Here is a 72,089-nt window from a genome sequence, read left to right as displayed (position 1 = left end):
TTTCACTGCACATCTCGTATGTGTATGTGACGAATAAACTTGACTTGACTTGACTTGCCTTATGTCACCTCTGATTCCATTACAGCTCTGAAGCTCTCCACTCCTATCTTACCATCCGATTTAAGAGGCTACTCGTACCAGGTTGAACCTATGGCTGCTGTGATATTGTATCTGTGTTGCTTATGTATTAATGCTTTTTCCATAGGAAATAATTAGCCTAAATACCTTCAAATCCACTCATACTTTTGAACTCCAGCAGATCATCTCTTCTAAATTAAATTTTGTTCAACTGGAATACCCCAAATGCAGCCTAACCATTGTCTTAGAGAGCTGTATCATGACTTCCTAACTCTCAGGCTCAATGCCCCGACTGATGAAGGCAAGCTTATCTTATGCCTTCTTTACCACTCTATCTACTTGTAAGGATACTTTCAGGGGCATGTGTACTTAGACCCCAAGATCGCTTCGTACATCAGTGTTGTTAAGGGTCATGCCACTAATTAAATATTTTCCCTTTACATTCAGCCTCCCATTGTGCAACACCTCACAGTTGCTTGAAATAAATGTAATTAAACTCAATCTGCCATTTTTCCGCCCATTTCTGTAGCTAATCTATATCGGGCTGTATACTTTGTCAGCCTTCCTCACTCTTCGCAACTCCATCACATTTGGTGTAATCTGCAAATTTACTAAAAAAACTCAATCAATTCCGTAAGACATGACTTGTAACAGACAAAACTATGCTGACTATCCTTAATTTGTCCATTCTCTGCCAAATGAGAGTAAATCTATCCTGAAGAATCTCTCCAATAATTTCCCAAGCACCAATGTGAGGCTCACTGGTCTATAATTTCCTAAATTACCTCTACTTCCCTTCTTAAAAAAAAAAAAAAACCATTGGCTACTCTCCAGGACCTTGCCTGTGGTTAAGGAAGATACACAAATATTTTTCAAGGCCGCTGCATTTGCATCCCACAGGCCTGGGGAACTATTCACATTAATGGATTAAAAGCTCCAACGCCATCCTTTTGTTAATCTCAAACTTCCCTGGCATATTAGTATTCCCCACATTGATCTCACTGTCTTCCATTTCCTTCTCCCCAAAGAATATACAGGTATATGCAAAATACTCATTGAGTACCTTGCCTACATCCTCCAACTACAAGCATAAAGTCCTACCTTTATCATTGAGAAATTCTATCATTTCCTAGGTTAGCCTATTATTTTTAATGTACATATAAAAAACATAGGATTTTCTTTAATCCAACTTGTTTGTGACATTCCTACACATTTTGTCCACTCCACTGCAAAGTCTCCTCAAGGTATGACTTGTTAGTGACATTTTGTGCCCCCTTTTGACCCTTCTAATTGCCTTCTACTGTAATTTCTTGCTTGAATTTTATACCCCAAAGGTGATGTGTGATTTCATCTTTCTAAACCAAACAGAAGTTTCCTTTTCCTTTGTAGCCGAATTTACAACCTCTTTGGTCATTCAAAGTTCCCTTGCCTTGCCTTGCCTTGCCATCCTTATCCTTCCACCTCACTGGAACATGCTGCTCCTGAACTGTTTCAATCTTCTCATCTCACCAAAACACGCCCTCCAGTTTTAAACTTCCCTGAGAAAGGACCATGATCGTCCATTTTATCAAAACCCCACATGATGTTATAAACCTCAATAAATTCACACCTTGACCTCTATGCCCCAGGATAAAGGAACCATCTGATTCAACCTTTCCGTCTACATTCTAGACCCAGTAACATCCCCATAAATCTCTTCTGCACCCTTTCTAATGTCATGACATCCTTCCTATAGCAGGGCAAAGAGAATTGTGCACAGTACGCCAAATGTGGTCTCATCGACGTCTTGTACAGTTGTGACATGGCTTCCCAGCTCCTGTACTCCTGACCGATGAAGGCAAGCATTCCAAATGCCTTCTTCACCACATTGTCCACCTGAATCAGCACTTTCAGGGAATCGTGTACCAATACCCCTTGGTCATTCTGATCTGCAACACACCTCAGAGCCTTCCATCCTGTTTACTCAAACCTTCAACCCCCCCTCCCCCCCCCCTCCCTTTAATTTTATACCCTTCAGTTGTCTCTCTTCACCTTCAAAAGAGATCACCTTTCCAGTTCAATCACACTTCACTGTGGCGGAGTGACCAGAACTCTGCTCATTGCTCACATTGTGGCCTCACTTGTGTTGGGTAACGTAGAAGCACAGCTTATCTGCTCTTGTATCCTCTACCTCAGCTAATAAAGAACGTATCCCACTTACTGTTTTAACATCTTATTTAGCTGTCCTCCTTTAAGGATCCAGGGACGTAGATCCCTCACAGATCACGGAGCCCCTTGTCTTGTTGGACATACCAACCCTCAAATGCCATTTTTCCATCCAACTGACTGGACCTTCAACACTCTCCCATAGTCTAAAGCTTATCTCCACAAATAGCTAATGTTTGGATTATCTTCTATCGTCAAGCAGGTGGTACAGAAGCCTGAAGTCCCACACCACCAGGTTCAGGAGCAACTACTGTACTTTGCTGCAGCCATCAAATTCTTGAACTGATCTTCACAACCCTAATTTCACCATGGCAACAGAATGCTGCAGACCACCCCTTACGTTATCATGAACTTGTTTCCTAATTGTATATTTTTACACAAATGACAGGGTTTTTTTGCACTCATTTTCTTTTTGCCGTCTCGGATATTTTTTTGTATGCTTGATGTATAGTTTATGTGCCTGGGTGCTGTCTGTGCCTATGTGCGTGCCTGTGATGCTGCTGCAAACAAGATTTTCATTGTACCTGTACCTCACCGTAGTGCATTTGACAATAAATACTTGACTGACTGAAACTTGCTTTTCATGTTTCTACACAGTGATTGCAAAATCGCAGGATTGCAAAACCCTGCTCTGTGGAACCCAGTTGGTGGTAGTTTGTGCTAGTGTATGCGACAGTATGTGTATGTGTGTTGTGTATGTGTTACTGTGTTTGTCTGTGTGTGCTTGCTTTCAGGTGTGTGAAATGTGTGATGGTTTGTGTGTGTCACTGTGTTTGTGTAGGTACATGAGACTGTGTTTGCATGTCTATCTCTGTGTGTTTGTGTGCAGGTTCCTGAAATCCGAGAATCATAGAAATGTGCAGCATAGAAACAGGCAGTTTGGCCCATCCCATGCTGACCAGTCTGAAGAAGGCACCCGACCCAAAATAACATCTGTCTATTGCCTTCACAAATGTTGCCAGACCCATTGAATTCCATCAGCAGTTTTTTTTCACATCCCTGGACATGTATTCTTCACCCTCACATCCCTGGACCTGTATTCCTCACCCCATACCCCTTACCAGTTTATTTATTCATGTGTTTTGTAGTCAATGCCTACTATGTTCTGTTGTGCTGAAGCAAAGCAAGAATTTCATTGTCCGATCAGGGACACATGACAATAAACTCACTTGAACTTGAACTTGAACTTGTCATGTATTCCCCACCTACCCACACCTAATGCAGTATTAGCCCCATTGAGATGGGCTCCTGTGCCTCGACACTCGTTTTTTCACAAGGGTGGATCGACTCTCCAATGTAGATCAGTGGAGCTCCAAACTGGAGGAGAATGAAAAGGCACAAAGTCACTCCTGACAGCTCAGTGCTGTGGATTCTCAGCAGAGTGACGGGATCATACGGTACTGGAAATTTAAAGCTTGTTGCCGTGGGGTGAAATGAAAACATTTCAGACGTCACTTTCCTCAAGGTATTAATTAGGAGTTGCTCAGAGTTATCATTTTCATTGTGAAGCAGCCCAGCTCGCCTGTGTTCCCAGCAAACTAACTCCCAGCTCTGGATCTGTGTTCGCGAGGAGCCCTGGCAATGAGACAAACAGTTTACACTCTGTGAAAGCTATCAGGATAAATGGGCACTGAGTTTGGAGTCACATTGGGTCAGATTCCAGAGGACAGGTGTCTGCTGCGTAAATTTCATCACATCTAATTGACAATGTCACTCACTGGAGGGGGTCTGAGAAAGATGTAAGATTTGTACATAGTGTTACAAGGATATTCAGCACAGAGTCACTTGGGTGCAGCGTGACCCTATTGAAAGTGAATGGGTGAACTAGAAACATTCAGCATGGTTTTATCTGCGGCAGGTTATAACTTGATTATGTTTTGTGAGAAGGTGACTGATGAAGGTAGGACAGTGGACTCTAGTAGGGCATTAGATGAGCTCAATTATTGTAAACTGATCCAGATAATTAAGGTACACAGGATCAATGGTAACGTTTAGCTTTCGTTTTAGAGATACAGCACGGAAATAGGCCCTCCAGCCCACCGAGTCAGCGCTGACCAGCTACCCTAAATACACTAGGAACAATCTACAATTTTACCAAGCCAATTAACCAACAAACCTGTGCATCTTGGAGTGTGGGAGGAAACCAGAATCCCAAAGAAAACCCACGCAGGTACAAACTCGATACAGACAGCACCCGTAGTCAGGATCGAACCCAGGTCTCCGGCGTTGTAAAGCAAGAACTCTACCGCTGTGCCACCATGCCGCCCGTGCTTGGCCATTTGGATTCAGAACTGGCGTACCCATAGAAAACAGGGTAATGCTGCATGGTTGTCACTTTGGCTGGAGGTCTGTGACTGGTGATGTTCTGCACGAATCCATGCATGTAAATGTGTTGATTATGATATATATTAAATTCTTGGATAAAATTATAGATGGACTGGTTAGTAAGATTGTAGATGATGCAACTATTGGTGAAGCTGCAGACTGGAGAAGACAGATAGAACTGGATGTAGATCCTTTACAAATCTAGGTGGAAAAAATGGTAGATGGAGATTAATCCGGGCAAGTGTGAGGTGCTGCACCTTGGTAGGTCAAATGTAAGGGGAAAGTTAAAAGGTAGAACTGTTAACAGCATTGATTTAAAGAAGTGCAAGCCCATAACTTCTTGAAAGTAGCAAAACAGTCAGGAAATCATGTTGCATCTTTATAGAACCTTGGTTCAACGGCATTTGGAGTATTGTGTATATTTCTGGTCGGCCCAGTTCTGGAAGAATGTGGAGGCTTTAGAAAGGATGCAGAAGAAGTTTGTCGGATGCTGCCTGGATTAGAGGGTATTAGGTATAAGGAGAGTTGAACAAATGTGGATTGTTTTCTCTGGAGCATTGGTGGCTGAGGGGAAACCTAGTAGAAGTTTGCAAAAGTATGAGAGACAGATACGGTAGACAGGAAGAGATCACTGCAGAGAGAAAAGCATTGACGTTTCAGTTTGACGACCTTACATTAGAGCTGAAAAGTGTGAGAAAGCAAATGAGTTAAGTTGTGGACAGAGGGACAGGTGAAGTAAACCAGGGTGGGTGGGCTGGGATGGAGACTGAGAAAAACTGAATGGCACAAGAGAATAAGGGAATGGAGAGAGCAAGAGCGTGAAGGAGGGAGAGAGAATGAACAAGGGACGAAAGAGAGAGTAGAGAACGAGAGAGAGAGAGGAGGAGGCGTAGAATCATACAGCGTGAAAACAGGCCCTTAGGAATAGCCGTGAGTGAACTGCCAGCCCACCAGCCATGAGTCAATCAACTGCCAGCCCACCAACCGTGAGCCAATCAACTGCCAGCCCACCAGCCTTGAGTGAGTCAACTGCTAGCCCACAAGCCCTGAGTGACTGAACTGCCAGCCCACCAGACCTGAGTGACTGAGCTGCCAGCCCACCAGACCTGAGTGACTGAGCTGCCAGCCCAAGAATCCGTCTGGAAACCTGTCCCCTCGGCCCACACCCATACTAGTGCTCCAGAAAGCCCCCCCCCCCCCCTCCCTCTGGCCACTAATATTGGAATTGGTGGAGAGGTGGAATATTTTGTTGGGGGACCAGCCATCCCGTGTGAACATGGGACCCAACGGGTCCCACTTAGTCTAGTCTAAATTAAAACCAGGAATTGATTGTCTACCGTAGATCGACAAAAATGCTGGAGAAACTCAGCGGGTGAGGCAGCATCTATGGAGTGAAGGAAATAGGCAACGTTTCGTGCTGAATCCCTTCGTTCAGACTGAGCCCTCCCGTGTGGGGGGGGGGGGGGGTGGGAAGAGGAAAGGAAGAGGTTGAGCCAGTGGGCTGAGGGAGAGCTGAGGAGGGGAGGAGAAAGTAAGGACTACCTGAAATTAGAGGTCAATGTTCATACCGCTGCCAAGTGTAAACTACCCAAGCAAAATATGAGGTGCTGCTCCTCCAATTTACGGTGGTTCTCACTCTGGCCATGGAGGAGGCCGAGGACAGAAAGGTCAAATTCGGAATGGGTGTGGGAGTTGAAGTGCTGAGCCACCAGGAGATCAGGTTTATTATTGTGAATCGAGCGGAAGTGTTCGGCAAAGCGACCGTCAAGCCAACGCTTTGCCTCACCAATTTATAGCAGCTGACACCTAGAGCAGCGGATGCAATAGATGAGGTTGGAGGAGATGCAGGTGAACCTCTGCTGCACCTGGAAAGATTGCTTGGGTCCTTGAATGGAGTCAAGGGGGGAGGTAAAGCTTGTCGCTTGGGCAGTTTGCACCCCAGCGGTATGAACAATTACTTCTCTAATTTCAGGTAGTCCTTACTTTCTCCTTCCCTTCTCAGCTCTCATTTGATTTTCCAGCTTCTGCAGTTCCTTCTTAAACAGTGATTGTCCATCATTTGAATGACTTGGGCATGAAGAACAAATGTTTCTGTTACATCAAAGCCTTCTGTCATGAATGAATGAATAAATGAAAAAAAATCCATTCAGATTCTTAATTATATTTTACAAATAATGGATGCAGATGAATCATGAAAAGACAGCATGGGTGATCTCCGGAATATTAAATCATCTCTGCAATTTCAATTTGTATTTTTTTCCCAAAACAGCAGAGTTCAAGTAGTCTGAAACAAAATAAACTTCTGCTGTTACCAACACACCTCTTCAAAGAATATAGAACAGTACAGATCTGAAACAGGCCCTCCGGCTCATAATGTCTGTGCTGAGCATGATGCTACATTAAATTAATCCTCCCCTGCAAACACTCCATATCCTACCATTCCCAGCATATCCATGTGCAGATCTAATAGTGTCTAAAACGCTACTATCGTATCTGTCTCCACCACCATTACTGGCAGCACATTCCAGGCTCCCATCATCCTGTTTAAAATCTTGTTCCGCACATCCCCTTTAAACATCCCTCTCTCACCTTAAAGCTATGCCCCTTGGTCTTTGACATTTCCACCTTGGAAAAAAAAGGTTCTGATTGTCTATGCTACCTGTGCCTCTCAGAATTTTATATATTTTATCAGGTTTTCCCTCAACCTCCAATGATCTAGAGAAAACAATCCAAATTTGTTTAACCTCTCTTCAGAGTTTATAGCCTCTAATCCTGGCAGCATTCTGGTAAACATCTCCAAAGCCTTCACAGCTTTCCTGTAAAGCCTTCACAGCTTTCCTGCAACATGATTTCCTGATTTATACTAAATGCCCTGACCGATGATGACAAGCATACCACATATCTTCTTTTCCACTCTATCTACTTGTCTATCAACAGGTATGAAGGTCGGACAGGCGGACTCAGCTCTCTTCCTGATTTGACCCAGGAGCGATTGGACCACAGGTTGGCATACGGCAGCGGGGTTACAGAGTGTGAGGAGAGGGGGGTACAATGCGATGTATGTACATTACTCCAGTGGCAGTCCCTGGTCTTATCCTCCGGCCTTGGATCCTGTGTGTCAAAAGCTTGGGCCCCGTGTCAGAGCTGAAAAGCAAAACACCAGCGGCGATGGAAATCTGAGATAAAAACAGCGAATGCCCGGAGCGCTCAGTGGGTCAGGCAGCTTCAGAGGATGTAGAGAGATAGTCGACAATTCGGGTAATAACCCCTCCTGCAGAGTGACGGCCAGAAACTTCAACCATTTGTTTGCCTCCGTAGATGCAGCCCGACCCACTGAGACTTGTGTCCTCAGCCTCTACTTTGTTGCTGGAGAGAATTCAGAGGAGATTCGCCAAGTTGTTGCCTGGATTGGAGGACTTAAGTCTGGGGAGAGATTGGATAGGCTAGGCTTGTGTTCCCCGGAGTGAGAGGCTGAAAGGTGACCTGCTAGACATACAATGTATATGAGGTTAGGAGGAGCATAGATAGTCTCTTTCTCGAATTAGGCATAGATTTAACATGAGAGGGAGGAGTGTGAAAGGAGACCTGTGGCGTAAATGTTTATTCAGAGAGTGTTTGATATCTTGAACGCTAATCCTATCTGCCTGCTCATGGTCCGTGTCCCTCTCTTTCCTGCCTGCCCACCTGTCTGTCTAAATGCCTCTTAAACAATGGTATCATATCTGCTCCAGTTGTGGATGAACCAATGTTTGTGAAGTTATACCATAACTTCCCAACTATAAAACATTGCCAGATAAATGAATCCCTCGTGCCTTCTTCATCACCTTATCTCCCTGTGCTGCCACCGTCAGGAATCCTTGGACTTGTACAGCAAAGGTATTCTGTTCCTCAATATTCCCTGGAGCTTCAGCATTCATTGTGCCTGTCCAACCTTCATCAATCCTCCCAGAGCTCATCATTTACCACTTATCAGGAATAACTCCCTCTGCCATCGCCCCACCCGTCGTACCATCTGGTCATTGTGGTCCTGCAGCCTGACACTATCCACACTACCAATTCCACCAATGTCTGTGTCATCTGCGAACCTACTCATCATAACTCTACAGACATATCCAAATAGTTTCATGCACACAACACAAAGTGAGTATTCCTGCAGTACACCACTGATTGCACACAGCGTCACATTGAACATCATCTGAGGTAAGTTCAATTTTAGATCTAATTAGCCAACTAGCCTTGGATCCCATGGGCTGAAACATTTTGGTCCAGTGCTCCATGTGACGCCTTGTCAAAGGCTTCATCGAAATCCATTTACACAACATCAACTACACCATCCTCATTATTAGAATTAATTACCTCAACATCAATTTCATTCCAATTAGTCATACAGGATCTTAAATCAATACATCCAAGCTGAATAATCCTTGTCAATCCCTGCCGTTCTAAGTGCACATTAATTTGGTTCCTTAAATAGTTCTTTCAATAAATACCTCGTCTCTAACAGAAGATTTCCACGCCTGTAATTATTGACTTATCCCAGCACTTTTCCCTGAATAAAGGGACCACATTTGTTGCCCTTCAGTCATCTCATTCGTGACCAGTGAAAGTTTAGAAATCTCATCAGGCCCTGGGGATTGGTCTATTTCTTTGCCCACTAAGACATCTAATACCTCTTCCATCACACAGCCCAGACTCCCTACCATTGACTCCATTGACATTTCACAATGCCTTGGGAAACCAGCCAACATAATCAAAAACAGAGTGGCACACTGGCACAATGCTAGAGCTGCTGCCTCACCAGGGACCAGGTATCGATCCTGACCTTGGGTATAACATGTGTGGAATTTTCACATTCTCCCTGTGATTATGTGGATTTCCACTAGATTCTCCAGTTTTCTTCCACGTCTCAAAGACGTGTGGGTTTGTAGGCCAATTGGCCACTGAGGAATAAGCGAGTTCGGTATTTCAACTGCGCATGCCCAGGTCAAAGGTCATTCGCGATAAACATTCTAGCCAGCTGAGCTGCTGTGTGTATACGGTCCTGCGTTTCATCTGTATTTTCCAGTTTTGCTTTCTCGAGGTAAGAAAATACTGCTTTCAAAACTATTAACTAGGTGTATTTATGGTTCATTTGTACAAAACTACGATGATTTTGTTAGTTTTATTGCTTTATGCTACGGTGTTTTATTGCTTTATGTTTCGGAGCGTATAACTGTTAAACCAGTGTCTCAAACTAACTGCTATGTTCAGTGGATAGAATATTGCTTTAAGCAATAGTTAATAGTTTGAGACACTGGTATGACAGTTATACGCTCATTGCAGTTATTGGTGTGCCCGGTAAGAACTTCAGCAAACGAACTTTTACAGTTTCTGTGATATATTTGGATTTGTTCAGTCCTTGCGGTGTAGTAATGTAACTTTATCAATGGCAGTATGTTGGACATTGGCAGTAAGTGCGGTGATCATTCAGGTCGATTTGTATTTTATTTTTTTAACTCAGCTGAAAATAAACAAACTATTGAAACAGAATCTCGCTCTCACTCTCGCTCTCACTCTCACCCTCGCTCTCACTCTCACTCTCACTCTCGCTCTCACCCTCTCTCACCCTCTCTCACTCTCACTCTCACTCTCACTCTCACTCTCACTCTCACTCTCACCCTCTCTCACCCTCACTCTCACTCTCACTCTCACTCTCACCCTCACTCTCACTCGCTCTCACTCTCACTCTCACTCTCACTCTCGCTCTCACTCTCACTCTCACTCTCACTCTCACTCTCACTCTCACTCTCACTCACTCTCACTCTCACTCTCGCTCTCACTCTCGCTCTCACTCTCGCTCTCACTCTCACTCTCACGCTCGCCCACGCGCCCTCGCTCACCCTCACTCACTCCCTCACTCACTCTGTCACTCCCTCACTCTCCCACTCACTCTCTCTCACTCTCACTCTCTCACTCTCTCTCTCACTCTCACTCACTCTCACTCTCACTCTCACTCTCACTCACTCTCACTCTCACTCTCGCTCTCACTCTCACTCTCGCTCTCACTCTCACTCTCACTCTCGCTCTCACTCGCTCTCACTCTCACTCTCACCCTCGCTCTCACTCTCACTCTCTCTCTCACTCTCACTCTCACTCTCACTCTCACTCTCACTCTCACTCTCACTCTCACCCTCACTCTCACTCTCACTCTCACTCTCACTCTCACTCTCACTCTCACTCTCACTCTCACTCTCACTCTCACTCTCACTCTCACTCTCTCACTCTCACTCTCGCTCTCACTCTCGCTCTCACTCTCGCTCTCACTCTCACTCTCACTCTCGCTCTCACTCTCACTCTCACTCTCACTCTCACTCTCACTCTCACTCTCACTCTCACTCTCACTCTCGCTCTCACTCTCACTCTCACTCTCTCTCACTCTCGCTCTCACTCTCTCACTCTCACTCTCACTCTCACCCTCGCTCTCACTCTCGCTCTCACACTCGCTCTCACTCTCACTCTCACTCTCACTCTCACTCTCACTCTCACTCTCGCTCTCACTCTCACTCTCGCTCTCACTCTCGCTCTCACTCTCACCCTCGCTCTCACTCTCACTCTCACCCTCGCTCTCACTCTCGCTCTCACTCTCACTCTCACTCTCTCTCTCACTCTCGCTCTCACTCTCGCTCTCACTCTCGCTCTCACTCTCGCTCTCACTCTCGCTCTCACTCTCACTCTCGCTCTCACTCTCACCCTCGCTCTCACTCTCACCCTCGCTCTCACTCTCACCCTCGCTCTCACTCTCACCCTCGCTCTCACTCTCACCCTCGCTCTCACTCTCACTCTCACTCTCGCTCTCACTCTCACTCTCGCTCTCACTCTCGCTCTCACTCTCGCTACGTTGCAGTGTCAACCCTTGTGGGCCCATCATTTACATCTGTTGGAAATTAAATTTCGCCCCACACTCATCCATTCTCTCTCTCTCACACTCCTCATGAACAGCCACCCGCTACAATAGGCGGAATGGTCCTTTCTTTCCTTAATCCTGCTCACAATCTGATGGGGCCGGTTTCACAGACTTAACCGTGACCGGCCGCGTTTAACCTGGGCTCTGGGAAATCGGCATCTGAAGAGGACGAGATGGGAAGGCAGGGACAACTTAGAATCTGGCAGCAGAGTGGCTCTGTCATTCCACTGTGAGTTCAGTTCGGTAAGAACACACGCCGTTAGATCAGCAGCCACTGGTTCAGGAGATTGATCCAATTATTGACCAACAGGCGGTGGAATCCATCTGTGACAGACTCCACCGTGAGACGTGTCCACAGGAGCGGGTGTTCACTCTGATCAATAACTCAGGCCCAGAGAACTTCACAATGTAAAAGCATCCCAGTCAAAACCGGCCTGGGGAGCTGCCTTGCCCAAGCACTGGGCCAACTCTGGGCAAGGTCCCACTGAAGGCAAGAACAACATTCTAGTCACTAAGAAAATACGCCTGCGGGCCGGATGATTTTGGCCGTAGGTTGCCGACCCCTGCCTTAACGGTACATTCACACCGACTGTAGGTAAAGCATCAGCCCACATCACACTAATGCAGCCGCTGCTGAGTTAGGCAGTTAAATATATTTATACATATAAATTATGAATAAAGATAAGAAAATGTTTCAAACATAAGTAATATTTTCTTATTCCAGTAGCAAACACATTAAGGATTAAGTGAAAATAATAAATTCTTTAACTTTTTTGAATATTTCATAATTGCAGATTAATGAACTGAACTAGAACTGGGACTGTGTAAGTCGTATGTGAACAGCAGAACAAGAAAGGAAGCTATTGTGTTGACAGAATTTTAGATTAATTCCTTGGTAGAATAGTTAACAATTTATTCACAGTTTATACAGCGCTGCGTTCGGTGGTTAGTGGTGACCCGGTGGGCCAAAGGGACAGTTTCTATGCTTTAACTCTAAACCTTTCCCACCCCGATCATTCCTTTTTCTCCCCACTCCTGTTGGGTGAAAATACAGAAGTTTGAAAGAAATTCAGGAACAGCTTCTTCCTCTCTGTTATCAGGCATCTGATCAGTACTTTCATCAACTAGAGTAAAATCTGATTCTCAGCTACTTAATTGCAGACATTGGACTTTGTTTCTGAAACTACAGCACTACAATGCTGAGAAATACTGTATATCCTGTACTCTGTACCTTATGTACTAGTCTGGCTTGATTATCTTTATGTATATAGTGTTATATGACTCGATTGGATAGCATGCAAAACAAAGCTTTTCACTGTACCCCAGTGTATATGACACTAATAACCCTGAACTTAAACCTAAACATTTTTGATGATAAGTTCTGTAATTGTGACCTTCTCATTTAAGGCCAATTCATTTCAGACGATTAGGTTGGAACTGTTTGAGTGTAGAAAAGTGGAGCGTATAATAGTTGAATAGTGAGACATTGGTATCAGTCAGATGGGTGCTTGGTGAGTATTTTCACTTTTTAGTGTGGTGTTGTTAAATAGCACAAAATAGTAAGATTAAACGAGAATTTACCAGTTTGAAATTTGATCTGTATTTTATGAGGAGTTACGATGAGGGATTACATGAAGAACCCCACCAGGACGCATGTGTGTCATTCTTCAAAGCAGCGGTGTGAAATCACAGATAACTGTAATGACTAAACATAGTAAGATTAGAGAAGAGATACCAGTTAAGTATATGATCAGGGTGGGAGCGGAGGGCACGTAATCCCTCATCGTAACTCCTCATAAAATACAGATCAAACTTCAAACTGGTAAGTTCTCGTTTAATCTTACTATTTTACTTCGGAGTCACGTAAGTGACTACGTGAAGATTTTAAAGCTCTGTGATTTCATGCCGTGGAAACGAGTCCATGCATCACGTCTGCCTTGACTGTGGGAGGAATAATGTTAACATAATTTGGACATGATTCGTCATTGAAATCATAAAATTTATTAACACAAATTATAACCCCTCTTATGGGTTTAATTAATTTACAGAACTTAAAAAATGTTCTGCAAATGTTCCAGATTTCATCACTGGTTTATTGTAAAATAACTGGAAAGTTCTTTCCCCTGACCATCCTGCTGCTTCGAGGACTTGGTCCATTGGCACATCCAGTTTTACTGCTGCCGATGTAGCTGCAGCCCTGGTGGAATGAGATTTAAAAATGTTAGTATCCACCCCAGCCTGTGTCAGCACCTGTTTCAGCCATCTCGAGATGGTCTGGACCGTCACTCTTTTGTGAGGTTGCTTATAGCTGATCAGCAGTCCCTTCTCATTGCCTCTTAGGATTTTTGTTTTCTCTATGTATAATGACAGGTGTCTAACTATACAGAGACGGTCATCTGCAGGGTATGACCTGAATTGTATATTGAGGCCTGCTGATCCCTGTCTGTTCTGCTTTACCAGTTCGTAGATGTGGAACGTAATATCGTCAGGTGAGGAGGTCATGTTGTCCAGTCTGAGTTTATGCAGTGACTGAACCCTCTGTGCCATGACCAGTGCCATTAACATGACTGTTTTCAAAGTTAGTCTGTGTAGGGACAGAGTTGATGCTGGAGACCAGTTCCTGAGCGTTTTCAGGACAATGCTTACATCCCAAATTTGGGAGTACCTGGTTTTTGGGGGATTTGTATTAAATATTCCCCTCATGAGCTTTGTTACCAGAGGGTGAGTCCCTACAGTGTAACGCTCTGTCCCTTGCCATAGGTAAGTCGACAGGGCACTTCTGGCGCTGTTGATGGCACTGTAGCTGAGCCCCTCATCATAGTGGAGGCCTGCCAGATATTCCAGAACAGACGGGATGTTCATGTTTCTGTTGGTGATGTTGTTCTTATGACAGTACATTTCCCACTTCCTGATGTAGACCAGATATTGTTTTTTAGTTGTTTGTCTTTGGGCCGCCGAGATAATGTTCGCTGTTCGGTCCGTTAGTCCCAGTTGTAGAAGTGGTGTTTTTAAACTCTACAAATTAACAGGTTCAAGCTTTTATGGCATGGATGGCTATCCCCTGTCACGGGATGTAGCAACAAGTCTGGTCTATGTGGGATGGTAATACATGGTTCTAATACCATGTTTTGCACAACTGGGAACCATGGTTGTGTAGGCCAATCGGGTACTACCAAAATACCAGACGCAGAGTCTTGTTGTATTTTCCTTAATACCCGACTGATGAGGCAGAAAGGAGGGAATGCATAGATAAACAATTTCCCCCAATGCAGCGAAAATGCATCTGTTGCTGCTGCCCCAGGGTCTGGTTCCCATGAAACATAGTTAGGTATCTGGTTATTTAGTCTGGATGCGAATAGATCGATATCTGGTGTTCCATATTTTGCTGTAATATCAGAAAATATCATTTTGTTCAACATCCATTCGGTGTTTTCATTAAATTTGCGTGACCAGGTGTCTGCCACTAATTTTAGTCTCCCTGGTAGGTAAGTGGCTGATATCCAAATATCTCTTTGGATGCACCATTGCCAAATTGAATTAGCGAGATTGTCACATGATATCGATTTGTTACCACCCATGTGGTTGATGTATGCTACCACGGTGGTATTGTCTATTTGTAATCTAACATTTTGGTGATATGACCCAGTACAATATGATTTAAGGCCATGGAATGCACCCAACATTTCCAAGTAGTTTATGCCCAGTGTGAGTAAAAAAGATGCCTCCTGTGCTGTCCATCTACCTCCACAGCTGGTGATGGTATTGGTGGCTCCCCACCCAAGTGCACTGGCATCGGTTTGTAGTACCATAGAAGGGTTACTGACAATGATTGGGTTGGAACAAAGCCAGAGGTTGGCTATCCACCATTTTAGTTCCGTTTTGGCTTGGATTGGCAGTCTCATAGGTCTGTCAAAGTGATCTGCATTGATTTTGAGAGCTTGTATTTTTGCTCTCTGTAAGTTTTGGTAATGTTGAGGTCCAAATTGTGTGGCTGGGAAAGCAGCCACCATTTTACCAATTACTTTGCTACCAATCTGATGGATGGATTTCTGATGTCAATGAGGTTATTGCAAGCCTCTATTAAATCTCTAGCCTTTCCCTTAGGTAGTGTCACCGTCATGTGAACTGAGTGAATGGTGAATCCCAAATAGTCCATAGTAGTGGACGGTGTTAGTTTAGATTTAACTGGATGGATGATAAATCCCAGTTTTTCAAATAACTGTTTTGTGGCTGTTACAGTTTGTATGGCCAATTCCAAAGTTATGCCCACTATGAGTATGTCATCTAAATATGCCATAACCATGTGATTACGTTTCCGTAGAAACGCTAGGGCTGGTTTTAAGATTTTCGTGAACAGCCTGGGGGCTGATGATAGCCCATTTGGCAGTTCTTTATATTGCCATGTTGTCCCATCCAGTTGAATTTTAAGTAACATCTGTGGTCACCTCGTATGGGTACTGAATAGTAAGCATCTTTTAAATCGATGCTGGCCATGAAGTAACCTTTGGAAATTAATTGTTTAGCAGTAACAAAGGTTTCCATTTTAAAGTGAATATATTGTACAAATGTATTCAATTTTGTCAGATCTATGATGATGCGACAACCACCATCTTTTTTTGGTTTTGGTAAAAATATTGGACACGAATTCTAATGGTTCGTGTTGGGTTATCTCAATTGCCCCTTTTATGTAAAGCCGCTCCAGTTCAGCTTGTGCCTCTGATTTTTCTTTATCAGAGAGTACGAACACTCGGTTCGGTCTATGTTGAACTGGAGGTTTGTATTTGTGTATAAACTCTATTGTATATCCTTGGATACTGTTTAAGATGTAAGTATCGGTTGTTAGCATGCTCCATGCATTCAAAAACCAGTGTAGCCTCCCCCCCAACCTCCATGTTCTCCATATCTTTTAGGGAACCAGACCCACCTACCTCCATTGTTACCAGTGGCAGGTTTACTTATTTTTGTAGTTCTTCCGCTGTTGTTGCGCTGGTGCCTGGTTTTTCGGGTTGGTTGGTGTTGGCATTGGAGTTCCCTGCATCTTCCAAGAAGGCCGGCCTGGGCCATGGCCTAAAAAAGACTCATGTTTGGAAAAACGTGCCTTCGAGCTTTCACCAGTTCTGCTGGTGGGTGCGTAGGGATGCTGTCTTTGGCTGTAGTGGGTTTTTGTTGGTGTTCCTTTTATTAATCCCAAGGTTTTGGCTACCTCATCGAGCTCTTTTACCTGCTTCGATAGGTTGCCACCGAACAAGAGAATTGGTGGTTTTGTGGCCCCAGGTTTGCACAGTCCCGCAAATTTTGGGTTCAGTTTGGGTTGTATGGCACTTTTCCTGATCTTATTTATTTCATGCTGGGTGTTACAGAATAGTGCCAGCGCATCTTGTTGATCCTGGGACATATTCCTGTCGTCCACTGTACGGACAAATGCTGTTATCCCTGCGGTCAGTAATTTCAGTACTTTTTGTAATTTTACATCCATACTCCTGACCCCTGTTCCGATGTGTTTCCATATACAGTTGTTGATAATTGGAACGTTCAGGGAAATGCAATTGCCCGGTGCCAGATGTCTCCCTGTGGTGTCCAGTACAGTGTCTTGTAACTGGTTTAGTGACATGTAGTCAATACTGGCAGCAAGCTTTGGCTCCAGATTTTTCCCAGTCTGTTCCGGCTGTATAAAATTGGCCACCATGTCCAGCAAGTTCTCTTTTTCTCGCACCCCATGCACACTTATCTGTTCTTCTGCGGACCCCTCTTCCAGGTCAGCCCAGAACTGACCCGCAGTGCTCCCCTCCGGTGAGGTGGAAACACTATGCAGCCCTTGAAAAGGTACTGCTGTGGGTTTGTCATAGGGCCCACAGTGACCCGACTCCATCTCCCGGAGTCTGTCAGGTTGGAGCAAATGCTCCACACACCGCTCCATCCGGCTCCAGCGCTCTCGGTCGCTGGCCGCCCGCGGTGTTTCAAAGTCGGACTCCTCTGAGTCCACGACCTTGTTAGATTTGTATTTTGCCTTGCCGCCCGGCCGCGTGGATTTGGCCGGTGCGGCGGCGGCATCGGGCACAGCTGATCCCACTACGGGTGATCCAAGTGCCGTCGGCTGCTCTTGCTGGCTGCCCGCTACTCCGCGGTCCTCCCTCACCAGCTTTGTCGCAGCCCTTGTCTTCTTTGTTTTCTCCATTTCCCTGCCTGTGGTTGGGAAAGGAAACAAAAAAGACCGCAGAGTAAACCCTTACCTGCAATTAGCGGCTTTTAAACTGCCGCCGCGGAGGAACGTCCTTCCACCGCGTCTGACGTTTCGCAATGCGTGTAGCGATATGACACGCATGCGTCCTGGTGGGGTTCTTCACGTAGTCACTCACGTGATTCCGAAGTAAAATCATTTTAGGTTCCTGTCAATGAAAATAATGACACAAACCAGAATGTGTTTTCTGCAAGAAAAGATTTTTTCTGAACCCAACTATTGTGAAGTGATCTAATCTATCATGCCCCTTCTATCACATGAACTGATTTATGGCACCGAGGTTTCAAACCAAGGTGTGAGGTTCCAGTAAGAATTGATAGATTTGGGCTTCAGTATTTATTTATTTCTTGTGATAGTGTTCTACCACCATAGAAAAGGTTATTTGATTGAGGTCCATGTTCAGAACCAAAAGAAGACCTTCCTGCTTTAACTTCCTGTTCACACCCTGACTTCTCTAAGAAGCTCATAAAGTCCACTCTTTGGCCAACAATCACCTAATGTGGCTGTGTCTCGACTCCTGGAGGCCTTGGGGATTTACACAGGCTGAAGGTGCTGGATAACTACTCTGGTTTTATAAATCAAAGACTGATTTCCAAATGTTGCTCGTGCAAAATGTTATAATGGATGGATGGGGATCTTGCAGAGTGAACATCACTCCTCTGCTGTGGGTTCCTGGTAAGGCCATGATCTCATACCCCTCCAAGTGCCCCGTGAAGATCTGGGTGCTGTTGATAGAGAGCTCACCATCTACTGCTGGATCACTGAGCTGTGTATTAACCAGAGTGGGGAAGGACAACAGGTATCTTCCCTGAATCACCCCACCAACAATGCCAGGTTCACCTCCGTAGGCAGCCATAGCTGATACTTAAATGACTTTGTATTCTCAAATGGCAATGCTATAATCTGAAGCCGTTCCCTGGAGCAGCAATACAGGTTTTCCCAGAGTTGCAGATTCATACACACAGAATCGGGCTCTTCGGCCCACCCTGTCCATGCTGCCATTTTTGCTCCTCTACACTCATTCACCTGCATTAGGACTGTATCCTTCTATGGCGTACCTACTTATCTGCCTTAAATGTAGTGATTGTATCTGATTTCAACATCACCTCCACTGGTAGTGCATTTTAAATATAAACCACACTGTGTAAAAAGACTGTCTTAGATACTTTTTAATTCTTCCTATCACCTTAACCTACCTTTTTGTTTTTGATACCCTACCTTGGGAAACACAGTTTGACTATGTACCCTTTCCCATGTCCTTTATAATTTTATATGCCTCTATCAGGTCACCCCTTGGCCTCCTTCACTCCAGGGAAAATACATTCAGCCTATCCAATCTCTCTCCATAACTAAAGCTGTCCAATCCAAGCAATATCCCAGTGAATCTCCTCTGCACTCCACCAACACAACCATATCATTCCTATGTGGTGGCAACCAAAGCTGCACACAGTGCTCCAGGTGAATCTAACCTGTGATTTGCAAAGTTGTAACATAATGTTCCAACGCTTATGAAGACCAAAGAGGAATTGGTATTCCTATGGTATTAGTTTATTATTGTCATCTGTACCAAGACACAGTGAAAAACTTTGTTTGTATGCTATCCAGATAAATAATCTGTAAGGCCATGCACAACTACAACAGGCCAGGCAACTGTGAAACCAGAAACCCAAATGCAGAATTTAATGTTACACCTTCGGAGAATGTGCAGATTTAAAAATATACGTAAAGGCTGCAATATTGTAGATCAGGAAGTCAGAATTCATTCACAGATTTGAAAGGTCAGATAAAAGAGGGGAAGAAGCTGTCCTTAAATCTGGTAGTACATGCTTTCAAGCTTGTGTATCTTCTGCCCAGGGAGAGGGGAGAAGAATGAATGACTAGGATGTAAGAGGCCTTTCATTATGTTACATTCTTGAGGCAACATGAAGTGTACATAGGATCCGTGGGGGAAGAGGCTTGTTTGGGTCATAAACTGGACTCGTGACCACAACTCTGTAATTTATTGTGGTCTTTGACAGATCAGCTGCCAAGCCAAGCTGTGATGTATTCTGATAGGATACTTTCTATATGGTGCACCTCCAGGAATTGGTAAGAGTAATTGGAGACATGTTGCATTTCCTAAATCATCTGAGGAAGTAGAAGCGTTAGGAGGTGTACTTGCTTGTTGCATGTCAATGTGGTTGGGATGGAACAAATTATTGCTGATATTTAGACTGCAGATACTAGAATCTGGTACAACAAACAGAACACTGGAAGAATTCAGTTGGTCTGACAGCATCTGTGAGATCTTAAAGTGTATGTCGATGCTTTGGGTCAATAGTCTGCATCAGGACAGAGGAGGAAAGCAAAAATCAATCTGAATATTTTGCCATCATGGATGTAGACTGACCCACTGTTTCTGTTTGCGGTTCCATCTTTTATATTCTATGCCCTAACCGATGAAGACAAATATGGCATGTGCCTTCTTCACCACTTCATCCACCTTCTTCACCTCCTTCAGGGCGCTAATGGATTTGAGCCGCATGGTGTCTCCGTTCACCAATATTCCTTTCACCCTACCATTTACTGTATATGTACTATCCTTATTTGACTTTCTCAAATGCATCACTTCACACCTGTTGGGAATAAATTCCATCTGCCAACCTTCCGGCCAACTTTTTAACAGCTTTATATCTTGCTGTAGCTGCAAATTTATAAATCCCTGGAGCATCAGGGGCTAAAGGGAAACCTGACGGAAGTATATAACATCATGGAAGGCATAGTTAAAATATTTATCACTGGGTAGACATGTCAAAGACTAGTGGGCATAGCTTTAGGGTGTGAGGAGCAAAATTAAAAGGAGACGTGCAGCGCAAATTATTTTACACAGCGAGTGGTGGGTGGCTTGAACACATTGCCATGGGTCCTGATGTAGGCAATTTTGATAGACGCATTTAATAGGTTTTTAGATGGGCACCTTGGTATGCAGGAAATGAAGGGATATGGATCTACATGTGCAAATACAGAAGATGAGTTAACCCGGCATCATGTTGGGCACGGACATTGTGGGGAGGGCCTGTTCCTGTGCTGTACCGCTCTATGTTCTAACATTTTATGCCATGGCACTTCAAACACTCAACTAATGGACAAGCCCTGGCCTATGCCAGCGACCTTCTGTACACCCAGGACAGCATTTACCTTCGAGTCGCTGGTGGGCTGTGTCCATGGACTGCGTCAATGTGTGTGAGAGGATATTTCATTGCAATACAAGTGTACTTTGTGGGGGACATGTATGTACTTGGTAGACAATCAACGCCAATTAAATCTTTCAAAAAAGCAGAATGGATATATTAGTTATGGATACATCTATTGTTACGCAGGCCATTGTCATCCTAATATTAACGCAGACGGCGAATCAAAATATGTACTGAGCAAAAAGGTCGGTGAATTTCTCCTTTCTCGGTCGCTCCCTCCCGCAGCTCCGGTCCTCGCTCCCCTCACGGCCCCCAGACCTCCCCTCCACTCCACTGCTGAAGATGCCAGCATCTGCAGTCTCTTGTGTCTCTAAAATACCCCCCCCCCCCCCCCCTGCACCTTAATATGTTAATTACAGCGAGCGACGGCGTTTCCTACCCCCCCCGATTTCCAATGAAATATCCTCAGCGAAATGTCTTTTTCTTTGACTAGTGAGTACGGGCAGAATGCGGTCACCACAGGTAGTTAAAGTGTTGAGGATATAGCTGTATATTGCCCGCTTCCTGGTGGAGGAATGGTGCTGGTGAGTTGTGGTGGCGATGATGCTGAGATGTTTTTGCTGGAAGTCCCAGACTTCCTGGTGCGCCCACCCACACTTGGCACTCACTCACTCACTCGCTGCTGGATTCCCTGCCGGAGAGAGCGGAGAGCGCGGAGAGCCGCGGATGGGAAGACAGCGAAGAAACGCGCTGAAGCATGAATGCAAATCCACAGCCCGAACCTGACTGGAACGTGGGCTCCGGCTCCAGCCCGGGGGAGGGAGGGAGGGAGGGGGATATCCCCTCAGAACACAAAATCTTGGCTCTGGAAAAGCGTAAAATCAGCAGCTTTGTGTCAGTGAAGAATAAATAAGCCCGAGGTCCCGGGATTGATCTTGCACGTGCAGCTCTGTTTCAGCAGGAAGATTATTTCCCAGTGACTACATTGGGAACAGTCCTGTGTTAAAAAACACAATCCGTGTGAGGAGTGACTCGACTGTGGGAGGCAGCGGTGGATTAGCGACGGCGAGTGACTTGGATTGCGTCTGTAGATGCTGCTAGACTCCGGACTGAAGTGTTTCCCAGGAATGCTGACGGACTGGGATGGACGTGGCGAGAGAGACTGGAAGGGGGCAGCTGGCTTTCCGTGTCCACAGTAAACCACGCGAGGTATCACAGCCCACACTCCTTAGAAGGATGTGATCGATTTGGCCGATGAGTGTGGCAGGCTTGAAGTTCAGAGAATGAGCTCCCTAAATGAAGTGTGGAACTCCGCTAACCTGACCGCCTCCTCTCCTGCACCTTTCCTGGACAACCTCAGCGCATTGGGCACCAAAGCCCTGGCAGCACTGGCGAACAGATCCGGCTCCTGTAACCTCACCCTGGCCCCCGAGCCCCTACACAACCAAGGCTGCAGCAACAGCAGTGGCAGCAGCAGCAGCAGGAAGGACAAGAACTGGGCGGCCCTGCTGATTGTCATTGTGATTATCCTCACCATCGGTGGGAACACTCTGGTCATCGTGGCCGTGTCACTGGAGAAAAAACTACAGAACGCCACCAACTACTTCCTCATGTCCCTGGCGATAGCAGACATGCTGGTGGGGATCCTGGTCATGCCCGTGTCCCTCATCACCGTCCTGTACGGTAGGTGCAGCTTTTGAAGAAATTGCAGCTTTTAACGATTTAATTTTGACTCTTTTTGCTCCCTTGTTGCGCCGCCGACGAGCTCCTGTTGAGTAAAGCAAGAGGTGCCGACAATTATGTGGTAAACGTGATGAAAATGTGTCTGTGTTTTAACACGAACGGCCGGCTCCAGATTTGCTACGCTGCCAGTGAGATGCCTTGGGTTGGGTCTCGCTATTGACAGGGAGTGGAAGGAAGTGTGATTTGCTTTCATCTTCAGCAGGATAAGTACTTTTACTGATAATTGTGATGGAAATAGAAAGACATCTCTCAATGAATAAATCATGGCCCTTTTTGCTGAACGTTTTAATATATATACCCTCCAGCTCCCAAACACTCCTACTGCGCATATTTAAACATTGGCATGCATGCTAGGGAAATGTAGCGTTGAAAATGTCAGCAGCAGCGATCTTACAGTTAGTATGTAACATCCAGCGAGCGTGCAGTCCGGTCTCGTAAATTGTGTAAATGGCTTTGAAAATGCTTCTTTTTTTCCAGGTAATTGCAAATGTTAATATCGGAAATAAACATGTAAATAGCACTTCAAACCGACAGATGTTTCACCGTAATGTAGTGAAGTTTACCCCCCTGTGCCTTTTATGCATTCGAAAGGTTGACTTGATATTTTCAACTTCTCCCATGAGCCGAGATTTGCAGAACCCGACGGCACAGAAAGATTCAGTACATCCTCCCTCCTCGCTACCCAGCTAATCTCACGAACAAGGTTGCTCTTCCCCAAAGATTATAGTTCTCTTTTCCTTTCCCCTTGTAAAGTTACAATTAAACCAACTCCTTTCAGCCCGAAGAAGGGTCCCGACCCGAAACGTCGCCTAATCTCCAGAAATGCTGCCTGACTGGCCCGCTGAGTTCCTCCAGCACATAGCGTCTATCCTGCCATTTCAGGCCGTACGCGGCAGCTTTAAAGGTTCTTTCATCCACTTCATATATGATTCTGATTCACTGGTGAAAATGTCTGGCCTTAGACTAGAGTGGGAAAGAGGTTGTGGTCCTGGACTCGTTTCATGAGGTCTGACAGGCGTGGGCCCAAATTGCTGGGGAATTCAAATTCGTCATTTCATGGTTATGGAGTGAAGGACAGAACGCGGGAGCAGCATCCTGAGACTGTCAGCTTTGTCATATAACCTGTCTGTTGGATGGCTTGCAGTGAGTAAGCCCGCTGCCTGGCCACGGGCTTCTGACTCACTGTGAACCCGCTCCGATCTAGTTGGGCAGGTTCGAAAATCGCTGCCTCTTGAGAATAAACACAATCTCTTCACATCATTCTATCTATCCCCTGGTTATGAGGAGGGAGTGTTGCTGCCAATTTATACAATTGTGGTCTACTGATGGGGATCCAGTTGCAAAGGGATGTGCAGAGACCCAGTTCCCTGAGCTTGGGTGTTCAGTCTGTCCTCCCCGCCCCCCCCCCCCCCCCCCCCCCCCCCCCCCCCCCCCCCCCCCCCCCCCCATCCATCTGACCCCATGTCTTCTGATCTGAAGAAGGGTCCTGGCCTAAAATGTCATCTGTCCATCTTCCCTCACAGATGCTGCCTGACCCGTCAAGTTCCCCCAAAAGCTTGATTTGTACCCAAGGTTCTGGCATCTGCAGTCTTTTGTGTCAGTCTACTGATTCCCTGCTGTTGAAAGAGTTAACTCCCCAGTCAGAATCCACAGCACCTTCTGAGACTGACACTGGCGCTGCAGCTAAACACGAACCAGAGATCATTAATGTTCTGCATGATTTCTTTGCTTCTGTTCTCTGCTAATACTCACAGGGCCAAGGGTAGCAGCGACAGATTAACAGCCTCTCACCTATTCCAGCTCCCTGTCAAGAACCCACACGTGCACCCTTCATGTTCCTGCACTGCTTACCTCATCCCCCCCCCCCCCCCCCCCCCCCCCCCCCCCCCCCCCCCCCCCCCCCCCCCCCCCCCCCCCCTGCTGTTATCAGGCAACTGAACCTTCCTATCGATAACAAGAGTTAGTGGCCCTGAGCTACTATCTACATCATTGGGAACCCTCAGATCAGTTTTTTTCTGACTTTAATGGACTTTATCTTGCACTTAACATTATTCCCTTTATCATGTACTACACTGTTGATGGCTCGCTTGCAATCATGTATAGTCTTTGCACTGACAGGTTAGCACACAACAAAAGCTTTTCACTGTACCTCGTTTTGCATGACAATAAACTAAACAAAACACATTTTTCATTGGCAACATGTTCCACAGTTGATCAGTTCACTCGTCCTGTCATTGTGGTGTCACATGTCACCTATCCTGTCCTGACACCAATCTTTCCCCTGGTTCCTACCTCACCTGTAGTGTGGGGATTAAGGCCTGAATAACTCACCCTGGTGCCGAAATGGACCAAAGAGAGAATTATTTGATCTAATTGCCAACTCCTGGAGGACATCGCACGATGTGGAAAATTGTCCGGGGATGCCAATCTCCCCAGGCGGCAGAGCCAGCTCCCAACAGTGCCCAGTGATTGTTGGGGGCATCTGGAGAACTGCCACCCACAGTGACACACTGCCTGTTGGTCTCCTGATCTTTCGGGAGCTGAGCTCCAGACTTCCTCCCCATCCTGTACAGAGCTCAGAATCCCAAAGAGGAGGTGAGAGAGATGACAACATTTGACCAATGGTGGCACCCACTACATGCCCAGGGGGTGCCCAGTCCAGTGCAGATCTCAGTAGAGACCAGGGAGAGAGGGCATAGCAGGAGAGAATGCCAGATACCCTAGATGCAGAAACACCAGCACAAGAATGCCGACTGCCCCAATGCCCTATCCCGAGGTTGGTCCTGTAGGTCATGGATCCCCACCATCCTGCCTTGGAAAGTGTGTGGAGGGTTCATCATCAGCCTCCCCCCTCCTCCCATCAACAGCACAGTAGAGCACCTTCACCATGGGACGTGCATGCAGCAGCTGCCTCTGTTGGTCTAGCATTGCCGGCCCTCTCCCCTCCTTCCAGGTTCAGAGCTACAGCTCACCACCACCTTCTCAAGGGGTCTGCAATTCCCGACAATGGTCAAATCTCATAAGGGAATTTAAAATCAAAACACCACCATCTCCCTTGGCCAATTTCATATTCCATGACGCCACCACACCTTTGAACATATGGACCTGATTTTTGACATCAAATCATTTATGTGGTACTTCATCATACTTAACATTTTATCGTGTGAGCTGAATTGAAATTCTATACACATAGTGTGCACACTCTTATACATTTTTCAGGTCTGTCCTGTTCAGTGAACTTGAGTAATGAGATATTTACCTTTAATGCCTGGCTCTTTCAGGCTATTTGCATTTCTACATGAAACAGACAAGATAAAGTTCAGAGGATTTACTGAAGTGGTCCTGCTGCACCTGCTGCTGTGCTGAGACGGCACCTGGGATACCGTGTACAGGTCTTGTTTGCTACTTTTGGAAGGGCAGAGACAGCAGGGGGAGTGTAGAGAAATTCCACAGGCTCATCCTTGGGGCAAGGGACGATGGAGCAGACTGGCCGACGATGATTTTGATCAGATGGATGTGATCTCAATAAAACATTTTATATTGTTTGCGTTGTTTACCTCCTCATTACCACCCGTTGTCTGGTGAAATTCACAAACATGGAGCTGAGGGACTGCAGTTCTCAGCCCTTTTGGTCAACTAATCTGACTGGCCATCAACATTTGAGAGTGCCAATCACACTCATCCTCCAGTTGGAGATGATTAGGACATAGCACATGGATCAGTACTGGATGGGAACAGGCCCTTCAGCCCGCAATGTCTGTACTGAACATGATGCCTCCTTAAAGTCATTTAAAGGAATTTAAATATGGCTACTTTCTATTTGCATGTGATCCATACCCCTCCACTCCTTGCACATTTATGTGCCTATCTAACAGGCTCATAAACACCACTATCATATCTGCTTCATTACCACAATTGGCGGTGCATTCCTGGCACCCATCACTCTCTGTGGAAAAAGTTGCCCCTCCCCCACATCTCCATTAAACTTTCCTTCTCTCATAACGCTGTGCCCCCTCTTATTTGACGCTTACAGACTGGGTAAAAGTCCATCTTATCCTTCTTCTTGGGTCATGGTTGACCATGGGTGGCTCCAGCGTGCTATTCCCTATATGGAGGACGCCTGCGTGTGACTTTATTTAACGTCGGGAGACTTGTGCACAGACAGCACCCCATGGTCCTCGACAAATCTGGATCGGGATCCAGTGGCATGGAGTCCAAGATGACCGGAGACCCTTTTCTGCTGCAGCCTTCATCCGCCTTCCCAGCCGTTGTGACGCCCCACTAAGACCAGCCATTGTCCTCTGCCTGTTCCGCCGTTGAGGTCTTGCTTGGATTGCCTTTTGTCAGAGACCTCCCCCTCGACCTTACCACCAGGGTGGCCCTACCAGGAGCATAGCTCCAGACGGCATCACTCTCGGGATCTCAGGTCCACACAAGCTTCTCCACCACAACATGGTGACAATCCACAGATAAGTGACCATATCCACGCCTCTCGTTATATACTTCTCTCAGATCTCCCCTCAACCTCCTTCACTCCAGAGAAAAAAAAATCCAAGTTTGTCCAATCTCGCTTTATACCTAATACCGTCTAATTCGGGTCTCATCTTCTGCAATCTCACCCAAGCCTCCACATCCTTCCTGCATCTGGGAAATCTGAACTGCACACAATGTTTTCCTAGGAAGTATGAGGCGAAGAGCTAGGCAGGAGAAGAAGAGGTCGAGGAACAATGGCAAGTAGACCAGCCGGTGAACACGGGAAGATTCGAGGCCAGCGTTCTCCTCAGACAGCGACGACGACCGTGTACCACCACTACAATGCGATTCTACTGAAGCAGGGCCCTTGTTGTGGCCAGTTCAATTTAAAATATCAGCTGGCTTCCAGTAATCCCAGGGACTCGGCAATTTACGCACCGCGCTGTAACCACCCACCAACCTGAAAATGAACACAATGTTATCGGTAGCGACCCTCTTTTGTCTGACTGGTGTTTTTCCCCCCAGAAAATATGAATCGTCGTTCCTGAAGTGAAAACCCTGGCGCAAAATGTAATTTCACCATAACACGTTTCCTTCAAATAAACACAGATTAGTAATGAATAGAGTGATAAAGTTCACCGCGTGTTGCTGGTGCTTTAATGGATTTTGTGTATTTTGACACGCTTGGACAATAAGAAAGTGCAGCGTCGGGGCAATGCGCGAATTGCCATTTTGATCTGGTGTGTTCAATTGTGCTTGTCAGCTAGTGTCAAACGGAGATGAACCTGGGTGGGCAGATTGAGCTGCGGAGCGCTTACATTGACTGTAATTTTACATTTGCCGGGAGCTGTTCTGCACTGCTCTGCAGAGGCACTTGGACAGGAACTAGGATGGGACTAGTATAGACACAAAAAAGCTGGAGTAACTCAGCGGGACAGGCAGCACAGAAACATAGAAAATAGGTACAGGAGGAGGCCATACGGCTCTTCAAGCCAGCACCGCCATTCATTGTGATCATGGTTGATCGGCCCCTATCAATAACTCGTGCCTGCCTTCTCCCCATATCCCTTGACTCCACTAGCCCCTAGAGCTCTATCTAACTCTCTCTTAAATCCATAAGTGATTTGGCCTCCACTGCCCTCTGTGGCAGGGAATTCCATAAATTCACAACTCTCTGGGTGAAAAGGTTTTTTTCTCACCTCAGTCTTAAATGATCTGTCGAGAGAAGGAATGGGTAATGTTTCTGGTCGAGACCCTTCAGACTGGTTAGGGATAAGGAAAATGATAGATATAGACAGTGAGTGATGTGGAGAGATAAATAACAATGAATGAAAGATATGCAAAAAAGTAACGATGATAAAGGAAACAGGCCATTGTAAGCGAGTGAAAATGAGAAGTTGGTGCGAATTGAGTGGGGGAGGGATAGAGAGAGCTGGAATGCCGGGGCCACCTGAAGTGAGAGAAATCAATATTCATACAACTGGGCTGTAAGCTGCCCGAGAAATATGAGATGCTGTTCCTCCAATTTGCATTTAGTCTCACTCTGACAATGGAGGAGACCAAGGACAGAAAGGTCTGTGTAGGAATGGGAAGGAGAATAAAGGGCCTGTCCCACTTAGGCGACTTTTTAGGGGAGTGCAGGAGACTCTGCGCTCGCCTCATGATCACCACATGGTTGCCACATGTTCGCTGGTGGTCTCTGGTGAGTCTCCTTCATGGTTGCGAGGAGTTGTCGCATTTCACATGTTGAAAAATGTTCACATGTTGAAAAATAGGTCGCCATGGAGAAAGTCGATAATCCTGTAGTCGTAGGTGTAGGTGCAGTGGTTATGGGGTCGCATGTAGTTGTAGGTAGTCGAGGTAGTGGTAGGTAGTTTTAGTTAATCTCCTTTGCTGACCAGGCATTTTCATTGGCTCATTGGGGAACAAAAATGTAAACACGAGTTTACAGAACCAAGGAAAACCGACCGGTAATGTTAAATGCCCCTGAAACTTCACAGCTGTGTATCTCTGGCTTATTAAAAGTTGTCTGGCTTCTTAAAAGTGTCTCCACTCCTTGTCCCCCCTTCTCCCCTCATCCCTCACTCTTTTAAAGGACTTCCCGTACACTGTGCTAGCCGTCTTAACCTTCCTGTTCATCGCGGTGTATGTCTGTATCACCTTGGCTTTGCACCGTGTGAATTTCATACAGCGCTCCCCTGCTTTCCCTGGCCCCCGCCTTTGCGATGTGTTTGTTTGTGTGTGTGTGTTCCACTCTTGACACTCGTCCCATCCCTGTCCGGGGGTGGCCGGAGATGTCCAGGGTAACCCTGGACTGACGGAACACTGACCCGGAGCAGTGGCGGCCCAGGCTTAGAGCTAGAGCAGAGAAGAAGCTCTAACTCCACTGCTCTGGGCTGGTGTCCCATCAGTCCAGGGCAGTTGGTTAACCCGGCGGGACAGACAGAGTTGAGCTGGCTGGGGTTAGAGCTTCTTCTCCGCGCTGGCTGTAAGCCTGGGGGGCCCCCACTGCAACGGGCCGGTGTCTCATCAGTCCAGGGTCACCCCGGACATCTCTGGCCAACCCCGGACAGGGATGGGACACTCGGGAGGGGACGGGGACGGCCCAGTAGCAATTCAACAGCGCTTGCAGCGCCGGAGACTCGGGTTCGATCCTGACTACGGATGAAACACAGGTCTGTATACATGCAGCAGCACAGCTGCCGAGAATGTTTATCGTGAGTCACCTATGACCTGAGCATGCGGTCGGAATACCGAACTCGCTTATTAACGTCCAGCAACCGTGAGATCAGGTTGGTTCAGGCGGGCTGAGTGAAGGTTTTCCGTGAAACGATCGTCCAGTCGGCGTTTGGTCTCACCGATGTATAAGAGTCCACAACTTGAACAACGGATACAGTAGATGAGGTTGGAAGAGGTGCAAGTGAACCTCTGGCTAACCTGAAAGGACTGTCGGGGTCCCTGGACAGAGTCGAGGGAGGAGGTATAGTGACAGGTGTTGCATCCCGCTGCATTTGCACCGGGGCCATGTTTGCCAGCGGTTGTCAGTGTCACTTGCAACCTTGTCTGTGCACGGGGGCCGTGTTCAGCCCTGGTGCCGCAGCCTCGGCGCGCCTCCCGATTCACACAGGTTCACCGTCATGTACACCAGCGTGCAATGACAATCTTTAGTCATGAGAAACTCATGCACAGAATCCAGCGGTGATGATACAATGGCAATGAGGCCAATTCTCTACTCTAGGTCCGGTAGGCGGCGCGACTCACGTCAGCAGCGGCCTCTGCAGCCCGTCCGCGTTTTTATTATTATTTTTGTCTATGCTTTTATGTAGTTTTTTGTTATTTTTTGTTGGGGTGTGTGTGTGTGGGGGGGTGGGGGTGGGGTGGGAGGGAGGGGGGTAACTTTTAAATCTCTCCCTGCACGGTTGGGGCTGCAACGAGGAGCGGCCTCCAACAGGAGAAGACCGGGGACTCTGGTGCCGACTCACCTCGTCGCGGAGCTGGCCGAGTCCGGAGCGGGTGGAGCGGTGGTGGAGCGCTGCTGCTGCTGCGGCCCGACCTCCGGAGATTCGGAGGCTGCAACTGCGGGTCTAGCGGACGGCGGCACCGGGAGCCCGCGGGTCCCTAGAGGGAGACCGCTTTTCAGGGCTCCTGCAACGGCGACTTCTCCCGCCCGAGTTGCGTGGTCGAGGAGCTCCTGGAGCGGGGCCTGACATCACCGCCCCGCACGGCTTGGAATGGCCGCGGGACTCTGCGAGCGCACGCCGGGGGCTCTAACACCAAGACCCGGTGTGCGACCTCGCATCACCCGGCGTGGCTTTAATGGCCGCGGGACAATCGCCATCGCCAGCCAGGGGCTTTGACTTTGACTCTGACATCGGGGGGGGGAGAGTGCAGTGGAGAAATAAGTTTATTTGGCCTTCCATCACAGCGATGTGATGGATGTTTATGTAAATTATGTTGTGTCTTGGGTCTATGTGTTTGTATGTATGGCTGCAGAAACGGCATTTCGTTTGGACCTCAAGGGGTCCAAATGACAATAAATGTATCTTATCTTATCTTATCTTATCTTATCTAACTCGCAGTGCTGATGTTCACCCAAGTGCATGCATCCTGGTCCCTGCCCTGTCACACACCAAGTCATTGCGCCCGTCTGACAGCGCGCGTGCCAGAGTTTCAGTGGCGGGGGAGACTGGAAGATGAAACGTGCTGGAATCCGCTGATATGAGCATGGGCTGATCTCCAGTACTGCGGGATGCTTCATCTGCAGCCCTGGAGACCCTGCCACCACTAATGCTTCCAATATTTACCAGCAGAATTAATCTGAATTTGCTTATTTGCCTTGGTCCATGTTAAATGCTGGAATTAATGCAACTTGATGGCATCTAAATATTTGACAGATTGAAACCCTGCTTTCAGCAAAGAAGAGGCACAAAATTATACTAGCAGTGCCTTTAATGAAGTGTATATGGTATTGTTTTGAGATACTTCTAACACTGCCCATGGATTTATGGTTTGCGTACCTACTTTGCCACTTCCTCTGGGAAGTGATAACACCACACTTGGTGGGGAGACTCAAGCCTGTTAAAGGAAAGATGCTCTTCTTAGAGTTGGGAGATTGGGTTTCCTGAAGAGCTTGTTCAGGTGTAAAGTCTGTGCCAGTGAGAGGCTCCAGTACATCAGCTGAGGGGTTTGTGGGGAGTTGAACCCAGTTGACCAGACCCTTGGATGTGGATGGAGGAATGGCAGTTGGAGGACATTACATCTGGGTTGGGGTCTCCAAGTGGATAAATGATGGGAGAACCTGTGGGAACTGGTCTTCCAGTAGGGTTTGATTGGGGTGGGTTTAATATCTGTGAAGGATAGGATTATAATGACATGTGTTTATTCGAACCAATGTGGATATAAATATATATTGGTGGCAACATTTGACTCTGCCATTAATTGATGAAGCAATCAATGGACCAGTTGTTTAAATAACCATTTGATTGTTTAATTATCTTGAAATAATTATCAGGCCACAGAATCATTGGGGAGGGTGTGAAAACTTGAAAGGTAGAACTAAAACAATCTTCAAAGGAGAGAAGCTCAGAGGTGGTGAAGCGTTGAAATGTTTTTCTTACTTGCTGATAAATTGGAACCAGTATTTCCTTCATGTGATAGAGATCAATATACCCCCCTCCTCTGCTCAGCCTGATGATGTTGATACACCTGCTCTGTCGGGGAGCCTGGTGCATAATGTAAATGTGATGCACTGCCTTTGACCACCACTCTTGTCGTGGGGAAGGTTCCAGCGAAAATGTCCCACTGTGGGGACTCGGACTTCTCAGTGCTGGCCTGAATGGTCTTTGCATGTTTTGATTGTTCATGGGCTAACGATTCCCACATGTGGATTGAGGTCCTGCACTTTCTCAAGGAGATTTTGAACTCATCCTTGTATCTTTTGAACATGTCCATGTATCCCACTGGAACTGCAGAGTGTAACTGGAGCCTCAGTGATGGAACGTGGGCTAGGAGTCCACACTGACACTGGTTTGCTTACCCTTCGAATGGGTTTGGATGATATATCAGGTTTTGCAAAGAGAGCTGGTGGTAAATTTTCAGAGTCACTGTCTGTTGTTCCATCAGCCTAATTTGATGGTACAGATCCAAAGGAGAGCTTTCAAACTCAGCACCTCCTCCCTGTATCACTGCTGCCTGTAGAAGAGTTATCTTACATGCCATCCTCACTACCTTGACTGCGTTATGCCATCTGCATGGATCCTTGTATACCAAGGTCCTTCTGTTCCTCAGTACTCCCTGGAATCCCACCATTCACTGTGTATGTCCTGCCCTTACTACTTCTCCCACAGAGCATCAATGCATACTTATCCAGGTTGGATTCTAGCTGCGATTAACTGTCCATTTTATCACCCCATCAATATCATGCTGTGGCTAAGACTACCTTCTTCATTAACACCACCATTGAATTTTATATCATCTGCAAACTTACTAACCATGTCTCCTACATTCACATCCAAATCGTTTATGTATATCTTGAGCAGTTAGTGTCTCAGCACAGATCCCTGTGGTATACACTGGAGATAAGGAATAGGTGATGTTTCAGGTCAAGATCCTTCTTCAGACTGAGAGTCGGGGGAGAGGAAAAGGAGAGATAAAGAAAGTATCTCAGCCTGAAGAAGGACCTCGATCCCAAACGTCACCTATTCCTTTTCTCCAGAGATGATGCCTGACCCGCTGAGTTACTCCAGCTTTTTGTGTCTATCTTTGGTGTGAACAAATATCTTCAGTTCCTTCCTACACACTCCCTGTGGTGTACCATTGGTAACTGTTGCCGTCTGCCCCTGGGGATTTTAGAACAAATTTTCCAAGTTGCCTTGGGAATGAACCTTTTAGTTCAGTTTCCCATGCGAGGTCTTGTCAAAGCCTTTCTGAATTTCACATTTTACGACATCCACTGCATTGCCCTAATCAATATATTTTGTTACCTCTTTGAAAAATTCAATCAGATTGGTGAGACAGGATCTTCCCCTGACAGAGTAATACTGTCCCAGCCTTTCCAAGTGTGGATCAATCCAGTCCCTTATAACTTCCCGACCACTGAAGTTTGACTCACTGGCCTGGTGTTACCTATCATATCCTTCCTGAATGATGACATTGCATTTGCAGTCCACCAGTCGCCTGATGCCTCAGTGATCACATTGCGACCCTGCACTGTGTCTTGGCTGAAGGGTGAGCCCACGGTGGGCCACAGATCCTGTGATCGCCTTCATCATCATTCTGACCTGTACCATTAACTCACAGAAGTCCCTGAGGAGCTGAAGAGTTAGTGGCTGACAGGCACCCCTTCCCTGTGGCTCCGTGCAGGCCACCAGCATTAGCTACAGCAGGCATTATTGGCATGTTGACTGGAATAACGAGGTCATTGCCAGGTGGCACTCATAGACTCAGAGAGTTGTACAGCATGGAACAGGCCCTTCAGCCCAACTTGTCCATGCCGCCTTATGCCTATCTTTGCTTATCCTATTTTCCTGCATTTGTCCCATATCCCTTTAAATCTTCCCTATTGATGCACCTGCCCATATGTCTTTTAAATGTTGTTATTGTGTCCACATCTACCACTACATATGTCAGATCTTTCCACATACCCAGTGTGTGACAAGGTCTCTCTCAGGTAACTCTTTAAATCTTTCCCCTCCAACTTTAAATCTGTGTCCTTCAGTTTTAAACACCTCTATCCTGGCAAAATCATCCACCTTATCCATGCCCCTCATGATTTTAAAACATTTCTATAAAGTCACCCTTCAGCCTTCTTTGCTCCAAGAATAAATACCATCCTATCCAGCCTTCCATCACCCAAAGCCTCCAGTCCCAGGAACATCCTTGTGAATCTTACCTACACCCACGGATCCATAGGTCAAGACATCTCCCAGCAGCAATGGTAGGCTGCTGCCACAGGGAGAGAGGTGAGGCACAGATAATCAACAGTACCCATCCACGTGAATCCCATGTATTAGTATCGATCCGCAGCCTCTTCTGCGCCTTTTGGCGACTCTTTTGTGTACTGTATATGCAAAAACAAAGAATTTCCCTGTACCTTCACGGTACATGTGACAATAAAGTATCTATCTCTATCTCTAGCTCTAAGTACACATCTGAATGCTTCTCATAAATGATGTGAAGCTTCCATGTGCATATCTCACAGCCAGATCATTTTCCTGCAGCTAATTTCAGCCATTTTGCTCCCAGCTACCCCACTGTAATTCAGTTTACATGCAATGGGTTCGGAGCGAGCAAAGATTTGCACAAATATAATCCAGACAATTTGATTCCAGGAGGGATAATTGAGATGTCAGAGGAGATGAACGAGAAAAGGACTGATGTGGAACCTCAGAGACCTGTGTTTAATGAAGAACTGAGTTGCAAGGAGGTTAGAAACATAGACAAATAGGTGCAGGAGTAGGCCATTCGGCTGATCATCTAAAATCAGTACCCCTTTCCTGCTTTTCCCCATATCCCCCTTAAATCTAACTCCCACCATCCAGTGAATTGGCCTCCACTGCCTTCTGTGGCAGAGAATTCAACATATTCACAACTCCCTGGGTGAAAACGTTTTTCCTCATCTATATGGTCTACCCCTTATATCTTTAAACTGTGACCCCTGGTTCTGGACTCTCCCAACATCGGAAATACTTTTCCTGCATCTAGCCTGTCCAATCCTTTAAGAATTTTATATGTTTCTATGAGATCTCCTCTCATCATTCTAAATTCCAGTGAATACCAACCAAATCAACCCATTCTGTCATCATATGTCAGTCCTGCCATCCCGGGAATTAACCTGGCGAACCTACGCTGCACTCCCTCAATAGCAATAATGTCCTTCCTCAAGAGTCAAGAGTGTTTTATTGTCATATGTCCCGGGTGGAACTTTCTTACTTGCTGCAGCGCAGCAGAATATGTGAATATGTAAACATAGTACATAATGGGGAAAGAAGAAAAAAAAGAAAAAGTTCAATAAATAACAAATATAGTGCAATAATAATATAGTTTTTTGCAGTTCAGAGCTCAGAGCTCAGAGCTTATTCGTTGTTGTGTTTAACAGCTTGATGGCTGTAGGGAAGCAGTTCCTGAACCTGGACGTTACAGTTTTCAGGCTCCTGTACTTTCTTCCTAACGGCAATGGTGAAATGAGTGTGTGGCCAGGATGGTGTGGGTCTTTGATGATTTTGGCTGCCTTTTTGAGGCAGCGACTACGACAAATCCCTTCGACGGTGGGGAGGTCAAAGCCGGTGATGGACTGGGCAGTGGTCACAGCTTTTTGTAGTCTTTTTCGCTCCTGGATGTTCAAGTTGCGTGAAAATTAAAAGCTTGCTATTCCTTTAAAATATGGGCAAAATAATGCTGATTTTATATGGATTCAAGCACCTCAAAGCCTGCTCTCAGCATTTGCATGGCCTTTGGATGATATTGGTGACCACTACATCAGCACAGAATGGGGGGAAAAAGGCCTTTCTTGCACTGTGAGCTGAACCCCCACCCCTGCCCTCTCTCCATAAGTCTGCAAACTACACAGATGGACCCTGCCCCCTTTAGGTCCATTAGTGGGAGGGACTCAGACAAGGGACAGAGTTACAAGATCAGGGGTGATCATGTACCATGATGGTGCTCGGGGTTTTCTCCTGATGGATGGTGGTGAATATGCATCTCATAATTTTATATACCTCTATCATCGCTCCTGTGAAAAGCGGCGCATCCTACCTGCTTAACCTCTCCTGATAACTCAAGCCACATTGGATCAGCTGACACTGCTCCCCAGAAATGCAGAATGGACCCTAACATCTCACTGCATTCCCAGGGTCACTTTAGACTCATTAGACAAATGGCTTCACTCTCTCCCTAGTTTCTGACCCCTCCACCAAAAGGAACAGTTCCACTCTATCGATACCCTTCATGATTTAAATACCAGTTATCTGGACTACACTTTATCCCGCTCTGCCTCTTGTAAAGGCGCTGTTCCCTACTCTTGTCTGCACAACAAATGCTCCCAAGATGAGGCTTTCCTCATGAAGGATCCCTCGAGTCTCCTCTGTGTCCTGTAGTTCTGTTCATACTCCTCCTGCCAACAGACGGAACAAGGGTAGAGGTCCCCTGGTCCTCACCTTTCTCCCCACCAGCTTCCCCATCCAACACATCATCCTCCAACATTTCTGTCACCATCAACACGATCCCACCACCGTCTCATCCCCACCCCTTTCTGCCTTCCCCATTCATCACTCCATCTGCAACTCCTTTGTTCACTCATCTCTTCCCATCCATGCCATTCCCTCCTCAGGTATTTTCCGCTGCAACCACAAGAGATGCAACACCTGTTCCTATAACTTCTCCCTCACTTCAATACAGAGACCCCAGCAGTCTTTCCAGGTGAGACAGAGATTCACGTGCACCTCTTCTAACCTCACCCACTGCACCCAGTGTTCGCAATGGCTTCCTGTACATTGGTGAGACCAAGTGTAGACTCGGTGACCGTTTCACTGAACACTTGCGCTCGGTCCGCCAAAGGCTACTGGATCTCCCGGTTGATTTAACTCATCTTCCCACTCCCATACTGTCTTGGGCCTCCTCCACAGCTAGACTGAGGCTACACGTAAACTGGAAGAACAACATTTCATATCCAGCTTGCAGTAGCTCACAACCCAATGCTATGAACATTTTATATTCCAATTTTAGATAAATCCTCCTCCCTTCTTCTTCCTCCACTCCTGCCTTCCCTCACTCCCCTGTGCTCCACCTGGATTTACACACATTTCAAAGGATCTCCTCACACATTTCCCCTCTTCCCCTCCTCTTCCACCTACATTAATTCCTCTTGCTTCACAATTCCCATCTCTTCAATCCGTGTCCAGTTATTTGTCGATCAGAACCCCCACTCTTGCTTCATCTATTACCTGCCAGGCTTTGTACTGCCCCTCCTCTCTCTTCCTTCCCCCTTCCCCCCCCCCCCCCCCCCCCCCCCCCCCCCCCCCCCGAAACAATCAGCCCAACCCAAAAAGTCACCTATCCATCTTTAACAAAACCATTTCTGTAGCTATGTCATATTTGCATAACTGACTGAATCTGTCTTTGATTCTCATTTCCTGAACTCTCCCCACAGCTGAGATTGGTCTGTCTGATCTGCAGTTATTGGAGACATACTTTCATCTTTTTGGATCATAAGTGCAATGTTTGCAGTTTTCTCAACCTCAGACATCATTCCTGGATCTATAGATTATTGGGGGATTAAGCCCAGGATCTCTGCAGTTTTCTCACTAACATCACTAAGCAACCCAGGACACATGCATCTGTACCCAGTGATTTATCCTGTATAGCAAACATCCTCTTTATCATTCCTATTACATCCTCTTTATCAATCTTTGGTCCAAGCAGCGTTCCACCTGCAGCATCGTCTTCCCTGGTACTTAGATACATAGATACATAGAAATTATGTGCAGGAGTAGGCCATTCGGCCCTTCGAACCTGCACCGCCATTCAATATGATCATAGCTGATCATCAGTATCCCATACCTGCCTTCTCTCCATACTCCCTGATCCCTTTAGCCACAAGGGCCACATCTAACTTCCTATAAAAATATATCCAATGAACTGGCCTCAACTACCCTCAGTGGCAGAGAATTCCAGAGATTCACTACTCTCTGTATGAAAAAATGTTTTTCTCATCTCGGTCTTAAAGGATTTCCTCCTTATCCTTAAGCTGTGACCCCTTGTCCTGGACTTCCCCAACATCGGGAACAATCTTCCTGCATCTAGCCTGTCCAACCCCTTAAGAATTTTGTACGTTTCTATAAGGTCCCCCCTCAATCTCCTAAATTCTAGCGAGTATAAGCCGAGTCTATCCAGTCTTTCTTCACATGAAAGTCCTGACATCCCAGGAATCAGTCTGGCGAACCTTCTCTGCACTCCCTCTATGGCAATAATGTCCTTCCGCAGATTTGGAGACCAAAACTGTACGCAATACTCCAGGTGTGGTCTCACCAAGACTCTGAGAAAATGCACTAAATGCTGTGAAGACCTCCTTTCCTGCTCCAGCGTCCCCTGTCTCCATGGGTAGACTTCCTTTCTCATCACTGGTGAACTCCCCTTTTCATGTTCAATACCTGCTGGATATTCTTGGTACAGGAGATACAGAAGCCTGAAGTCCCACCCCACCAGGTTGAGGAACAGGTACTTTCATACAGTCATCAGGTTATTGAAATAACTTGTAACCCTCATCCCTCTTGAACAACCTGATCCTAGCACAGCAACGGAACACAGACAACCTCTTGCACTACTGTGGGCTCATTTTTAATTTGTGTATTTTGGCAAACATTTATTGTTTTTCAGCAGTCTTTCTCTTTCAACCGTCTTGCAGAATTTAGGAATCGGAATAGGAATACTTTATTGTCACAAGTGACTATTTATGTGTGAATTATGAGTAGTTGAATATATGTTCAATGTATAAATTCTGTTTTGGGGCATTGTCTGCATAATACTGTTGGAAGCAAGATGGCACCTGTGTGCAACTTGACTAGGTTTCCTGTTTGTTTGCCACCAGGTCTTTCTCACACTGTCTTTGCCTTTTCTTCTTGTCTTATTCCCTTTGGGTTGTCACCTCGATTCTCACTTGTGTGAAAAGCCTCTAACGTTTGCCATTCCTTTTAACTCTCCGTACCAAGTCACCACAAAGCTCTCGTACTACTTTCCCCTCTCTTTCCCCCATGGAAGTGAACCTGGACTGCAGCTCAAACGTCTCCACTTTCAAAGCCTCCCACCCGTAGTTCTATCACAGCTTTGCCTGCCAAGAATTGATTACACTTTACCCACGCCAAATCTACTCTCCTACCATTCAAACCGGCACTTATTCAACCGATCATTTAAACCTTGTAGCAGTCTATATCTTTTCCATTATCATTCTAAGCTAATCAAGACAATTCTTCTGAACGCACTTGCATTATTGCTGTGCAGGGATGTTTGAGTAGCAAGTCCCCATTCATCATCACTCTAGCATGCAAGGTTTAATACTAATTAGTGGGCCTACAGCACAACCAATCTCAGTGAAGACCGGATTAGCTGAACACTTTTCTCAATCTATCTTGCCACGTGGCTGCTCCTCATGGCAGTAAACCTCCCACAGGAGCAGAGATAATCTTTGGAATCAATGGGAAGCTGTTCAACATACGGCGACTGTACTCCAAAACCAATATCACCCACACTTCAGATTGAGCTTCCAGACAACGTACAGACAACGTGTGCTCGTACACCTTCAGAGACCGTGCTCCAAACCATCATCAATGCTTTCACTGAGGCATGTGAAAAGAGGACTTTTCCAATGCATAAATTCCTCTCCTAACTGCCCCAGCACCTTATCTCAGCAGACAAATCGAGGTGAAGAAAAGTGTCTTGGTGAAAATATTTGGGTGCAGAAAAGCATTCTGCCTCCTAGGCCTCCCAGATCTAAGGTACCTACACTCCATCCACTGCTTCTCGTTACAGCACTCCCTCCGTACCCAGCATTTTGTGTTTTACTAAACACCACCTTCAAAGTCCAGCCTGGCCTCTGGTTGAAATATTGTTTGAAGATCAGGACATCAGGCCTGGCACAGAACACACAGTGTCCAGCAACAAATCCCAGTCTCCTGCTTGGCTTTGAGGAACAGTCTACCTACAGCCAGCATCTCCAAGCACTGGAAAAATATGAGGTAAATAAAATTGCTGGAGAAACGCAGCGGGTACGGCAGCATCTGTGGAGCGAAGGAAATAGGCAACGTTTCGAGCCAAAACCCTTCTTCAGACTGATGCAGGGTGGTGGGGGGAAGGAAAGGGGCAGAAAATATTACTAATCCTGTCTTCACTACCTCTGCTGCAACAGAATGGAAGGGAAGTGTAGAGAGTCCCCTTGTATATGCCCTTGTGTATCTGCAATTTCCCTTACTATTGGCTGCCAGTCTACGAAAAGGTCCTGGAGTGTATTCACGCACTAATTCTTTCTGATATTTCCTTTCAATTTTGGAGGCCATTCAGCACATTAAGTCTATCTCAGCTCTCAAAGTAACCCCAACTCTCTCTCTTTGATGCTCACCAACTCCCTCTGACACTCCCTCCATCCACCTACACCCATGACCCACGCCTATTTCTAAACAGACTCTGTTCTGATTGTTTGACCCTAATAGGCTTTGTCATAAGGTCATACGGTCATAAGTGAAAGGAGAGGAATTATACCAGTACTTTAGAAGCTATCCTGCGAAATCATATGTATAAATTCATTTGCAAGATAAATGACTCTAAAAATGTAAAAATGTGGCCTTGTCAAACATAAGGGTTAGCACTACACGCTACGAATCCCAGCTGAATCCCGTTGTCTCATTGTAGGATATTGATCATTTTAATCTGGATTTTTAATTCATGTATTGTGTTTTTTTTTAAATATATAATTTATGATGCTTTTATAAGTGATATACTAAATTTTATATGTATTTATGATATTTTTTAATATGCAAAATGCATTTGTATGTAATGTTGCCCCTTGTCTGGACCTTGAGTCCGTAATAAAGTTTCTCCCCATAACCCCTGACACCCGTATTAATCAAGAATCAATCTATCTCTGCCTTAAAAATATCCATTGACTTGGCCTCCACAGCCTTCTGTGGCAAAGAATTCCACAGTGTACACTAGGGAGATAGGCATCGTACCCTGTACATCCTTGCTCGTCGCTCCTGTGGGACTGTGCTGGGAGGGGGGGGGGAGTGTGACCCCCAGATGGCACTGGAATCTCATCACACATTGCCCGTGTTGCCCAAGAGAATCCTCCTGGGAAACCGATGGTTGATGACCAGTCAGTGGCTGTCGCAAGCTTTGCTCTCTGTCCTCCTGTGGAGGGAGGCAGATGCAGGATGGGCCTGGCTCTGCACAGTGATGTCCGGCATTGACACCACTCCCGCAGCATGGTCTTGACAGGCGAGTGACTGGCCATTGATGTCCTTGGGTCAGTGCTGTGGTGGTGAGCACCTTGTTCAGCAGTGTCCATACATAATGAACACCACTCGTGCCAGTGGTCAGTGTAGAGCATGTCCCCAATGCACTGGTCAGTGTAGAATACATCCCCACCCTCCTTCTTGTGGTCAGTGCAGAGCATGTCAAGTGTTCCAGTGGTCAATGTCGAACACATGGTCAGTGTCCAGCATGCCTCTAAATCCCACTGGTCCGTGAGGAGCACATCCCCAGTGCCAGTGGCAATGTGGAGCACATCCGCAGTGTGAGTGGTCAGTACAGATCATGTCCCCTCTGCTCGTGGTTGGTGTTCAACACATCTTCAGTGCCAGGGTCAGGTACATGTATAGCAAATGTTTATTGGGATATGGGGCAAACATGGGCAAAAGTAGGCTCAGGTATGCACCTTGGTCAGCATGTTGGCATTGGGCTGAAAGTTTAACTTTATAACTCTATGTATAACTGTATAACTCATCATAGTTTAGCATCCAAATGTAGAACCCTGTTCCTATGTTCCCTTCACACCCCTTCATCACTCCAACCTTAATCCTACCTATTCCACCTCCTTCCTTCCGGAAATATGTTCAATGATTTGAACTTCACTAACATCCGTAGAAGAGAATTCCACAGGTTCACCACTCTCGGTGTAAAGACATATCTTTGAATCTCAGTCCCAATTAATTTATCCCTTACTCTTAGACTGCAACCCCTGACCCTGGGCTCAATGGCCATCGGGAATATTCTCCCTGCATCTATTCTGTCTAGTCCCGTGGGAATTTTGTAGCTTTTGTATGTGGTCCCCTTTCATTCTGGAAATAAAACGTGTTCTGCATTGACAACTAGCATTAATGCCCGTATTTTGTTTGCTCCAGACCTTCTTAATCCCTTCATCTTCCCATCCAACATTCTTCTCCTCCATAAACCTAACTTCCGAGAGTCATCGTGCTATACAGCACAAAAACAGGCCTTTCGGCCCAACTCGACCATGCTGACCATGATGCCCACCTGAGCCTACATTTGCCAATGCTTGACCCATATCTTTCTAAACCGTTTCTATCCATTTACCTGTCCAAATGTTGTGTAGACATTGTAATTGTAACCTTCTTCCACCAATTCCTTTGCAGGTCATTCCATATACCAACCACCCGCTATGTTAAAACTCTGCCCCTCGGATCCCCTTTAAATCTTTCCTCTCTCACCCTAAACCTATGCCCACCAATTGTGGACTCTCCTACCTTGGGTAAAAGACTGTGACCATTCCTCTCTTTTCTGCCCGTCATGATTTTATACGTAGATCTCTATAAAGTCAATAACAAATCTCTCTACCGACGCTCAAGGGAAAACGTCCCAGCCTATCTGAAGCTCTTCATCAAGCTCTCCAGCTTCATCCCTTTATATCTCTTCTGATTTCTAACCCTTTCATTCTTCCCACCTCCCGCCTCGCCGTCTGAGTCACCAAGTTGCACAATTGGTTTCCCTGTTCTACAGCTTGAACCACGGAGACCCAACAGTTTCCAGGCATCTTGCCAGCGCTGTCTCGGGAAGAGGTTTTAATTTAACCTCAGCCTTAGGCTGACAGCACCCCACATCGTTGCAGTTTTGAAAACATTTCAAGTTGAATATTAGATTTCCAAGGTTCAGCGACAAACTGGGATCTGCTCCTTGGAGTGGGCTGCAGTTCCATGTCCACAGGTTGTGGGCGAGGAACGCAACGTACGCTCCCCTGGGAAAATGCCGCGGGTTAGTTCAAAGAGTCGCACTGATGCCCAGATGTTGGGCATCACTCTTTTTGAATGCCTCAGTCTGCCTTTATCTCAGGCAAAGAGCACAAACATGCGTAACAGTGTACACAGCCCCTACACCCAGTCAGCATGAAATACAGGAAATGGCCAAACAAACATTCCATTGGTGCTCAAAGGGTTGACACTCAGAAACATGGATTGTCATTGGACACATGGTTGCTAAAGACACTCTGCCATGTAGCAAAGGGATGGTGTCAGCCTTTGAAGGCTCATTCCTCACTGAAGCCTGACCCCAGCCATGGCTGGCAGGACTGACGGAAGGTGTCAGGATAAGGCCATCTGGGCGGAAAGCCAGAGGGGGTTCCTGTGAGCTAGGGATTGGGAGGGAAGAACTGGGAAACATGGGGCAGCTTGGTGAGAGGTGGCCCCATCATCTCCTTCACACGTTAGAGTGCCTACTTGCCTCAGCAACAGCGAGGCACATTTCTAGTCCCCTGCAGACATCAGGGTGAGTCGCTCCACAGCAAGGGCAGTGGTTTCCGCACAGTCATTCCATCAGGGACACATTGGTCTTGGTTTATATTATTTCCATCTCAACCGAGATGCAGTGAAAGATGTTTGCATGTAATCCAGCTATGCATAAATTATCTATACATGAGTACAATCATAACCATGCAGAATGTAATGTTACAGCTACCGAGAAAGTGAAGACAAAAGTAAGCAAGCGAGGATCGCAGCGATGTAGATTGGGGGAATAGGAATACGCAGAAGGAGGGGGACACCTCACCTCACCTCACCTCACCAACCATCCACGTCCTGCCCCACCAGTCTGGCTTTCCCACAAGGGCCTCATCAACCACCTCAGAATCTCACCAAAAAACTGACCACTAACAATGTGTACATAAAAAAAGGCAGAAATAGATCGATAATTTCTCAATAAAAGCTCCTTTGCTACCATGCAAAGTACACGTGATAATTGGCCTTCAAACTCTTCCACAGAGGTGAAAGTCTGGCCTTTCTCCATAACCAGAAGCCAATTTGTGAACAAATAAAATTGGTGAAAATACAGCACATCTGCTAATTAGGGATATTTTGAAAGGGATAACAGCTCACAGTAATAATCAGCAGTTCTGACATTTTGGGATGATGGATCTGGCTGGAGGGAGCTGTGTGACTAATTGAGGCAGTTCTAAGGACGTGATTTTACAATTGCTCTGTGTTGCTGTGTCCGATTGGGACGTTAAACCAAGCTGAAACAATTCCTTGGAGACCAGTGCAGGGCTTTGCCCTATCTCCTGGCAATGCCCCTGCTTCAGCTAACAGCCACGAAGCAGATGATAATCCTGCCTGCACCACCAATCCATGGGATCTCGATGTTCGCGCATTGGCTGCCTTGTTACACAATCTGCAAAGCACTTCCCTGAGTTTAACACCCCTTTGTGTGCTTCCGAATTCATGAAAAGTACTTTGGGAATTTGAGTGGTTCTTTCGGCTTCACTGAGCTCAGTGTGTCGACTGTTGCAGGTTCTAAATATAAATGCAACAAGCCCTGGCGATGCACTGTGACTGCTCTAGCCTCCAGCTCTTTCATCATTTTCAAGACCACCCAGGACTACCAAATATGTCATCAGACAGAATCTTCCTTCTTGCTGCTCACCCTGATATATATTGTGGAACCGGGGGAGATTGCATTCTATATCCAGGTTTCACATTCATTCAGAGATTAATGCGTCATAAAGTCGCAATTCCGATGATTCAAACTCTATTTATATTTAAGATAAAAAGAAAGTTTATAATTAAAAATAAACTGTTGGAGGAACTCAGCGGTTCAGGCAGCATCTGTAGAGGAAAGTGGCTAGATGATGTTTTGTGTCAGGACCCTTTTGTCCTCCACCTATCACCTCCAGCCTTGGTTACTATCTCCACCCACCCCTCTCCCACCAGACTCGTTTACCATTGATCCCCTCCTCACCCGTACCCACCTATCACTTTCCAGCTCTTACCCATCCCTTCCCTGCACTTCATTCTACCTGCTTTCTTCTCTCTACTGCATCAATTTGAAGAAGGCTTCCAGCCTCAAATGTCACCTGTCTATTTCCCTCCACAGATGCCGCCTGACCTGCTGAGTACCTCCAGCAATATGTTTTTGCTCAGCGTTTCAGCATCTGCAATCTCTTGTGTTTCCAAATGTTTAAAGATGTTCAGTTTCAGTAATTCATTGACTTCTGTCTTATTTCTAGGATACCTCTGGCCGCTACCTGTCAAACTTTGCCCGATATGGATTTATTTTGATGTATTATTTTCAACTGCATCTATCATGCACTTGTGTGCAATATCTTTAGATCGCTACATTGCGATTCGGAATCCTATCCATCACAGCCGCTTCAACTCCAGAACAAAGGCATTCCTGAAAATAATTGCCGTTTGGACAATCTCAGTTGGTGAGTACACAATATCTCATTATCCAGAGACAGATTTACCAGTCTACTCATTGTTTGTCTTTTCTCCCCACCTTCTTCCCTTCCCTGAATAATGAAACATATAATGTAATATAATTACAGCCTCTAATTTTTATTTTAAACCGTGACAGTGGGTAATAAGTAGTCTGATGATAATGCGAGACTAACTACACCTCTGAGGATGGTAATCAGCCTGGTAATCAGGCACTGTGGGGACAGATATAAACAAAGGATTATTTTAAGCTGGGTCATCATCCAATAGTTCAGGCTAACTCACTCGTAGAGCTCGCAAAGGCTGCACACACCGTGAAGATAGGAGCAGCTTCATCGGCCTCAAGTTCAGACAACTGGTGGCTCCATAGGACTTTAGTGCTGATGTCCAACGGGATCGAGGGATGCAAACTTTATGGGAAATGTATGAAAGAATGAAGGGGTGTCATTGCACTGCGAGCCACTTTTCCTGATCCCTGGACACTGTTTCCCAGTCACTGATGTGGCGTGGCGTGGTGTGCTCTCTGTCATAATGTGTAATGGAGCCAGATGTGTGCGGCAGTGAAGCAAATGGCAGAGCCAGAGATTGGTGGAACCACATACACATGAGGAAGCCATTCAGCCCATTAAAAACTGTCCCAACCCAACCCGAGTTGCTTTGACCACTTTGATCAGCCATGATCACAATAATAATAATAATAATACATTTTATTTATGGGCGCCTTTCAAGAGTCTCAAGGACACCTTACAAAAATTTAGCAGGTAGAGGAAAAACATGTAAGCGGAATGAAATAAATAGTAGAGACATGACTAGTACACAAATTAAAGACAGAATTCAATTCAAAACACAATATGAGGCAATTCAAGCACAGATGAAAAGGGAGGGGGACGTGGGGCTAAGGATAGGCAGAGGTGAAGAGATGGGTCTTGAGGCGGGATTGGAAGATGGTGAGGGACACGGAATTGTGGATCAGTTGGGGGAGGGAGTTCCAGAGCCTGGGAGCTGCCCTGGAGAAGGCTCTGTCCCCAAAACTGCGGAGGTTGGATTTGTGGATGGAGAGGAGACCGGCTGATGTGGATCTGAGGGACCGTGAGGGTTGGTAGGGGGAGAGGAGGTCAGTGAGATATGGGGGGGGGGGGGGGGGGGGGGGCAGATGGTGGAGGGCTTTGTAGGTGAGGACCAGGATTTTGTAGGTGATCCGGTGGGAGATGGGAAGCCAGTGAAGTTGTTTGAGGACTGGAGTGATGTGATGCCAGGATTTGGTGTGGGTGATGAGTCGGGCGGCTGCGTTCTGGACCAGTTGGAGTCGGTTGATGTAGGTGGAGCTGATGCCAAGGAGAAGTGAGTTGCAGCAGTCCAGTCGGAAGGAGTGAATGGCGGTGCTGGCTCGAAGGGCCGGATGGCCTCCTCCTGCACCTATTTTCTATGTTTCTGTGGTATTATTCCTAGTCAGGGTTTTTTTTCCAGAAGTGAGCCTCATTGTAATAAAACATGTGCCAAAATGAGTTTAGTTTTGTGCAAAATACACAAACAGACACAAAATGCTGGAGTAACTCAGCAGGACAGGCGGCATCCCTGGAGAGAAGGAATTACAGCATTTTGTGTCTACCTTCGGTTTAAACCAGCAGTTCCTTCCTACACAAACAGGCACTGGTTGGTCCAATATATAAATGACCATTCCTTCAATAAGGAGCCCAAAACTACATGTCTGGCTCCACGGAAGCCTTTGTGCATCAGCAGAATGACTCCCTGCACTCCAGGCCCCTGCAGTAGGGAGCAGGAAAAACCACCTTCACTGTTGTGGCTACAAACTGACTTGCTGAGCACCTGGTACCAGTGCCGTGCATTTCTCAGCACACCAATAGTTGTTTCATTCTTCATTGCCCAGCGTCTCAGTTATACTGTGTAGGAAATAACTGCAGACATTGGTTTACACTGGATAGACATACAAAGCTGGAATGGCTCAGCGGGTCAGGCAGCATCTCTGGAAAAATAAAATATGTGATGTTTCGGGTCGAGACCCTTGAGAAGCTTTTTTTGTATAGTTATACTGTTCACTGCTGCCAGGAAAATCCCAAGAACGTGCGGCAGGAGTTCCATGGAGACTTTATCTGTGTGGTATAACTCTAAGACTTCCAACATTTAGACAGTTAGGTACGGAGAAAGGAAAGGTGACAAGGAATGTGGATCAAATGCGGGTAAATGGGACAAACTCAGAGAGGCAACTTGATAGGCATAGTGGTTAAGAAGGAACTGCAGACTGGAGAATCGACTTTACCAAAAAAGCTGGAGACTCAGCGGGTAGGTACGGAGCGAAGGAAATAGGCAAAGGTTTCGAAACAAAGAATGTGGATCGAAACGTTGGTATTTCCTGGGACCAAATACTCTGCAGAGGCTCCACTTTTAGGCTTGATAGGCATGGTGATATCCACCGAATATCCTGCTTCTGTGCTGAATAACTCTATGTCCATTACTGGAGACAATGGGATTGTTGTAGAACAGAGAGATTCAGAGCAGAAACCCACCAAGCCCCGAGAGATTTGTGTTGGAGATACCACGGTAAAATGGTCTGGAGTCAAGTCATTAGGTGGAGAATGAGCAGGAGATCTGAACAATTATATCAGGAATGTCCTCAGGGAGGCAACTTGATCAGCATGGCTGAACGGCCTGTTTCTGTGCTGTAAACCTCTGTGACTCCGTTTCTCACAGAAGTCACTGAGTTGTAGATGGATTGTCATATCACAGGGCTGCCAGGAGCACGATGAGCTGAATGGCTCCTTCTGCTGGGTCTGTATTGTCAGGCAACTGAACATTGATAGTGTGGTCCTGTCCTGCACTGTGTGGGATTGGTGGCCCAATGATAATCTTTTGTGATGACAGGAGCATTGATTTTGATGTCCACTTGATTATAAGCAGTGGGCAGCATGCCCATAACACACGGTGTGTACTGTGATTCAGGATCAATACATTTAGCTGTACCAATAACCATCTTCTGCTGTTCCTGCCACAGAACAGTGACAGGGGAAATTAACAGGAGCCCAAACCACAGGTGTGCATGACTGCATTGCCCACACCATATGCAGCAATCATAGAAACATGTCATAGAACATAGAACAGCACAGGAACAGGCCCTTCAGCCCACAATGTCCATGCTGAACATGCTGAACATGTTGCCAAGTTAAACTAATCTCCTCTGCCTGCATGATCCTTGTTCCTCCATTACCTGCATATCCACGTGCCTACCTAAAACCCTTTAAGTGCCACTATTGTATCTGCAAAGAACAAAGAACACTGAATATAGAACATAGAAAGTGGAATATTGAACACAGAATACAGAACATACAGTACAGAACACAAATCAAAGAACACAGAACACACACCATTGAACATAAAACACAGAACATAGAGGAAAGAACATAAAACATAGAACAGTACAACACACGAACAGGCATTTCGACCCACAATGTCTGCACCGACCTGTGTCCGGGTCATTCCAAACTCTGGTAGAAAAATGAAATGCTCTGTCATGTTGCAGCAAAGAACTGTAGCTAGCTTGCCCACTGAATGATCCCATATACAGCAACTAAACCAGTGGATGCAGTTAATGTGCGATGAAACCTGGCAGGAATCCATATGGTCCCAGGGAGAATGTGGAAACTTCACACAGTCAGCGCCCGAGATTGTGATTGAACGTGGGTTGCTGGGGCTTTGAGGCAGCGGTTCTACTAACTGCACCACTGTACCATTCATCAGCAAGGGGAGGTCCGCTCACTCTTCTGGGTCCCCGAGTGTGTCTCCCCCCTTTAGAACAGACACAGCGGAGGCTGCAGTGTTAACATCTGCAGCTTAGTAAACCAACTAACCAGGTCAAAGGAACAGTACTGTACACTGGTATGTAATGTTGCAAGTGTACAGGACATTGATGAAACCACAGCTGGAGTATGGTGTGCAGTTCACTTTCCCTGCTGTGTGGAGGTTGTGATTCAGCTGGGAAAGGCTGGATGGGCTGGGTATATTTCCCCTTGGAGAAGAGTCTTCAGATGGGGGAATTATTGGAGAAGAGTCTTCAGGACAGGATTGATTTGCCATTTGTAAAAACATAAAATTATTAAGTTTTGTGCAGAGGAGATCCTGTCTCACAAATTTGATAGAATCTTTTGAGGAAGTGACGAAGATGATTGATGAAGGTAAAGCAGTGGATGTTTTCTTCATGGACTTACGCAAAATATTTGATAAGGTCGCTCATGGTTTTTGTAGATTAAGCATCATGGGGTCCACAGTGATTTGGTAAATAAAATTGGTTAACCACAGAAAACAGAAGATAGCGGTGAAGCAGTGTTTTCTGACTGGAGGTCTGTGACCATAGAAACAGAAACATAAAAACATCAAAAAATAGGTGCAGGAGTAGGCCATTCGGTCCTTCGAGCCAGCACCACCATGGCTGATCATCTAAAATCAGTACCCTGTTCCTGCTTTTTCGCAATATCCCTTGATTCCTTTAGCCCTAAGAGCTAAATCTAACTCTCTTGAAAACATCCAATGAATTGGCCTCTGCTTTAACTCCATAATTTTGCAGACGGCACCACCATAGTAGGCCAAATCTACAACAATGACTAGACTGAGTACAAAAAAGAGATAGAGATCTCAGTAATATAGTATCACGGCAACAACCATCCCCTCAATGTCAGCAAGATGAAGGAGCTAATTATTGATTTAAGGAAATGAGATTGTGTATATGCCCCAGTCAGTGGAAATAGTCGAGAGTTTTAATTTCCTTGGCATAAATATCATCAACAATTTGGCCTGGATCAACTGGATATCGCAGCTATGGCCAAGAAAACGCATCAACGCTTTCTCTGTCCTCAGAAGACTAAGAAAGTTCAGCATGTCTCTTCAGAAAGACTCTTACCAACATCAACAGATGCACTGGGACACATTACATTCTCGGTTTGGCAAAGGGTCTATCACAGACCACAAGAAATTGCAAAAGGTTTTAGTTGTAACCCTTGTCCATCACACAAACCAGCCGCCCTGCCATCGATTCCTGCCATGCTTCATGCTGCCTTGAGAAAACAGCCAGCACAATTAAGGGCCACTTTAACCCCAGTCTCTTCATCTTCTCCCCTCTCCATCAGGCAGAAGATACAAACGTGGGAAAGCACATATCACCAGATTCAGTAACATTGTTGTTTGTGCCCTTTGAGAGGAATTTAAATAAAACAGGCAAAGAATGGAGAGATATGGACTCTGTGCAGGCAGATGCCAGTGTCATTTTCTATTATGGTTGGCACAGACATGTTGGGCTGAAGGACCTGTTCCTGTACTATATTGTTCTATGTTCTGAATTCCTCTGAACTTCACTCACAGCCTTTCTCCATTCAGATAACAATCTGCCTTTTGATCCCTTTTCACTAAAGTACATCTTACACTTGCTACGTTAAACTCCACTTACCATGTATTCACCCAATCACACAATCTATCTAAATCCCATTGCAGAATTGCAATTCCTTCATCTTTTTGATTAATGTCTTTGGCACTTTGCCAACAATAGATGTTAAAGTAACTGACCTATCTTTCTCATCTTCTGCTTCCTCCTTTAAAAAAAAGAGCCACGTTGCTTGTTTTCCAATCTACACTCATAGAATTTAATTGAGTTTTGATTGGAAATGAGCCCATCTGTTATATTGGGGATATTTGTAGTGTCCTCGACGGTGAAGACTGGTGCAAAACATTGATCCACCATAGCTGCCATCTTGTTGTTTCCTGTTATTAATTCACCATCCTTATTCACTGGAGTTCAAACCTACCTTAATAGCCTTCTTCCAATTTATCTCCCCACTGAAACTCTTACTGTTTGGTTTGATATTTATTTTTGGTGTCATACACAAACTTATTAACTATGCCAACCATGTTCTTAACCAAATTGTTAATGTAGATGTCAAATGGCAGTGGACCTCGCTCCAGTCCCTGCAGCACACCAATAATCTGAATAACAATCTTCCACTACCACCCTCTGAACTAAGAGTTAAGGCAAGAGTGTTTAATTGTCATTTGCTCCGGGAACGAAACAATGAAATTCTTACTTGCTGAAGCTTTATTAACCCATTAACACAATAGGAAAAAAATACTATAATCAAAAATACAATGAATTAATAATCAGTAATACTAGATGACCAGGTTATAATAGTGCAGAACCAAAGTATGCAGTGCCACCTAAACAAAGTTCATAGATCGTTGATGACGCCATCACAGGGTTGTGGTTTGGGTTGCGCAGTGTGATTGAATAATAATAATAATAATAATAATAATTTTATTTATAGAGCACTTTAAAAACAAACATGGCTGCAACAAAGTGGTGTACATCACTAATCATTGACAAAAAAGTTAATACACACCAAAAATAACAATCAAAAGAAATAGTAGGAAAAGACATGTAAAATAAAGAAACATCAAAAACACCACAAACAGAAGCAAAGCCTCAGGCATGGTCAAAAGCCAGGGAGTACAAATGCGTTTTAACACTGGATTTGAAGATGGACAGTGAGGGGGCCTGTCTGATGTGCAACGGCAGGGTGTTCCAGAGTGCCGGAGCAGCAACAGAGAAGGCTCTATCCCCTCTGAGCCTCCGATTAGACCTCGGTACCTCCAGGAGCAGCTGACCAGCTGACCTGAGGGACCGGGCAGGAGCGTATGGGTGGAGCAGCTCAGAGAGGTAAGGCGGGGCGAGCCCATTCAGAGATTTAAAAACAAATAACAGTATCTTAAAATGAACCCGAAAGTGCACCGGGAGCCAGTGTAGGGAGGCCAGAATTGGCGATATGTGCTCCCTCTTTCGAGTCCCTGTTAAAAGGCGAGCAGCAGCATTCTGAACCAACTGGAGACGAGCCAGTGAAGAACGAGCAACACCAAAATAGAGCGCGTTACAGTAATCCAGCCTAGATGTAATAAAGGCATGGATTACTGTCTCAAAATGCTGCCGCTCGAGAATGGGCTTCACCTTCGCCAGCTTCCTTAGGTGAAAGAAGCTGGACTTAACCACCGCGCATATTTGGCGATCTAATTTAAAGTCACTGTCCATCCTAAAACCCAGGTTCACAACTGTTGGCTTCACGTACCTTGACAATGGACCTAAATCAACAAATGGAGGTTCACGGCAGCCATTGGGATCAAATAAAATCACCTCTGTCTTCTTTTCATTAAATCCAAGAAAGTTTAGGGCCAACCAGGACTTAATGTCATCAAGACAAGACAGAAGCGATTTTACAGAAAAGGCATCTTATCTGAAGACCCTGAAGGTTGCTGGAAAGAAGCTGTTCTTGAACTTTGAGGTCATGGTTCCCAGGCTCCTATAACTTCTTCCTGATGGTGCCAGAGAGATAAACGCATGGCCACGGTGGTGCGGGTGTTTGAAGATATTAGCTGCCTTTTTGATCCCTTCGTTGGTGGGGACATCAACATCCCTGCTGGACTAAGCAATAGTCACTTCTTTCTGCAGCCTCCTTCGTTCCTAGGTGTTTGAGTTACTGAACCAGACCATGATGCAAACAGTTGACATGCTCTTAACATATACCTGACAGATTTTTAAATCTTTACTAGCTACAGGTGAGGTGCCAGATTACTGGAGGCCAGTTATTGTGTTATTGTTATTCTCGACAGACAGTGGGGATAAATGGGTAATTACAGAACAGGTGGGGAAGTTACTGTAAGAAAAAATTGAGAGACAACATCAACAGTGGTGGAGGACACCAACAACATTGCCTGGCCTGGCCAACCCGTGCAAGCCAAACCCATTGCCGCCGCTGGGACAACGGGCCTTTATCACCAAGTTTTCACTCAACATTTTTAACAACTTTAGACGAATCATAAAAAATGCCAGAAACGTGGCTCACTGTAATCTATTCCTACACTCTTGCACTTAAATATGATTGTGACTATGTCATAGAGTCATACAGTGTGGAAACAGGCCCTTTGGCCCAACTTGCCCATACTGACCAACATGCCCCATCTACACTAGTGCCACCTGCCTGCGTTTGGACCATATCCCTCTAAACCTATGCATTCCATGTTTAAATGCTTGTTAAATGCTGCAATAGTACCTACCCCAACCACCTCCTCTGGCAGTTCATTCCATTCACCCACAACCCTTTGTATAAAAAGTTACCCTCTCGTGTTCCTATTAATTCTTTCTCCCCTCACCTAAAAATCTATGTCCTCTGGTTCACTATTCCACTACTCTGGACAAGAGACTCTGTGGGTCTACCCAATCTATTCATCTCATGATTTTGTACACCTCTATAAGATCACGCATCACCCTCCTACGCTCCAAGGAATAGAGACATAGCCTGTTCAACCTCTCCCTATAGCTCAGACCCTCAGGTCCTGGCAACATCCTCATAAATCTTCTCTGCACCCTTTCAGTTTGACCTCCTTGCTATAACATGGTAACCAAAACTGAACGCAGTACTCGAAATGTGGCCTCACCAACATCTTATATATCTGCAACATGAACCCTCAACTTCCATACTCATTTTTATTATTTTGATCCTTTTCCCCCTTATGTACATAACATCTCCTGGGATTATCCTTAATGAGCAGTAAGAGCAATAACCATATAACCATATAACCATATAACCATATAACCATATAACAATTACAGCACGGAAACAGGCCATCTCGGCCCTACAAGTCGGTGCCGAACAACTTTTTTTCCCTTAGTCCCACCTGCCTGCACTCATACCATAACCCTCCATTCCCTTCTCATCCATATGCCTATCCAATTTATTTTTAAATGATACCAATGAACCTGCCTCCACCACTTCCACTGGAAGCTCATTCCACACCGCTACCACTCTCTGAGTAAAGAAGTTCCCCCTCATATTACCCCTAAACTTCTGTCCCTTAATTCTGAAGTTATGTCCTCTTGTTTGAATCTTCCCTATTCTCAAAGGGAAAAGCTTGTCCACATCAACTCTGTCTATCCCTCTCATCATTTTAAAGACCTCTATCAAGTCCCCCCTTAACCTTCTGCGCTCCAGAGAATAAAGACCTAACTTATTCAACCTATCTCTGTAACTTAGTTGTTGAAACCCAGGCAACATTCTAGTAAATCTCCTCTGTACTCTCTCTATTTTGTTGACATCCTTCCTATAATTGGGCGACCAAAATTGTACACCATACTCCAGATTTGGTCTCACCAATGCCTTGTACAATTTTAACATTACATCCCAGCTTCTATACTCAATGCTCTGATTTATAAAGGCTAGCATACCAAAAGCTTTCTTTACCACCCTATCTATATGAGATTCCACCTTCAAGGAACTATGCACGGTTATACCCAGATCCCTCTGCTCAACTGTATTCTTCAATTCCCTACCATTTACCATGTACGTCCTATTTTGATTTGTCCTGCCAAGTTGTAGCACCTCACATTTATCAGCATTAAACTCCATCTGCAGCAATGCGTATAGTAGGATGTTTAGTGAACTACATTGAAGAAGGAATGTCATTGTACCTTGGTACATATGGTAATAAAGTTCCATTAAATCATCAATGTACACTTGGAAAAACAAAGATGAATTATTGATGGTCTGCATGGCTCTGTTAGTGCTGCTTCTGTCTGACTGAAGTAATTGATGTAATCTTTTATAGATTAAAAAAAAACACAGGTTTGACGTGGACATCAATAAGGCCATTGACAAGATCCCACGTGGACCACTGATTTAATAGGTTAGAATCCATGAGCTCTGCGGTAATTTGACATATTAGATCCAACTTTGTCCCAATTAATGGAAGCAGAGGGTGATAATGGAGAACGATGGGACAATTTTTGTCATTTGTATTTACAATTTGGGAGAGGAATATAGGAGGTATAATGAGAATGGTTGAAGAAAACACAATAACTGGCAATAATGTTGAAATGAAGATGATAATTCTAAGCTGCAGGATGACCAACAGGTCAAATCAATTATCGTTTCACAATACCAAGTTCATACCTCACTGAAGGTGGCAGCACGAGTAGATAGGATGCTAAAGAAGGCCTATAGAATGCTTTCTTTCATTACTAGGGGCATTGACCTATAAGAGTCTGGAAGTCATGATGCAGTTCTATAAGACCTATGGGCCTGTCCCACCTAGGCCACTTTTTAGGCGAGTGCAGGAGATTCTGCGCTCGCCACATGGTCGCCACATGTTTGCTGGTGGTCTCTGGTGAGGAGTCGCGAGGAGTTCCCGTATTCTGGGAACTAGTCACGGCCTCAGTATGGTCGCTGCAAATTCTTCAGCATGTTGAAAACATTTTTGCGACTAAAAATTGGTTGCCATGGAGATAATCGATAATCCTGTAGTCGTAGGTGCAGTGGTAGTGGGGTCGCCATGTAGTTATGGGTAGTCGAGGTAGTCGTAGGTAGTTTTAGTTAATCGCCTTTGCTGACCAGTCATTTTCATTGGCTCATTGGGGAAAAAAAACGTAAGCAGGAGTTTTCAGAACCAAGGATAACCGACTGGTAATGTTAAATGCCCGCCGAACTTCACAGCTGTGTATCTCTGGCTTACTAAATGTTGTCTGGCTTCTTAAAAGTGTCTCCACTCCTTCTCTCCCCCTTCTCCCCCCTCTTTTAAAGGACCTACCATACACTGTGCTTTAGCCATCTTAATTACAGCACCAACCTTCCTGTTCATTGCGGTGTGTATGTGTATCACCTTGGCTTTGCACCATGTGAATTTCAGACAGCGCTCCCCCGCTTGCCCTGGCCCCCGCCATGCGATGTGTATGTGCGTGTGTGTGTTCCACACTGACAGTCGCTGTTCAGTTCCCGGTCTTTCAGGCGACTGCCGGCAAGTTGAAAGTCGCCAACAGTCCGCTGAAAAATCGCCTGATGTGGTGGGCTTAAACAACCTTAACCTCAGATGGTTTCAGTTCTTTCACAAACACTTATTGCTAGTGCTTAGTAAGAAATCATTAGAGCACTCCTGGTCTGAAGTCAAATGAACACCATCCTGTCCACACTCATAGCCTACCATCATCAAGAAGAAGCCTGAATTTTACTTCAGAGTCACGTGAGTGATTCCGTGAAGAACCCGTTCAGCACGCATGCGCGGCATTACGTCCAGCAGAGCAACAGCGGCAGGCGGGAGTCGGGCTCTCCCACTATGGAGGTGAAAGAACGGACCGTCAGGTAAGCTGACGTCGGTTTTCCTTCACAGGGAGCCTTCTGCTGTCCGGCAGAGAAGAAAGGCTCTGCAACAAACCTGTCCCCCGCTCAACTCCACGGAGGAGCGTCCATCTTGGGGGGGCAGCAACAGAACAGACCTGTCCCCGCTCGACTCCACAGAGGAGCGTTTCCATCGCGGGGACAGCATCAAGGCGGTAGGACCGCTTACCCGGCGCTCCGCTATCCCGACACCGTGACCGAGCCCAGCCCCGCTAGCGCCTAAGCAGCGGGCTGGAAGTAACGCCACGGAGGCGTCCGGACAGTGGCTCCGACTTATCGGACGGGACGTCTTTCCACCCGCCCGGGAGGAAAGACAGCCGCCTGCACAGACCTGCCCCCGCTCGACTCCATGGAGGAGCGTTTCATCTCGCGGGGGCAGCAACAAGGCGGTAGGACCGCTTACCGGGCGGTCCACTACCCCGACACCGTGACCGAGCACAGCCCCGCTTGCGCCTGAGCAGCGGGCTGGATGTACAAGCCAAGGAAGAGGCTTTCCGGCCGGTGGCTCCGACTTATCGGACGGGGACGTCTCTCCACCCAGGCGGGGGAGAGACAGCCGCCTGAGCTGCATTGAGCGGCTCTTGGAGCAGGAGCTCCAGCGAGGTGCACCCCAGGAGGGGCGCTCTCACAGAGGGGGTCAGGCTCTCCCTCCACAGTGCCTTGTGCACTGTCCATTGCTTCCTCCTTTCCAGAGGATAGCTTTGGTGACCAGGACTGGGCTGGTCAAGAACAGGGGCAATGGCTGAAGATCTCGGGAGTTGCAAGGGGGTGCAGGAACAGGAACAGCTGCTAGGTGTGGTGTGTGGTGGACAGCTACGTGGAAACCACATGTGCAGGAGGCGTTAAAAGCCTGACGACAGCCATCACATCGTTTTTTCCTCGTTCCATGGACAAATACGGAGATGACCACAACCTTCGTAAACAAATCATAAGACCCCAGCCACTGAGCCAGACCCACTGCTCTGTGGCAAAAACATCACAAAGCATATGAAGGACATGCAAGAGATTTTACAAAACTTTCAGTTCATGAGGGCAGGGCCGGGACGAGTAACCAAAAACAGTAATTCCTACGCAGCAGCACCCCATCGTATCCATCAGTCAACGTCTATCATATCAGACTGATGAAAGCTCAGGGTCCGCATCTATCACCGAAAGTCTTATTTAGACCAGGACCCAGAGTGGACCCCATGGAAAATGTGCCACCCCCCAACGTCACCGCCACGTCAGACGACGTGCAACACTCGTTGGACCGGCAGGAAACAGAAGAATACCCATAACCATGGAGGTAGGTGGGTCTGGTTCCTACCAGTATACAGAGCATACCAACACATGGGAGTCTATCATGAGTGATCAGTATATACTCAATGACATTAGTGAATACAATTCATACTAGAAAAATTGCCACCAGGTCAACATTCACCCCAGAGGGTATTTTTTCCTCTCTCCGTTAAAGAAACAAGAGGGACAAGCTGAACTGGTGAGACTAATTACAAAGGGTGTCATGGGGAAACCTGAACCCTTGCAATTCGTATCAAATATATTTACTAAACCCTAAAAAGATGGCGGATGTCCCATCATCATTGGCTTAACTTCACTAAATATGTTTGTTAAGTATATACATTTCAAAATGGAACCGGTTGTTACTGCCAAACAACTAAATTCCAAAGGATACTTCATGGCAAGCATTCATCTTAAAGATGTTTACCATTTAGTACCATTCACAAGGATCATCGCAGATACCTGAAATTTAACTGGATGGGGCAGCTATGGCAGTTTAAAGCGTTACCCAATGGGCTCACATCAGCCCAAGAGTGTCACCCAGACACTAAAACCAGCTCTGGCAATATTCAGAAGACAAAAATATATTGTCATGGCATATCTTGATGATATCCTAAATAGTAGGCATGACCATGAATTTGACTATGTTAGCTGTTCAGCTACCAAACAGTTATTCGAAACCCTGGGGTTGTCTTACATCCAGATAAATCTAAGTTGAAGCCATCCTCTATCATGGACTACTTGGGCTTCACAATTAATTCAGTCTACGTGACTGTAACATTGCCAAGAGACACATAGTTGAATTGGCACAATCGTACAACAATTTAATGGTCAACAAACTACCAACTACTCGACAAGTAACAGAGTAATTGGGATAATGGTAGCAGCATTTCCAGCTACATAATTCGGACCTTTGTACCAAAAACGACATACAGGTCATTATGATCGTTTCATGAAGTTACCCACTGAAGTAATATCAGAACTACAGTGGTGGGCAAAAAACGTTTGACATAGGTTCAGCCTATTATCATCACTAACCCTACGTCAGTTATCCAAACAGATGCCAGTGCTCAAGACTGGGGAGCACCTAACTCTATATCCAGCACAAGTAGTAGATGGACTAACCCAGAGTCATCGTTACCACTTACACTGGGCATTAATTATCTAGAGATATTTGGGTGACTCCGAAGTAAAATAGTAAGATTAAACGAGAACTTACCAGTTTGAAGTTTGATATGTATTTTATGAGGAATTACGATGAGGGATTACGTGCCCTCCGCTCCCCCCCTCAATAATATGGGTCAAGTTCATAAACTGATGTCTCCTTATCTTTACTATGTTTACTTCAATAACTGTGTCTATCTGTGATTCCACACCGCTGCTTTGAAGTATGCCGCGCATGCGTGTTGAACGGGTTCTTCACGTAATCCCTCATCGTAGCTCCTCATAAAATACAGCTCAAACTTCAAACTGGTAAGTTCTCGTTTGATCTTACTATTTTACTTCGGAGTCACGTGAGTGACTACATGAAGAACCCCGCCACGGCGCATGTGTGACATATCGCTACATGCATTGCAACAAGTCACAGCAAGGGGGAACGTCGTTCCCCTGGCGGCAAAATTTGAAAACCAGGAACAGCAGGTAAGGAGACTCTGCGTTCCAGAATTTGAAAGTCGGGAACAGCAGGTAAGAAGACTCTGCGTTCCTTCCACTTACCTTTTAGGTGGAGACATGGACCGGATCCATGAAGGCTGCGGGAAAGCTGGCGTGGGATAACCGCGGAGTAGCGGGCAGCCGGCAGCAGCAGCCAAAGGCACGCTAATCTCCCATAATGGGAACAGCTGTGCCCGACTTTCGCTCCCGACTCGCTCCCGCACCAGGCCCGGCCGGGCAGGAGAGGGAAGCAAAAATTAATGTTCCCCGCGCTGGGTTTTTCACAGGGGGGAAAGCTGGACAAAATAGTGTCCACAAGTGCTGCTAGGAAGAAGGCTGGGGAGGACCGCAAAGTTGCGGGAGCCAGCAGTAGCTGAAGGCTGTGCCGACTTTTGGTCCCGCACCGGCCAGAACACCACGGCCGGGCGGGAGACTATTTAAAGAGGGCCGTTGACTTTTGGACAAGTCAATAACGGCAGCAGACGGGGTGGAACGACGTTCACCCGTAGCGACAATTTCAACCTGGACCTGCAGGTAAGAGCTGCGGTCTTTTTGTGTTTTACCACACTGATTTCAGGTGGGGAAACCAACGGGCTGCGACAAAGCTGGTGGGCTAGCTGGGTCTGATGTCGCCTCTACACCGGCCATATCCACTCCACGGAAGGGCAGTAAGAACAAAGCTGGAGAGGGAGGACCGCGGAGCAGCGGGCAGCCAGCAGCAGCCAGCGGCACTCGGATCACCGATAGTGGGATCAGCTGTGCCCGATGTCATCTCCGCACCGGCCAGATCCACGCGATTTCAATGTCGAATTCATGTCCAAATTATGTTAACACAATTCCTCCTACAGTCAAGGCAGACGTGATGCATGGACTCGTTTCCACGGCATGAAATCACAGAGCTTTAAAATCTTCACGTAGTCACTCACGTGACTCCGAAGTAAAATAGTAAGATTAAACGAGAACTTACCAGTTTGAAGTTTGATCTGTATTTTATGAGGAGTTACGATGAGGGATTACGTGCCCTCCGCTCCCACCCTTGATCATATACTTAACAGGTATCTCTTCTCTAATCTTACTATGTTTAGTCATTACAGTTATCTGTGATTTCACACCGCTGCTTTGAAGAATGACACGCATGCGCCGTGGCGGGGTTCTTCACGTAATCCCTCATCGTAACTCCTCATAAAATACAGATCAAACTTCAAACTGGTAAGTTCTCGTTTAATCTTACTAGTTTGTTGCCAAGTTGATAAATATCTTCCCAGCACCATCAGGCTCTTGAATAGAGCACAACACTAACCACTAGCTCAACAACAATGTTTTGCATGAACTGTACTTTTGGTTGCACTACAGACTTTGATTATGCACTATTATGGTCTGGCTACCTAGTATTACTGTTGTTAATTTACTGTATTATTAATTATTTTACATTTATTTGTGTGTTATTGTGTTAATGGGCCCATTAAGCTGCAGCAAGTGAGAATTTAATACTTCTCTTGCCGGTACATATGACAATTAAACATACTTGACTATTTAATAATGTTGGAGGCTCCAACACTGTCTGACAAACACTGCGGAGCTCCAGGCTTTTCCAGACTTCGGAGAAGCAGTTCCACATCTTGGCTTCAGAATTAGCTCCACTGGGGAAAGGAGCTGCTTTGCCCAGAACAGTTTTAATGTGGAGATTTAGGCAAGACTTGGATAACAAAGGGAAACAAAGTGAAAGGACTTATATTTGACAGCCTACCATTGTCAGGAGAATCTGAAAACCATTTGCAATTCAACATTTCAATTGTTTGTTCTGAAGCAAAACGTCCTCTCCGCTATAAAATGTGAGCTGCTGTTTTGCAGTGGAATCCAAATAGCGTCAGTCATTTATCAGCAGGATATCTTTGTTGTGTGCTCTCCTCAGGCTCCAGGTTATGATTGCGGAAACTCAGATCTTTTATAGAATTATGATTGATACATAAAGCAGCACATTAAAATAAATATTATGAGGAGCAAAGATCTTCTCTTAAAGTTCCAACAAAGCTGCAGAAAATCAACTGCCTGGATAGCATGCAAAATAAAATTTTATATTGTATCTCGATGTTCATGATAATTATAAACTATTAACGATGCCATGATTGAATGGCGGAGTAGACTACATGGGCCAAATGGCCTAATTCTGCTCCTATCACATGACCTTATGACCAATACCAAGCCTGTTCCGGCTTTCAGATCATAGAAACATAGAAAATAGGTGCAGGAATAGGCCATTCGGCCCTTCGAGCCTGCACCGCCATTCAATATGATCATGGCTGATCATCCAACTCAGTATCCTGTACCTGCCTTCTCTCCATACCCCCTGATCCCTTTAGCCACAAGGGCCACGTCTAATTCCCTCTTAAATATAGCCAATGAACTGGCCTCAACTACCTTCTGTGACAGAGAGTTTCAGAGATTCACCACTCTCTGTGTGAAAAATGTTTTTCTCATCTCGGTCCTAAAGGATTTCCTTTTATCCTTAAACTGTGACCCCTTGTCCTGGACTTCCCCAACATCCGGAATAATCTTCCTGCATCTAACCTGTCCAACCCCTTAAGAATTTTGTAAGTTTCTATAAGATCCCCCCTCAATCTTTGTCTGCACTAACCCCATATCCTTTATTGCCTTCATATATAGACAACCAGATACTTCTGGATTAAATGTACTCAGTGACCAAGACTCCAGACAACTGGGGAGAAAATTCCAAACATCTACCACTCTCCGGGTGAAAAGATTCCTCCCCATCTCTGAGGTGCTAGGTCCTTACTGCAGGGTAGGGACCACAGAGGGAAGGGGAAAGTATAGAGTGGAGCCAGCATTGTTCTGCGTTGTAATCATTGTTCTGTGGACTAGCGAGTGTAAGATCAGTCAGCATTCTTCGGGATGAATATGTCAGCACCAGGAACCTTCAGGAAGAGGTTGGCAAAAGTAGACCGAACAAAATGGTCTCCATCAGGGCAGGTCAAATACCAGGGGGCAAGGAACCAATGGGATTGACCAAAGAATCAGAAGTGATATGATGAACACTCACTCAGCAGTGAGCGGCTGGAGTCAGGAAGAGGTTGGGAGGATGGTGGAGGCAACACCATCCAGGCAGTCAAGAGACAGATAGTTCAGAGCTTGAACACAAGAAGCACAGAATTAGTGGCATATAAAACTATAGATCATTACACTGAACCGGCATGGGCTGGATGGGTCAAATGGCCTACTTCTACCCGGCAACTAAAATCTTGATGTGAACAGACTCTGACCATTGTCCCCTCTAATGTGCAGAGATGTCCCAGACTACTGTATGGCAAAACCATTCCGAGACAGGGTCCCACACAACCAATACAAATGGTTTCATTCAGCTATCCCATTACATGGTTAAATAGTTTAGTCATCTTCCACCCCAACAGACCCGTAACTGCAAACCACTACCACAAGAACTAACCTCTTCATCACTTGTCCACAGTCCCAGGCGAGGAGCACTACTGGAGATAGCTGCATCCCGTAGATGCACATAGACACGTAGCGAGGGGGTGTGCAAGCATTGCAGCATCAATGCTCACCTTATTCTCTAATGGTTCTCTAATGGGGTGGTTTGTAATGCAGCACAATATGCAATGGACTCTCTTCCCAATGCTTCGCTGCTGCATCCTCCAGCAGGGGGATTCAACACTGCAGTCTCTTGTGTCTCTGCAAAGGTGTGAGAGTGTGCAGCCCAAAACTTCATCTACATAACTGCATAGTGAGCTTGTGGAGGACATCAAGGGGATTGACGAAGCTGACAGCTTCAGGTAAAATGGCCTAAAGCTATAGGATGGAGAGAGTAGCGGAGAGATTAAATCATGAGTATTTGAATTAGATATAAGAAACTCAAATGTCCAAGAGCGGTGAAGGTCCTGAACAAGATAGAGATACGGGAGGGCAAGGGTATGAAGGGATTTGAAAACAAGGATGGAAATGTTTACGTGGAGGTGGTGTTAGGTGCCAGTGTGTGGGCACACAGCAGCCATGGGGATTGAGCTGTACAGCAATGAATGACCTTCATTTGATGGTGGATAGAATCCTGAAGCATTGGCCATGTCCTACCACCAGGGACAGGGAAGCACATTGTACGTAGTATTTTAGTTAGGCATTGATCATCTGGTTGACGTAATTACGCCTACCTGAAAAGCTCAGAGCTGAAGAATCATCTATATTACGACCTAATGTTGTGATGTGAATGTAGGGAATGGTTAAAGAATTCCGTTTGAATCCATTGATTAAAGCTGGAGAAGTGATTCAATTCAGACTTCTGCTGGCACCATCAAGAATCTGCATGTAGAATGTGGCCCCCACATGTGGGGGGCGCTGTCCTGTACACGGCTGCCCAGCCAGCAGCTGTCTGTCTTTTCATCTTTTTATTTTTTATTTTAGTTAGTTAAGTGTTTTGTTTGGAGGTTTAGACTTTTTTATGTGGGGGGTGGGGGGGGAGGGGGAAACTACCTTTCAGTGTCCCTACCTGGTCAGAGAGGCAGCTTTTCTCTGGGCTGCAGCTTCGACCCGTCCTCGCGGCGTTTCCTGTCGGGGACCGCCCAGAACCTCGGCTTCGGCGGCGGCACAGCGCTGGAGCGTTATCGTGGAGCGGGCGATGCCTTGCCCGGGTCCGGTGAGCTGAAGATCGCTGAGGAAAACATCGCGGAGCTGCGGGACTGTGGAGCGACCAGCTGCTGGCGGCAGCTCTGAACTTTACATCGGGAGCCTGGGATCTCTAGATGAGATCACCAGTTGTGGAGCTCCAACCGGCGCGGCCTTGTTGGCTTTGGAAGCCGCGGCCTCCAGTACGAAAGCGGCCATTCCAGGGTTCCCAAGCCGCTGAGAGGACTCTCCCGACGCCGGAGCAACATCACCCGGCGAGAACGGCCTGGAACATCGGGCCTCCGTAGAGGCAACTGTGGAGGCCTCAATGGGCCGACTATGGGTGAACTGGGGCTGGGGACTGGACTTTGTGCCTTCCCTCATAATGGGGACCATTGTGGGGGGATGTTCTTTATGTTTAAAGCTCTTATTAATGTTATGTCTGTATTCCTTCTTTATGAGCTGCAAAATGGCAAGAAGCATTTCACTTCACTACACCTAGGTGTATGTGAATGTGACCAATAAAATATCTTTGATACCTTTGGTAGAATGGATATGGGTGTACCCATGAGAATAAACAGGATTGCTCCTTAATCCCCAATGATGCAGAATGCAAACTTTATATAAAGGTAAATATTCTTCCTAGATCAGAAAGCATTGCTAACTCTTTATTGGCTGTGGTGTAGAGATAGTATTCACACCCATGAATTGGGTGTTTGTGGATTTAACATTCATTTCTAAAACCCAAACTTATAATCACAGAACGTATGTTCTCTAAGTTCCAACAACAAATACACTTCCCCAGGGCTGAACAGTAGCGCAGCCGGAAGAGCTGCTGCTTCATGCAGAAGATTGAGGGGGGATCTTATAGAAACTTACAAAATTCTTAAGGGGTTGGACAGGCTAGATGCAGGAAGATTGTTCCCAATGTTGGGGAAGTCCAGAACAAGGGGTCACAGTTTAAGGATAAGGGGGAAATCATTTAGGACCGAGATGAGAAAAACATTTTTCACACAGAGAGTGGTGAATCTCTGGAACTCTCTGCCACACAAGGTAGTTGAGGCCATTGGCTATATTTAAGAGGGAATTAGACGTGGCCCTTGTAGCTAAAGGGATCAGGGGGTATGGAGAGAAGGCAGGTACAGGATACTGAGTTGGATAATCAGCCATGATCATATTGAATGGCGGTGCAGGCTCGAAGGGCCGAATGGCCTACTCCTGCACCTATTTTCTATGTTTCTATGTTTCATAGCATCAGAGACCTGGGTTTGATCCTTTCCTTAGCTGTGTGGAGTTTGCATATTCTCCCTTTGACTGTATGGACTTCTTCTGGGTTTCCTCTCAAATCCATACATAAAGATGTATGGGTTTTTAGGTTATTGCCCCTAGTGTGTAAGGAGTGGATAAGAAAGTGGGATAACAGAGAGCTAGTGTGAACAGGTGAACAATGGTCAGCATGGACTTGGTGGGCCTTACGGCCTGTGCCCATGCTGTATCTCTAAACTAAACTAAATTGCATCGGGACCCTCTGAGGCCGTAACATTCTGGATCAGCTGTAGCTGAAGTACTGGACCCAGTTCTGGGCACCACATTTCAGGAAAGATGTGAGGGATTTTGAGAGGGTAGTAGGTAAAATGGTTGAATGAACCCAGGGGTAAGGAGAATGGAGGTGCTGGGGATGTTACCCTTACAACAGAGGAGCTTGTGAGCGATGCGATGGGGGCATTTAAATCTTGAAGAGTGTGCACAGAGTGAAACCGTTCCACTTGTTGAAGGTGATTGACTAAAGACCCAAATGTGACATGCAGAGATACCATTTGTTTTACACAGTGAAAGGCTAGAGTCTGGGAGGTGTGATGAGGAGAGTAAAGGAGGCAGATTCAGGTGTAGCGCAATGAGGGAGCTAGACCAGGATGTGAGCAAAAAGATTTGTAGGACTGCGAGAGGAGTGTGGGCAAGTAGGATTGGCTCTATTGATCTTCCATAGAGCTGACGTGGACTTGATGGGCTGAATGACCTCCACCTGTGCTGTCATGTTCTGTGATTCTGTCATGGATCAAATGCATCTTTCCAGTTTGTGAAGGTATATTACATGAGGTACGAAAAACTGTTGATCTTATCACTGTTTTGTTGCCCCTTTACATGTTTTCTCTTCAAATTGCCTCTCAGGTGTTTCAATGCCCATTCCTGTTTTTGGACTTCAAGATGCTTCCAAGGTGTTTAAGGATGGCAGTTGTTTCCTCACAGACGAGCACTTTGTCCTGGTGGGCTCCTTTGTTGCATTCTTCATCCCACTCACCATCATGGTAGCGACCTACTTCCTGACCATCCGAGTGCTGCAGCAGGAAGCCACTTTATACTCAGACGAGTTGAACCCCAAACCCAAGTGGACGAACTTTCGAATGTTTCTTCAGAAAAGCCCGCTGTCAGCCAACTCGACCGTCAAAGCAGCCATGTTAAAGAAATACGACAGTAAGGGGACATCTCCTCAGATAATGTCTTGGTGTTCCTCAGATAATAAATTGGGACCTTCAGGGAGGAGGTCCATGCAATCAATTACTAATGAGCAGAAGGCTTCCAAAGTACTTGGCATTGTGTTCTTCCTATTCGTTGTGATGTGGTGTCCTTTTTTTGTGACCAACGTAATGTCCGTCATCTGTATAGACGTTTGTGATAAAGAACTGATTGAAGAGCTCCTCAGCATCTTCGTCTGGGTGGGCTACATCTCTTCTGGTATTAATCCCCTTGTCTACACGCTTTTCAACAAGACTTACCGCTCAGCTTTCTCTCGGTTCATTCACTGCCAATACAAGGAAGAGAAGAAGCCCACGCAACAAATCCAGGTCAGCATGGTACCGACCCTCGCAAGCAGCAAAGATAAACTGCAGCTCTCCAGCACGGAGAGTCTGAAACATGGTGCAAAACTGAGGAGTCGTGTACCTTCTGCTGAAACCCTGGGAGACAACAATCAGGAGACACCGCAGATGGGAACTGTTTACATTGCAGAAAAAGTCAGCTATGTTTGAGTGCAGCCGTCATGAAATAGCAAATGTCTTCAGAATGGTTAATGAAACAGAGAGTAATGTGACACATCTTCCAAAGCTGTTATGTTGCAATGTAAACTGTGCAAACTGTAACCCAATACATAATGTCTTCAGTGCCTTTAATCCACAGTACAGGGAGCTTGGCACAGTTGCATTTTCCAGTGTGGAAACTATTAAGAGTAAGTACTTCTTTAGTTTGGCTATTACACCGCAAGTCATTATAAAGAATTCCACATATTTAATCGTGAAATGCTGTGGACAATTTAGTATTTATGATCACTGATTCTAACTAAGAGATTCAGATTTATGTCCCTTGCGTTCTCAAAATATGCCGTAGCTCATGGTATAATTATTATCATCTCTGTCCTAAGCTGGTTAGGGGGAGGATTGGGCAACTATACAGACGAGCACCCGTGTTTGACTGAGGCAATTGATCCTGCATGTGTTCCTGCTGATGGGAGCCCGTATATAACAGCACAGTGACCCAAAGGGGAGACATAAAGTCAGTGTGCACATCTGTGGGATTTCATGTTGAGTTATCCGTGCAATCTTAGTTTATCTGATCTGCCCAGCATGCACATGTTTAAAAACGATGTTAATATGGAGATATGCATTCTGATCAGCTGCAAGATCCATGTTCAAACTCATTTTGGGGACTTTTTTCTTTGGAGTGTAGGAGGCTGAGGGATGATCTTATTGAGGTGTACAATTGGCTTACAGTGAGAGGGGAGAGATTTAAAGTGGACCTCAGGGGGCAACTTTTTCATGCAGGCGATAGTCCACATCTGGAACGAGAAAAAGGTACCGAAGTGGATACAATCAGAAATTTTGAAAGAGATTTGGACAGATGTATGGATAGGAAGAGTTTAGAGGGCCATGGGCCAAATGAAGGCAAATAGGACTCACCCAGTCTGCTAGGTAGGTTGGCATGGACAAAGAAGGCAGAAGGGCCTGCTGTAAAGCTCCATGACAGCAAGAATTAGAAGAGTTACAGCAGGGTTTTGAATACCCTATAACTGCAGCAAGGGCAGCTGCTTTTTTGAGTTGTTTGAGCAATAATCCATCTCTTTAGAAGCTCTATTGACTTGTTGAAAACAAATGCATTGATTTTTAAAGTGTTATAAAAAAAGAGAATCAGTGTTAAGCATTAACGCTCAGAAAATCTTTAAACAAGAAGAGAATGTTGGAAGTTGACAAATCACCCCAGATTGTGCTTTGATGATTAAATGGTTCAGGGTTCTATGTACACAAACTTTTTTACATGCTTCATTGTTTTTGCATATACAGGTGCACAACCTTTTATCCGAAAGCCTTGGGACCGGACACTTTTCGTAATTCAGAATTTTTCGGCTTTCGGAATGGAAGATTTTTAGCGTAGATTTTAACGCTGGCGCAGTGGTAGAGTGCTCGGCTCATATCCGCAAGGTCGCGAGATTGCGCCTCGATCCCGGCAGTTACTCGATCGCGAGTTTGAGTCTTCAATGTAGATTTTTCTTGCAGAATAGGAGAGAATAGGGAGGGTTAGGCTGGGATCATTCTCTGCGAGATGATCTTAGTGCGGGTGACAAGTGTAGGAGAGGTGTACTGACTGTGTGGGCAGAACTTTGGAAGTGATTGCCCACCATTCTCAAAAGCCGCTGTGTCTCCCTGTCCCTCCAACTCCAGAGGAATCCGCTCCCCGATGGGCCGCTACGGCGACAAGTGGCAGTTCGCCCACAGCCCGAGCTGCGCCCCCTCATCCGCAACCCGGGTTCCTCTGGAGTTGGAGCGGGGCTGGGCTAGAGTTGCTGCTGGCTGTGAGTCTCTGGGATCTCCGTGCTTGCAGTCGGTGTCCCGTTGGTCCTGACGTCTCCAGCCACCCCCCTGGACTGGAGCTGAGACTGGGAACTGTACCGCCCTTGCTCCCTCCCTCTGCAACTGCAAATAACCCCACAGTTCCCAGTCTCAGCTCCTGTACAGGGGGGTGGCCGGAGATGTTGCAGCCCGAGCTGCGCCCCCTCATCCGCAACCCCAAGACCAAGACGCACCTTGCACACCATCAGCTTCTGTCCCTACGGGGAGCGTGTTCCTCTGGAGTTGGAACGGGGCTGGGCTGCTGCTGGCTGTGGGTCTCTGGGATCTCCGTGCTTGCAGTGGGCCTGGGGGCCGGTGTCCCGTTGGTCCTGACATCTCCGGTGACTGGCACTGGCTCCGACGTGAAGACAGTGCAAAGCCCCCGCGCAGGTGCAATGGGCGGGGAGCTGGAGAGGGGAGGGAAGGGGTCACACACATGGCCGGGAAGCAGAGGGGTGTAGGTGGGGTGAAACTGAAGGGAGCGACAATTTGCTGTTGCCTGCCCGCTGAGTTAAAAGGTTCCCACGCAAGACTCACGATACACTGTGTATCGTGAGTCTACCGTGGGAACTTTTTAACTCAGCGGGCAGGCAGCAGCAGATTGTCAATTATTAACCCTCCCGCGCAATATACCCTCACCTTCTCTTTTATGAATGGGGATTTAGTTCCCCTTTCTTCGAGGACCGACCGGAGGTTCCGCTGTCACCTCTGCGGGCCGCCCTCGGTGAACGTCTTCAAGGACCTTTCTTCAAGGACCGAAAAAATGTCGCTATTCGGAGCTTTTCGTTATTTGGAACTTCGGATAAAAGGTTGTGCACCTGTACTGGTAAACTAAGGAACAGCAGTCTCTGGACACCTTCTACAGAGTCTCCTCACTTATCCCAGCAGTTTAAATTCCAAAAATGCAATCCACATGAATAACATCCCAATAACACACAGCAGAATGAATTTATGTATTTGGGTTTATATTTGCATCTTGTTGCATTAACACATCAGTACATCAGACTGGTGAAGGTTACTGGGATACACTGTTACTGCCACCCTGAATGAATGCCTCAAAGGCCTGATGTGCAATTGGCCTGAACCGAACTCCCTGAGCAAGATTGTGATTGTTCCAAGGTTTATTTTAACCTTGTGGGGTTATCACTACCACCCTTTGCCCATTTATGATAGCTATATTCTCCAGACAAAGTCCTGAGACTCTACACAGCATGACAGTCATGCATGCAGTGGTGGCCTGAAAGCCTTACTCACTGAGTGCTCCCTGTTGAGGAGAAATATGCCTCTTCCAGATGACCAGACCAATTCAGACATTGCTATTGGGATACTTGCACATGGCACAGACTCTTTAAAGATGGCAGCATTTTTAACCAATATCAAATGTTTTTAAAATAACTGTAAAATAAAATGCATTGGGATTAACAAACGTAATATGCTGTGTCCCCCGTTGTCTCCTGTTGCCTGCTTTGAAGCGCTGGAACAGTTCCTAGCCGCCCCGATTCCTGTGCAACCAACGTGTGATGTGCTGAGATTACACATCTCCTCGCTGCACTGTTTTTGAATTGTGTACAAAATCGAGAATTGAATTCTGTGGCTTTAGATGTGTATTTCAACTCCGAATGTTGCAATAAAAACATTTTAAGAACCCAGTGCCTGTCATGAGAGTGGTTGGAACCCATTTTTTAAATTTTGGAAACATGAAACACATACCTCTTCTCACCGGAGTCAGCGATTGGGTTGCTAAATGAAAGTAATAGCACTGGCCACGACATGGGGGTGAGTTGCGTTCCTAGTAAGTGGCCCAGATCACGATTATCCATATCACAAGGCCACCTCACCTGTATGTGCATCGAGAAACATGTATGGACAAATAAATTATCTTTACATATTATTTTTTTTTCACAAAAATTACATGAGCAGATTTTCATTCCATATTTTCAGACATAATTTGTGAGTTTTGTGGCAGATTTTCATTACCTGCACCTTCATAATGTGGGGGTCACCTTTAATCAGCAATTTACACGCAATGTGAAAACTTTAAAACTTAGAATGTAAGTGTCAACTTTCACAGGTACCAGGCAATGACAATCTGTGTAACATCAGATGCAAGGAACAGATAATTAAGTTGGCAGCACGCTTGTTGCTCCAAATTGTTGAATGCTGCCCATTTATCAGCAGCTTATTGCACTATCCCTGGACATTGGCAAGTTTGAGACTGTTCGTGCTGCATGCCCCTCATTAACAAGTGGAAGTTAGGGAAAGCAAGGACCACAAAAGGTAAACTTCAATGCCAACATAAATGTACCCATCTGCTATCTTATGTATCTCCATAAATGTATCCTAACACCTTCTGAGCCCTGTGGTCCAGGATGGGACTCACCCACATTCTGGAGTACCCATTAAAGTACTTTCTCAGGCATGGTTATTGCCCCTATATTGGATATGTGTCACCATCGTCACAATCAGATCACACAAAAACTGGACTAAAGACTAATGTGGAATAATGGATGAATATCTACCTGAACAATAGACAACAGGTGCAGCAGACCATTCGGCC

At 46.0% G+C, this 72,089-nt stretch overlaps 1 protein-coding gene across 1 annotated transcript; it reads left to right on the top strand.

Annotated features, from left to right (window-relative positions):
* Positions 1-21,457: 21,457 nt before the first annotated feature.
* LOC129702791 (5-hydroxytryptamine receptor 2A-like) lies at positions 21,458-71,199 on the top strand. Its single transcript, XM_055644772.1, has 3 exons — positions 21,458-22,645; positions 45,675-45,875; positions 66,825-71,199. Exons 1-3 carry the CDS (start codon positions 22,246-22,248, stop codon positions 67,679-67,681), a joined length of 1,458 nt encoding a protein of 485 aa, XP_055500747.1. The 5' UTR covers positions 21,458-22,245; the 3' UTR covers positions 67,682-71,199.
* Positions 71,200-72,089: the final 890 nt, after the last annotated feature.

This window comes from Leucoraja erinacea, chromosome 13 (assembly GCF_028641065.1).
Source record: "Leucoraja erinacea ecotype New England chromosome 13, Leri_hhj_1, whole genome shotgun sequence".
NCBI lineage: Eukaryota > Metazoa > Chordata > Chondrichthyes > Rajiformes > Rajidae > Leucoraja > Leucoraja erinaceus.
The sequence above is the reverse complement of the archived record's forward strand: the minus strand, read 5'-3'. Positions and strand labels throughout refer to the sequence as shown.

Excerpts from the sequence above, each read along its gene's own strand:
- LOC129702791 (XM_055644772.1), top strand. The coding sequence starts at position 22,246 with ATGAGCTCCCTAAATGAAGTGTGGAACTCCGCTAACCTGACCGCCTCC. Across the intron at positions 22,646-45,674 it reads CCTCATCACCGTCCTGTACG|GATACCTCTGGCCGCTACCT; the intron begins GTAGGTGCAGCT and ends TCTTATTTCTAG. Across the intron at positions 45,876-66,824 it reads CGTTTGGACAATCTCAGTTG|GTGTTTCAATGCCCATTCCT; the intron begins GTGAGTACACAA and ends ATTGCCTCTCAG.